The sequence below is a fragment of the Haliotis cracherodii genome, unplaced genomic scaffold, assembly GCF_022045235.1.
Source record: "Haliotis cracherodii isolate W230 unplaced genomic scaffold, xgHalCrac1.p SCAF_9, whole genome shotgun sequence".
Classification (NCBI taxonomy): domain Eukaryota; kingdom Metazoa; phylum Mollusca; class Gastropoda; order Lepetellida; family Haliotidae; genus Haliotis; species Haliotis cracherodii.
This window is the reverse complement of record NW_027266343.1, coordinates 41561102-41633190: the sequence shown is the minus strand read 5'-3', so window position 1 is coordinate 41633190 and position 72089 is coordinate 41561102. Positions and strand designations below refer to the sequence as shown.

At 39.6% G+C, this 72089-nt stretch overlaps 2 protein-coding genes and 1 long non-coding RNA gene across 3 annotated transcripts; 2 read left to right on the top strand and 1 right to left on the bottom strand.

Moving 5' to 3' along the window:
* Positions 1 to 14386: 14386 nt before the first annotated feature.
* Positions 14387 to 55313, bottom strand: LOC139452789 (protein RRP5 homolog). The gene is made up of 20 exons (XM_071234404.1): positions 55129 to 55313; positions 49402 to 49528; positions 48436 to 48579; positions 47142 to 47318; positions 45914 to 46075; positions 43790 to 43913; positions 42938 to 43041; positions 42064 to 42120; positions 40605 to 40709; positions 39516 to 39725; positions 29522 to 29598; positions 28449 to 28505; positions 26045 to 27005; positions 25456 to 25581; positions 24083 to 24151; positions 23077 to 23261; positions 19925 to 20093; positions 18096 to 18249; positions 17329 to 17494; positions 14387 to 15384 (listed from the first exon to the last, which is right to left on the bottom strand). The coding sequence occupies exons 2-20, from the start codon at positions 49513 to 49515 to the stop codon at positions 15213 to 15215; spliced, it is 3333 nt and encodes a 1110-aa protein (XP_071090505.1). The 5' UTR covers positions 49516 to 49528; positions 55129 to 55313; the 3' UTR covers positions 14387 to 15212.
* A 251-nt stretch (positions 55314 to 55564) lies between these two features.
* LOC139452834 (uncharacterized) lies at positions 55565 to 59324 on the top strand. The gene is made up of 3 exons (XR_011652384.1): positions 55565 to 55626; positions 58298 to 58396; positions 59017 to 59324. It is a non-coding gene; the product is annotated as an uncharacterized lncRNA (long non-coding RNA).
* Positions 59325 to 64398: 5074 nt separating this feature from the next.
* LOC139452134 (uncharacterized) lies at positions 64399 to 65077 on the top strand. The gene is made up of 2 exons (XM_071233469.1): positions 64399 to 64730; positions 64825 to 65077. Exons 1-2 carry the CDS (start codon positions 64399 to 64401, stop codon positions 65075 to 65077), a joined length of 585 nt encoding a protein of 194 aa, XP_071089570.1.
* The last annotated feature ends 7012 nt before the right edge of the window (positions 65078 to 72089 follow it).

Below are 72089 nucleotides of genomic sequence, written 5' to 3'. Positions count from 1 at the left end.
AATCTTAGTAAGTGACTTGACGTGAGCCAGATTGCCAGTGAACAGCTCATTGCTTGAGACCAATCTACATTTAAACACGATTGCACAAACTACTGGTGTGTATAATTATTTAGGGAGACGTAGAATACAAAGATAAATATGTACCCAACACATCAGATGGTGATTAAGTACCATGTTTATTTCATATCATGTTTACTGAAGCAAAGATGCCTGTCTGACCATCTCTAAATAAACGTCCGAGCAATTTGATTAGACTAGGAAAGAAAAATCTAAATGTTGATAACTAGATGAATCGAAAAATATTTAACACACCCACACTCGAACTACATTTTTCTTCCACAATAGAACATCTTAGTTATTACGTTACGTTCGCTTCGTCCTTTCGTATGGCAATCCGAATATTGCCCACTGAGCAATGCTTTTCCGTTGATCACCAAAATGAGAACTGACTCGTACCTTTCGAAAACGAAAAAAATAATATATTGTGAAATCACTGGCATAAACTGGTAAGAAACGTTGGCTTTTCCAGGAAAGCAGAGTATAAGAGTATGTGTTTTGTTTACTCAATCGGAAATGAAATGATCAGCATTTTAGTCAGTTTGAAAAAGTTTGTGTTCAGCACAGTCAGAAAGGCTTCTTTTCATTTATTCATAGTGTCGGGAATTAACATATTTAAAAAAAAAGCAACCATATTTAAAAGCAACCAATGACATGTATCCTTTAATTAACTACCAAGTTGATATTATTATTTAGAAGAAATGCTAAACATTTAATTTCTGTGTCGATGACCTTGGACTCGCTTCTTCGTAGAGATATAGGTCTACATTGGATTTATCATCGTCGATTATTTTTATGGTAGCCACGTGTCAAATGCATTTTCAGTGATAAAGTTATATAACACAGGAAGGTTGCATAACAGAAATACGTTACATCAGATTGTTTAAACGTTGTATGAAGACTCTGTGAAGTCTCTGCTCAAGTAACTTTGATTAGTAAAATGGACCTTTTCCCATCCCTGACAGGATGAGGGTTGAAGTCAGTGGTGATCTCAATAGTGAGTAAGTGAGTTGGGTTTAACGCCGCTTTTAACAGTATTCCAGTTATCAGCGTGTCAGCTTAATGTGGGAGGAAAGCCCGAAGTGATGCAGGTCTCAGACGTTTACCACTTCGGTGAAACCCACGAGTACGGGTATGGTGCTGACAAACCTAGAAACATAATCGGGGCGAACCGGGATTCGAACCCACAATCATAGGTTCCTGGCGTGCCCAAGAGACGCAACTCTGCACAGCGAATCGCGGCGCCTTAGACGACTGGGCCACCCGTGCGCCCTGATCTCAATATGTCCGCTAGACAAACTTTACCAAGGTTGTCCATTATGATCGCTATCACGATAATGCTAAGCGAGTGGATGTCCGTGCAATGTATATAACTTTCTTATCGTTTGTTTGTTGTTTAACGCCTCACTCAGCAATAGTCCAGCTACATGACGGCGGTCTGTAAATAATCGAGTCTTGACCGGACAATCCACCGATTGACATCACGAGCATCGATCCACGCAGTTGGGATACGATGACATGCAACAACCAAGTCAGCGAGCCTGACCACCCGATCCCGTAAGTCGCCTCTTACGACAAGCATCGTCAACTTTTACGGCAAGCTGGGTTGCTGGAGACCTATTCTATCCCGGATCTTCACGAATAACTTTCACATCAAATGATCAGATTAAGGTCGTGATATACTGCGTACAGTGAAACTCCCCCACTCCAGATTGATCACATTAGTATGGAGTAATGTCATCCGTATATATGTAAGAAGCAACAAAAGCGTCCTGGGATTTTGCGATTCACTATTTTGACCTATGATTTATCCGATCGATGGAATCGGTTGCCTTGTACCATATATATCCATAGTTCAGCAGATATTAACTGACTTGACCTTCTACTATCCCTATTGGATAGTGATTCTATCACTATGTACCAAATATTTCCATAGTTCAGCAGATTTTAACTGACTTGACCTTGTACTATCACTATTTGATAGTGATCCATAAACACGTGCTGATGATATAGTCGGAATCGTACAATGGAGTCTGTTTTTAGCACAGATTTCTTTGATTATAGAAATGGTAAGTTTAATAACTGGGCCATCACACAACACCCAATGTGGTGCTGTTAAATCAAGGATTATGAAATCGCGCCGATTATGGGATTCTATCCCGTGATACGTTTGGTCCTGGAATGGCTGCTTAATGGCTATTTATTATGTCAGAATTTGGTTCAATATCTGTGCATTCTATCACGACAACCACTGTCATCTGCCTATTGCATTCAGAGTTCCACATTTGAAATCAATCAAGAAGATTACAGAAAGAGACAACGGAAAAATGCAGACACTGTGGTTGAAAAGGATTGAGACATGCATTTCGAATCATTATACCCTTCGATATATATCCTTCTGGCTTAAAAGACATACATAAAGAAATGCCATGTGTCAGAATCAAACATGATGTCTGTCAATTGACCTCCACTTAATAAATACACTTGACTTCGACCAGCTTTCAAGACAATGTTTTTTTTCAGGAAACTCCAAAGTCCATTGATTTTCTTTCTGCTTTAACTTTTAAACTTTCATGATAAATCAATAAATAAGACTGAACTAAAGTTATTCTCACAGGGGAAGTGACAAAGCTGATAATACATCCCAGCTTAGAATCAGATTCATTCAACAGATTGAGAATGTTGTGAGTTTATTTTCTAATACTTCTCTCAATTCTACAAAGTTTTGAAACTTTGAGTGAAACATTGATCTATCGCTGACCTTACAAGATCTTTCGGCAGTGAGAGACAGTCCGGATACCGTCGTTGCATTAAGTTATCTACTGGAATGAGTAAATTGAATTGTGGCTAGAAATGTCAAGTTGGAAGCCGTCAAAGACGTCAGAAAGCTTAAAGCTGAACTGATCTGCGGTGAAACACAACAAACATATTAAAATCATTATCCAATACTCCAGGGGATATCACGCTGCATGCTCTCTCAACAACAACATGCAGTATCGTTTTTAAAATATCGAAATGTCGTCCGTTAGAGCACATGTTAGGAAACACTGGAGACATCAAGTCAATCAATGACAGCAGGTTACCGTTTTTAAGTTAAGAAAAATGTTAAATGTGACAGTCTTTACTGCGGGGATTTTAAAATATGCCAAATACCATAAGTCACAAATCAATTTAACATGACTGAAATAAGCGTTCGTACAAGGAACACAAACCAGGAAGAATAGATTGTGAGACATTATGTGAGATTGTCATCTTATCAATAGTTAAATCCAACATGTGACTCACAGTTCATTGGTCTCAAACTGGGTAAAACGCAAGGACCTGGGTCACTGTGGGCTTTGCCCTCCCACAGAAGCCCATGAACATGAAATACTGGATTCGAAGGGTTCTGCACATACAGTACAATGTTTTCTGGTGCTAGTGGTTCTCACATAGACGATACAATGCATCGGTTGTGAGTGTCAATAAGCGAGTGATTGAGCGAGTTGAGTTTAACGCTGCTTTAGACAGTATTACAGTGAAATCATGCCATGTCACCTTAATGTGGGAGGAAAGCCCTAAGTGATGCAGGTGTCAGACGTTTATCACTTTGGTGAATCCCTAGAGCACAGGTACGGTGCTGACAAACCTAGAAACAGTCGGGGCGAACCGGTATTCGAACTCACAGTCACAGGTTTCTTGCGTGGCCAAGGAACGCAACTCTGCACGGCGAATTGCGGCGTCTTAGAACACTGGGCCATCCGTGCCCCCGTCAATAACCGAGTCTGTACCAAGTTGACCAGGATTTGAAAGAATTACTAACGACTGGAATACGACAACACATAATCAGTCACAGAGCCTGACCACACGATCCTTGGATTTAGTCCTAAAGAAAAGCAGGAAGTCCTCTTGGCTATTATGAGTTATGTTTCTTCTATGTCCCTCCTATTTACCAGTCAGATTCCACTTCCCATATCACTTCATTTGCTTCAAACAAATGGCGGCGCCCAGTCAAGAAGATCTATTCGATAATCAAGATCTTTATTGTAATAACGCGGATCTTACAGCGCGAAGTGCATCAAATGTCTTCAGTACCTTGACTGAAGACATGAACAGATTTGGAAAACATCTATCAGCGCTCAGTTGACCGTACACATGCTGCGCAAATCCTGCAAACGATCGAAATGTGTACGGCAATCGCCCTGTTGTTTATTAACCGGATGTCGAAATCGTGACGCGATTTTATTTGAACTATGCATAAACGCGTTAGTCAAGCCAAAAATAACTCCGAAATGCCAGCCTAGTTTGGCAAGGGTGGAAACTGGACTTTAAAAGTCAGTTACCTCCCTTGCCTCCGGAAGAAGGAGAATATGTAGTTTGTACAGAATGGGATTTGACTGACTGGAACAAATAATAATTAAATGGTTTTACTGAATGTTCGTATGAGTACGTGTGCATATCTAACACTCGCAAATGAATTTTGCAGACTCGTCTTCTTTCAGTTGGTTGGTTGGTTGGTTTGTTGTTTAACGCCGCAATAAGCAATATTCCAGCTATATGACGGCGGTCTGTAAATAATCGAGTCTGGTCCAGACAATCCACTGAGTAATATCATAAGCATCGATCCACGCAATTGGGATCAATGACATGCGTCAACCAAGTCAGCGAGCCTGACCACCCGATCCCGTTAGTCGCCTTTTACGACAAGCATAGTCACCTTTTACGGCAAGCACGGGTATTTCAGTTCGTAGTCAGGCCTACAGGGCAATATGCATACCACAAGTTCAACATCAGAAAGACTGTGTAGATATACACTAAAGTATGCTGATCCAGTGTTCATCGGGTCACTAAAGGGTTGAAAACCTGCACGTTGTACCACATTTCCCACAAGGGAATGTCACGTCGTTAAGATCTCTTATGTAGCCACAAGTATGGATTAATATCATGATCCAGTGATTAATATCATGAGCATCGATCCACGCAATTGGGATCGATGACATGTATCAACCAAGTCAGCGAGCCTGACCACCCGATCCCGTTAGTCGCCTCTTACGACAAGCGTAGTCGCCTTTTACGGCAAGTATGGGTTGCTGAAGACCTATTCTACCCAGGAATCTTCACGGGTCAAAAGCAGCTTTTTTAGACAGACGACTGTTTCTTTTGACAAGGAACGTTGCCTGTAAACAAGTGCCACTCCACTACATTTCTTAGATTGTACTTCTGCATGAGTCTCATCGCAACAGATGTTCCCTCAGATCTCCATCAATGTCTTGACTCGGACGGCATGCTCTGACAGGAGGCTTGGCAAGCAGAGAGATATATCATGCAATCCTGGTTAAAAGATAAATCACCAACTATAATCACTTCCCGGTTGTCAGAACGTGTTCCTGCTGTTTGCCATATGAGACTGGCACTGTCCACGATAGACCAATGGCAATAAGATATTTCCCTTCAAAGATGACATGGCCAATCAGTCATAGTTATGGCACACGTGGCCTTATTCCAAATACGTAGAACAAACATCCTCATGTGTGTAGTGTGTACAGCATTTGCTACAATTTCTTCTTTTGAAGTGCACATCGTGAATTGCCTTTGGTGAGATCTGCTGATTTTCGTTTAAGATCTGTACTGAATTGCTGGGTATAAGACCTCAATTTAATCAACTACAGTAAGAACAAAGACGATGTATGATAGAAATTATGTCTAGTCACGCAATTTCAGTATTCAGCCTTGTGCTGCCATCTCAAACTCGAGCACCTGATGTGGTCAATTTACATATATGAATCATTATATTGTTCTGCCTCTGAAGTCAGTTATGCGTCATCACGAGTGAATGTTTGTTTGTTGGTTGTTTAACGCCGCACTCAGCAATATTCCAGCTATATCACGGCGGTCTGTAAATAATCGAGTCTGGACCAGACAATCCAATGATTAACATCATGAGCATCGATCTACGCGACTGAGATACGATAACATGCATCAACCACGTCAGCCAGCCTGACCTCCCGATCCCGTTGGTCGCCTCTTACGACAAGCATAGTCGGCCTCTTTCGGCAAGCATTGCTTGCTGAGGACCTATTAGTAGTAGTTTACTTTTTATAAAAAGTAATATAGGCCATAAAATACTGCTAGAGCTATTCTCTACCCGGATCTTCACGGGGAACTAGCACTATAAAACCTACATAAGTCCGGACTAATGATGTATACAATCATGGTCAGTCACATATTTCACATATAGAAATAACTAGTTGTTTGGCATCATGCATATATTCAGATACCCCAATCGCGTTTAATCTACCAGGCTTTTATTTTTGTATTTAAAATGACATACACATATCAACATACAGAAACCGAAATGGATTATCTAATGGCATGTTTTGTCATTGCTTCACGCCAATACTTATTTGACTACCTTTTAGAAGAGACCGCCTCCGTGGTCTCGTGGTAGAGCGTCCGCCCAGAGAGCGGAAGCTCCGGGGTTCGATCCCCAGCTGCGTCATACCAATAGACGTTAAAAGATGGTACTGGTTGTTACCCTGTCTGGCGCTCGGCATTACAGACCACCTGTAAACAAACATGGGAGTATGAGGTACAGGTGAAGATTGTTAAGCTGGTATCACTGTTTAATAGTGATGTGTAAACACTTACTTATCGGAATCGTACAAAGGATTCTACCTTTAGCAGACTACGCGGGCTGGTCAAAAAGTTCTACGCCTGACTAACTCTCAACTATGGGCCATAACAAATTTAATTAGTCAGTGTGGAACATTGTTTGAGTAGTTCATTGTAGTCAGTGTGGAACATTGTTTGAGTAGTTCATTGCAAGCGTATTTTGTCTGTTGTATATTAGTGACATGATAGGGGTCCAAAGGACACAGAAATGGAAAAGAACGTGTACCGAGCAGTAATCAAGTTTTTTACTTTTGAGAAAAGTACTCCCCATGAAATTCATGACCGCATGTCACAAGTGTATTGGGATAAGTGCCCTAGCTATTCCACTGTTTAACGTTGGGCTGCTACGTTTAAGGCTGGGAGAACAAGCTTTGAAGGTGACCCTAGGTCTGGACGTCCCCCAACTTCTTCAATAAAGATTCAATCAAGGAGATAGAAAAACTTATGCTGTCCGATAGACGTATTACCATTGCTGGACTTGAGGGAGACACAGGTCTAAGACATGGATACATTGAAACTATTATTTATGGACATTTACAGGATGAGTAAGATATCTGTTGGGTGCCAAAGTTTCTGAATTATGATCTTAAGGAAACAAGAACTGACATTGCCAGCGAAAATGTTTGAGTAAATTGAGGCGGATTTCGTCAAATTCAAAAAGAGATAACTAACAGGTGATGAAACATGTGTCTACCTCTATGATCCCGAGTCAAAATGGCACCATTCCACTTCTCCGGCACCAAAGAAATTCAAGTCTTTAAGATCACTGACGGACGTTATGGCCACTGTATTCTGGGATGCAAAGGGTGTGATCCATGTTGATTACTTAGAAAGTCAAAAGACGATTTCTGGTGCCTGCTATGCTGACTTGCTTCCTCACCCTCCATACTAGCCAGACCTGACAGCAGGTGATTTCCACGTGTTTCCTTAACTGAAAGAACAGCTTCGTGGTCTAGTGGTAGAGCGTCCGCCCGGAGAGCGGAAGGTCCGGGGTTCGATCCCCGGCCGCGTCATACCAATAGACGTTAAAAGATGGTACTTGTTGTTACCCTGTCTGGCGCTCGGCATTAAGGGGCTAAAACAAAAACTGGTCGGCTCGGAGTCAGTATACTGTGTCTGAGTGGGACATTCATGTTAAACTGTGGCATGGTATCTCAGTGAGCTATTGGTAAAAATCGGCATGAGTCCGGACTAGTACAAGCAGCCACACAAACACACACGTACATGCACGTCGCTATATCAGTGCAATAATCTTGGCCGCGACGTTAAACCCCATTTCACCTCACCTTCAGCTCCTTAACTGAAAGAACAGCTTCGTGGAAAGGGCTATGACGACAACGATGACCTCAAAGCTGCCGTGAATGGGTTTTCCAGGGTGGCTTCAGAGAACTTCTTCCCGACTGTAATTGAAACGCTTCACTGTCGATATGATTACTGTATTGAAAAGCAGGGAGATTATGTTGCAAAATGAAATTGAAAAACACTTTCACAATTGTTGGTTTTGTTTGTTAGGCTTAGAACTTTTTGACCAGCCCTCGTTTTCCTAATAGTTACAGAACGGGTTGTGGCCTACATTTGTTAAATTAAAGATACAATCTTTAAACCCAAGATTGTATTTAAACCAAAGCATTACGGTGAACACAGACAGAACAATGGTGCCCTCAGTCTGATTGGAATACAGATGCACTGAAATCGAAATGGAATAAATCCTTCAAACCGTCCAACTGCTCCAAAATACAATAAACATAACATATTGTGAGATCGACTCATACTTGCTGGATGATTTAAGATCGGATCGTGTCTCGAAAATGCATTTGTACTTTCGGTGGTTTTCGTTTGAAAAATAAGATTTCATCAACATAAAATAAGTTCAATCCGGCAGAAAACATACGTAATTGACGTTAAATAGTAAACCAATGTCATGTAAGGAGCCTTGACCTATCTAAAGGACGTGGCGAACCATCGAAAAGTTGAACAGAGCCAGCTACAAATCGTTTTGTGTCACTAGTTTCTATGCGCGGTGGCGTAGTCTGGTGGTCAAAGCGTTCACTCGCAACGCCGAAAATTTGATACCCAACATGGGTACAATGTGGTGTTCCCCGCGGTGATATTGCTGAACTATTGCCAAAAGCGGCGTTAAACAATACTCACTCACAGGTTTCTAATTAGGATTCACCAACCTGGTAAGTCTATTTCTATTGTTTCCGTGATCATGTGCTGGTAGCACGATTCATAGAACATCAGCTATTTAAAACATAACTGGATAATACCATTATGCCAAGCCTTAAGGTGAAAATCTTCCCTTCCTGATGTCCAAGTCGAAGTACGCAGAAATTATGCCCTGGGTCAACATGTGATATTAAGCGAGGTAATTGTTTATTCCATGTTCTTATTTCCAAAATGACATCGCGTCAGTCTATTGGATTAACCATCAGTTCTTTAGTTCAGCTAAGCTGGATTTCAGCTCCACGGGGCTTCACAGTCATTCATAGTGTGGCGACTTGATATCTTGGATAACACACAAGTCGTTTTTCTTTCCATGAATCCCATGAAGATGATCTTTTTCTGTTTTCTGTCAAGAAAGTGTAACGCAGTATCAATGCTATTCTCGTAAAGCGAAAATAGAAAAACAGTTACTTCCTTTTTGAGACAACTATAGTAGGTTTTTAACAAGCTTCATTACCGATCTGTTTTCGCATCACGCCAACTCTAGGTGCACGGCATTTTCTCATAATGAGATCAAAAAGACGATCTTTGCTAAGCATGTACATATTTCTGTGAAGAGGAAAAACACATTAAAAGAATTATAATCAATCTAATACTGATACATGTCAGAAGTTTGTTTCAAAATAGACTAAATGACCACGTTCTAATATATATAGAGTTTAATATGTATCACTGAGTATTTTTCAAAACACATCTCTGATTTGTATCTGAGATACGTGTGTGCCTGCGTGTGTGTGTGTGTGTCTATATATATTAACAACCTCAAACGTCTTTCTTTATATTCATATTCTTCGGGCTACTTCAAGAACAATGGTAGACAATGGGCGCAGCACGCGACATCTTTGTTTGATTTGATCAATCAAAAGATCCAGCTACAAACATCGTTCAGTATTAACGGTAATAATTTATCACATGTCCTGTATGTAGTCCCTGGTAACTAAAATCTCTTTGAAAAGAAAATAGCCTTCTCACAGAGACGAAATTGATGCAAACATACTGAACATCCCGCCTTTAAACAGTGTTAGTATTTATGGATCCCACTAAAGAAACCGACCAAAATAGGTTAATGAAAAATACATGATTTTATGATTTCGACAGACCACAGCTTATTGGGTTAATAAATATCCGTAAACCATTAAATCAAGAAAGTGTGGCCAAACGAAATTGGAATTTCCACGCAACGCACCCTAATTTCTGCTGTAAAAGCCAATATTACAATCTCCCAAGAATACGAAAAGGTTTACGTCTTCATGGACAAAAACAGCCGGTTCACGTGAATAGTATTGTTGTTTATTAGCGTAAAGGGGCCACCGGCTAATGATACCGTTTCAAAGCATGTAAAACAGTTTTCTTACAGAGCACATTGATAGGGTTGCAGTCTAATATAAGACAGCATGATGACAACCTCAATATTTTAACAATGATAAAAAGTATATTAAATACAGAACAGATCACACAGAATTTAAGATATTGAGCTTCAATGAAGACTGTCGTATTCGAACAACTTTATATGAGTTAAATGAAAACAGCCTGAGCAAGAAAGTTGTACTCCCAGATATGTATAACTGTTTACGGTCTCGAGTACAGAATCTCCAACCCTAAACCTTTCATATTTCCTCAAATGGCCACAATTTCTAAACACGATCATCTTGCAATAAGAATAAAACTTAGCAAGCCGCTTTTGTAAGCCTACAACAGTGACATCCATGAGAATAATATCGTCAGCAAAGAACAATATGAAAATCTCAAGGGCATTTAACGTGATACCGTGGTGGTCTTCGGCGGAAAGAAACTCTGCAACATCATTCACGAAAAATGAAAATAAAAATGGCGACATTTGACATCCCTGTAGAACGCCCGACTTGCATAAAAGCATCTCAATAGACCCACTTGCCAAAGACAGACATGATTTCACAAATTCATACATATTTCTGATTAACTTGTTCTAGCTTTAACAACCCCAGAACACGAGCCCATTCCGATACACAGAATCAAAGGCAGCCTTTAGGCCTATGAAGGCAAAGTTCCGTCTACCTCGCTTCTGCGACAGATACTTATTTATTGCTGCATTAATAACAAATATGTTGTCCACAGTTTAAAAGCCTTTTCTGAGACCAGCCTGTTCACCAATAATACACCGCTCTACCTGAGACCACTTACTAATCTGTTACACATTATTTCCGCAAATAATTTGCCTGCAACATCTAGGAGATTTAAAGGCCCATAATTGAATCTTTATTGGTGCCCTTCTTAAATGTTGGTCATATATCACCGCATGTCCACTGCTTTTGATAATGACCGGATACTAACACTGCATGAAATTACTGAAGTAACATATTAATAAAAATGTGTGGTGCATTTGTTTGAAAAAGTCCAGCCTTTATCAGCCTTCGTATCAGAAATAGCTCTAGTAAGTTCATCTTATCTAATAATGTGATCAAGATCACCAACTTCATCCATGGTAGTGTCTATCAGTTTATCATTTAAAGATTTACAAAGTTATCAAAACATATAAAAATCAAGAAATTCCTCACAACCTTGGTTTCCCATGAACAAAGTTTGAAAATGGGGAATCCAGTCAGAAATATTACTAAGTGACCCAAACATTTTATTATCATTAAACTTTCTATCTTTTCACACATGTCTTTGTTATATCTGGGGGCACAATTGGCTGAAAGATCGGAGAATTCAGTTATCTTAAACTGGTTACTTCATCTAGTTCTGTACAAATTCTAACTGAAGCTCTTCTTTCCAAACGAACAGGGTTTTTTGGGTTTAATCGTTGTCTGTATTTTTTAGATTTTTGGCCACATATGAACATGTTACTGGAAGGTGACTTGACTCCTACTTGATCGACAATGTCAACTGATGCGAAACATGGAAGATAATGTTGCGTTGTGAGGACTTAACCCATTACGCTTTGGCCTTCATTTGTCAAGCATGTGAATCTTCCAATCACAGCATCTTCACCAACCCTCCCATTAAGAATCCAAAGTCCTGTATTTTTCAAAAAAGTAAAGCAGTGTTAACCCTCTAGTGTTTGTAACATGATCCTGTGATGTTCTAGGTGAGGAATTAGCATGTTCCGTATAATTAGTCTCATCAATCAATCTATAAAGTCTTCTTCTGAACACACAATACCTGTTCATATTTCTCTATAATGCTCGTAATCTGTTTCCCAGACCATAGAATAAAATAAAATGGAATCCAAATCACGTCTAGAGTTATTGGGGGAATCTAGATTGCCAGACATTAAGCATTATTCAGTGCTCCATTTGGATTTTACTGCTTATTTTGTAGATATGTATCTTTAAAAAAGATAACTATATTTCTGGAGCTAAATGTAAGTCTATTGAAAGGGCATTTAATTACAAATACTCCCGGTCAAGTGTAATTCGCGTCCTTTATGCTTTAAGTTTAGATCTGCTGATATCAAATATCCCGGGGTCAATTTAAATGTGTAATCTCCCTCTTGACGGACCAAGCAAAACTTGAGCATATAAGAACGACATGCTGTTCAATACGCAATGTTTCATTCAAAGTCTTTAGAAATCAATTAGAGTAAACCACAGTTATAACGAACTCAAAGGAACTACTAATTTTAATTCGTTAAAAAAAAAAATAATAATAAAAAAATATTCAAAAAAAATTTATATATATATAAAAAAAAAAAATAAAAAAAATAAAAAAACATAAAACATATAAAAACATATTTAAAAATATTTTTAGTTCGTTATAACCGTAGTTCGTTATATGCATATATAGAAAATCTACAGCATAACTACAGCAAATGGTCGGGACCAAAAAAGTAAGTTCATTATATCCGTCAGTTCGTTATAAGCGTGTTCGTTTTTACCTTAGTTTACTATATTCCTGAAATCGTTGCCTCAATGATATACGTCATGCAACTTTTCAAAAACTATAACTGATGATTGTGTCTGATCGCTTAACTTCGATAAGCTAAATGAACCGTTTTGCGGCCCAGACAAAATGACGACAAAGATAATGAACCATCTCACCATTCAACAAGCCACACTGAATACAAGACGAAACGTCCAATATGGTTTCTATCACATTAGATATATTGCTTAGAGGCCAGTTTCTAGTTTCAAGTTATGCTTTTTAGAATTCATTTCATACCCCCGATAACATGCATCCAGCTCTATCATTTAATTCACCAGGCGTCAGTAGTGGACGACCTTTGATCCGGAATGTGGTTCTCAAAAGCTTTTGAGAAAATGAAAAACGTCCACGTCTGCTTACACCGATAACCTTCGATCCCATAAGTTTAATTCTCAAGGATACTGAGCAGATTAATCAATAAACGAATGGATCATATACATCATTGAAGTAACAAACTTCAAGATGAAATGCATCCAGCTCTGTCTTTTAATTCAAAGGACGTCAGTAGCATATATGCAGGGCTAATATAGGTTTCTGATAACGTTTATCGGAATTAAAACCGTCTCCTGCTTGCAGCGCTCACAATAATGTTCAGTTCCGGGACCCCTTGGTTCTGGTCTTGATCCACAGTCACTGGATTTGAAAATAAATAGACAATCCATTTCCATAATCACAAAAAATCATCATGAATCACTATCAAATACAGTGATTCTCTCAGTCTACCGGTGATTCAATCATAATATATCCAATGATAGCAGGTGTTTGCAAAAAGGTGAGCTATCCTGCCCCACCCATGGAACCCGTTACAAACACATGCACAGGCAAGTCAATTGTTCACCTGAAAAAAACACAGGAACATGTCATGGATACACACATTTTGCTTGAACTTGTTGATTTTGCCTTTGTTCAACGTTTCCCAATTACTCATACATTATGTTTCCAGTAAGCTCACCAAGCATCTCTTTTGGAACATATCCCTTCTGTATGGGAGATTGCAATTGAATTGTTGGTTGTTCCTTGTAAATGGGGTATGAAACATATGCCTTGTGATTTTCCACATCATTGTTGTAATTAGTGTGTACTTATGTAATAAGTATTATTGCACTGCTTCACATATCAATTTTACCCAAAGGATTCTTGGTTCGAAAAGGTCTCCACAGATACTTGTGTAGTAACTTCAATATCTCAAAATAATTAAGTCTCAAGAGTGAGTGAATAGGGTTTAACGCCGATTTTAACAGTATTACAGAGAAATCATGCCGTGTCATCTTAATGTGGGAGGAAAGCCCGAAGTGATGCAGGTCTCAGACGTTTACCACTTTGATGAAACCCACGAGCACGGTATGGTGCTGACAAACCTAGAAACATAATCGGGGCGAACCAGGATTCAAACCACCAATCACAGGTTTCTTGCATGCCCAAGGGACGTAGGCAACTCTACACAGCGAATCGAATCACGGCTCCTTAGATGACTGGGACACCCATGCCCCTTAAGTCTCAAGAAGCAACACACAAATTGACAAATTTGTCAGACAACAGGAGTATTTTTATTCATTTATTAAAAACAATCGCACAGAATGACGAGAAATCATCATGATTGTTTACATGTTTATTTCCATCGTAATTTATTTCATATATGAGTCAGTGAGAGAGTTGTGTTTAACACAACTTTGAACAGTATTTCAATTACATTCCTGTGTGTCAGCTCAATGTGGGAGAGAAGTGATTCAGGTCTCAGACGTTTTCCATGTGGCAAGCTTGGAAAAGGTGCTAACAAATCAAGTAACATAATCAAGATGAACCAGGATTCAAACCCATGATCATAGGTTTCTGCGAGTCCAAAGGGACACAGCCCTGCACAGTGGGCACCTAGACGACTGGGGCTACTGAGCCCCTTATTCATACCTCACCTTTGCAGCTGGCAGCTCCATTGCATGGATAACTTCAGTCATACCAAATGATCGTTGGTTTGTTGTTTAACACGGCACTCAGCAATATTCCAGCTATATGGCTGCGGTCTGTTAATAATCAAGTCTGGACAAGACAATCCAGTCATTGATATCATGAGCATCAATCCACGCATTTGGGATCGATGACATGCACCAACCAAGTCAGCAAGCCTGACCACTGATCCCGTTAGTCGCCTCTTACGACAAGCATAGTCGCCTTTTACGGCAAGTATGGGTTGCTGAAGACCTATTCTACCCCGCATCTCACGCAGTCATCATCAGTGTTGATTTCACTGTGATTCGCTGAACAAAACCAGCAACACCTCCACAATAGCGTATAATGCAGTGTAGATTTCATTTTTATTCCATATAAGATCATGTGGATACAGACGATTCATGTACATTTCACTTTGACATGTGTCACCATCAGCTGGCCTCAGCAAAGCCCTGAGACTCCACATACTCCAAAGCCTTGTGTTTCACTTTCTCCATAGACTTGGAATCGCCATATTTCTTCTCAAAGTCCATATATTTCTTAAAGAAAAACTGCATCTTCTTTGATGACATTTTCATGTGGATAACCCTCTCGAACAGATGCCTGCAAATATGATGTTTATACAATATGTATTTTATTGACTCATCTACTCAAGACAAATAAAAAAAAGTGCACAATGTTCTCTTCTCATATTCTAATTGAGAAATATTTCATCCACACACTCAAGCATCTTAAGAAAGTTTCACAACAAACAATGATTAAATTTAGTGCTAATCCTTCATTGCAAATATCAGCATTTACTTGTTTGTTTGTTTATAATCAGTATTACATGTATATGACAGCAGTCTGTCTGGACCAGACAATTCTATGATTGACATGAGTGAGTGAGTGAGTGAGTGAGTGAGTGAGTGAGGTTTAATGCAGCTTTGAACAGTATTCCAGTGGTATATCCAGTAGTGCTGACAAGCTGAGAAAATATAATCAGAGTGAACCGGGACTGGAATCAGGCGGGACAATCATTGGTTTCTCCCGTGTCCAAGGGACACAAATTGGGGGCCTTAGACGAGTGGGCCACCTGTGCCCCCAAACTCACATCATAAATATCGATCTATGCAATTGGGATACAATGACATGCATCAACCAAGTCAGCCAGTCTGACCACCCAATCCCGCCTCCTTTAACAGCATGGCTTGCTGGAGACATTTCTAACCCGGATCGCCCCAGGGAAATATCAGCATTCAGTAAGCCAACATCAAATAGTAAATCACCAAACTACAATATTTCAAAGTAGTTCAGTTGAGTGGCCAGAGATCATATGTCATTTCAGATGTCATGTTGCTGTATAAGAATAAGATTCGCTTCACAACTTGATTTTGTTTTAAATAAATTGATTTCAATTCCATGAACAAATGTGAGCCTCATCCCAGTACTAGTCATCCAAGTTTCATGCAAATCCTCAAACTACACTGTTACGAAATGGTTGCAGTTCTCATAACTTGCCGACCCGTGAAGATTCCAGGGTAGAATAGGTCTTCAGCAACCCATGCTTGCCATAAAGGGGGACTATGCTTGTCGTAAAGGGTGACTAAAGGGATCGGGTGGTCAGGCTCGCTGACTTGGTTGATACATGTCATCGATCCCAATTGCATGGATCGATGCTCATGATATTAATCACTGGATTGTCTGGTCCAGACTCGATTATTTACAGACCGCCGTCATATAGCTGGAATATTGCTGAGTGCGGCGTTAAACAACAAACCAACCAACCAATCATAACTTGCCAAGTTGGCAGTTTCATCACTTGGGTCCATGCACCTTATTCTCAACTACATGTACAGAGCAGCAATGGAGAAGTGATATTCCATGAACCGTATAACTCCAAATCCAGCTGCATATTGTACTTATAACATGAAATGCGGTGTCAGTGACTTTAAGACAAAAGCCAAAGGAAAATCATTTCTAGAGTCATATATACTATTCATGACTGTTGCCAATGTTGCGAGTGAGTGAGTATGGTTTTACGCCACTTTTAGCAATATTCCAGCAATATCACGGCAGGGGACACCAGAAATGGGCTTCACACATTGTATCCATGTCGGGAATCGAACCCAGGCCTTCGGCTAATGAGCAAACACTTCAACCACTAGGCTATCTGACCGCCCCCCCATGTAGTGTTGTGTCATGTGATAGTCGTGGGCCTGAAACTAGTTCCAATATGGCCAAAATCCAATTAGACTGTTGGTTGTTGGTTTGTTGTTTAACGCCGCACTCAGCAATATTCCAGCTATATGAGGGCAGTCTGTTAGAAATCGAGTCTGGACCAGACAATCCAGTGATTGACATCATGAGCATCGACCCACACAATTGGGATCGATGACATGCACCAACCAAGTCAGCGAGTCTGACCACCCGATCCTGTTAGTCACCTTTTGCGACAAGCATAGTCACCTTTTACGGCAAGCATGGGTTGCTGAAGACCTATTCTACCCCGGATCTTCACGGGTCCCAATTAGACTGAGCTGAGCCGAATGTAGTTTGATATCTCACCTGACATCATCTAGGTTGCCTGTCTTGATGACCATGTCCAGATACACTGACCACAGGTCAGTACGTTTGGGGTAGTTGGTGAGGATGTTTTCAAACATGGTGCAGCCACGCTGGGGCTCCCCCTGCTTGTACTCCATCTGGGCAAACTTGGAGATTAGCTCAACATCTGAGAAAAAAAAATTATGAATAGAAAAACTCAAGTCCAACGCAATGACATATATCGGCATGACTTTAGACCTTTACATGCGCACTGCTTTACAGCGCATCTTGTTATGGTCATGGCGACAATAGGAGTTTGTATGCTTCTTTATGTAGGTAGGCCATTTCCCAGGTTAGTGGTACACAACGGCTTATGTAAGTAAACACTTGTTTGAACAAGCCCCCCCCCAAAAAAAAACCAAAAAAAAAAACCTGCCCACTGGCACAATATTTTCAAGCCATTGCCTTAACACCAATTCTTTATTTTTTTAAGCCATACAAAGAATTTTTTTTCAGATTATTTTAGTCCTCTGTTTTATGCAATCTGATTCCAGTAACTGTCAGGGAAATAGTATCCATTCCAATACTGCCTCAAAGTTCATATGTATGGTTCAGAATAAGACATGTCATGTTAGCATGGATTGCAGAAATTATTTAAGATTAAGTGCTGACAAAGAGGACTTTGGGAGAGCATCTCTCATCACTGGCAACACTGAAGCAGCTGCATTTGATCAACTTCACTATGGTGAACAGATAGTACATTGTCTTGGCATATCTGAATGACTTACGATCTTTCTTGTCCAAACTTTTCAGACATCTTTGCAGAAGTTTTCTTGCAGCTTCAGGGCGACCATTTTTGAAGAAGAACAAGCCAAACCCTGTCCAAACTGTTTTGTCCTGAGTGAACTTCTTTGTCATAGTATTGTACATCTTCTCCGCTTCCTGCAAACAGTTGAGACAGGCCAAGCTTGAAGGACATGTGTTAATACTGAAGAGGTAATACTCTGAAGTGCAGTGGTCTCACAGTGTGACTGGGAGAAATAGTGAGGGTGGATGGATGGATGGATGGATGGATGGATTGGATGGGATGGATGGATGGATGGGATGGATGGATGGATGGATGGATGGATGGATGGGATGGATGGATGGATGGATGAATGGTGGGTGGATGGGTGGTGGACATCTTCCGAGATGCATAGTCCATACGAGTCTATGCATAGTCCAATCAAAATCCTCTAACGATAACGGTATCCGGTTCATAAACAACATGGCAACTGCCGTGCCGATTTAGTTCGAGTTGCAGGATTGCAGGACTGGGCGTCGCCAGACATTTTCCAAATCTTTTAATGTTCTTAATCAAGTTGCTCAAGTGATTTGATGCACTTCATGAGGTAAAACCCATTTTATTACAATAATTAATTAATTAATTATCGATGAGATCGTCTTGACTTGACGACGCCATTTCATTCTAGCAAATGCAAGTGATGTGAGAGGTGGAATCTGATTGGTCAGCAGGGGGACATAGAAGGGACATAATTCGTAATAGCCACTGTTGGCGCTATGATCGAGAAAAGAAATTCCAGCCTAGTTCGGGAAGGGTGGAAAGTGGCCTTTTAAAGTCAGTTAACTCCCTGGCCTCGGGAAGATGTTGGTGGAAAATTAAATGGTGAATGGGTGGGCTTTGAAAAAGCGGTGGATGGGGGCGAGTGATGATGATCAAATGATGTTTTGTTTGTTAAATGATGAGTTGGTGGTACATGCTTCATTACATGGTGAGTGAGTAGGTGATACATGAGGAATCATTGGATGATGAGTGATGGAAGGGTTATATGTCCGCCTGGCATTGTGATCACTTGTTGACAACTAACAACAACTCAGACTTCAACAAACACTTCGCGAAGTATCAATCCATACATCTTTACTACAACATCGCCATATTACAACTGCCGCCTCGAATGGCTATCTTCACTTACGTCATCAAATACCTTACCATAGTTACTAGTACCTAGAACTCACAAAGCTTAGAATACTTACACCATAATGAATGACTGCTCGAGAATCCATGGAAGTTGCAATGTTAGCCATGTGATACTAAACCAGCTCCTTACACGCAATACAAACTCCATGCATCGCATGCAACTTTCAACATATAAGGCTAAGAAAAAATAAATTGGTTCTCAGGCAATGGCTTTTGAAAATATAGTGCAGGAGGGCAGTGTTTTTTTGGGTTTTTTGTTGTTCAAACTAGAATGAGACCAAATAAACAGTTGTGTACAATCAACCTGGGAAAGGGTCTCCCTACATAAATGTATTCCTTGTATACCTTCCAGTATTGGATCACATTGTTTTTAAATATTGTAGCATTTCACTGCCGGGGTCCTGTGTTCAAGACGCAGAATTTTTAAGGACTTTTACTTTTGAAAATGAAAATAAAACCAAAAAGTGCTGTGGACTTTGTGATGATGTAGGTGGTGCCTGAGAACCAAGACTATTATTTTTTAGCCTAACAGAAGTTTGAGTTTGAGGCGGGTGAGTGAGTGAGTGAGTTTGGGGCAAACAAGTGGTGAGCAAGTGAATGTTGAGTGTTCTGATACTGGATGTGTGTTGCACCTCTCACCTCCATCTTGCCACTGTTGGAGTACACCTGCACCATCTGCCTGTAGACCTTGATGGGGTCGTTCTGCTGCAGGGCTCGGTCGAACACCGCGGTGAGCTGGGCCTCTGCCCCATACATGTTCTCCAGGTTCATGTAGGCCAGCCACACATTCAGCTTCTCCTGCTCCTCCCTGACAGAAACAAACACTCATCACTTCAAGCAACAGCAACAGCATCTCCTGACACAAACACTCACCACTTCCAGCAACAGCAACAGCTGCTCCTGACACAAACACTCATCACTTCCTGCAACAGCAACAGCATCTCCTGACACAAACACTCAAAACTTCCGGTAACAGCAACAGCATCTCCTGACACTCATCACTTCCAGCAACAGCAACATCTCCTGACACAAACACTCATCATTTCCAGAAACAGCTACAGCTCCTCCTGACACAAACACTCATCACTTCCAGCAACAGCAACAGCATCTCCTGACACAAACACTCATCATTTCCAGAAACAGCTACAGCTCCTCCTGACACAAACACTCATCACTTCCAGCAACAGCAACAACATCTCCTGACACAAACACTCATCATTTCCAGAAACAGCTACAGTTCCTCCTGACACAAACACTCATCACTTCCAGCAACAGCAACAGCATCTCCTGACACAAATACTCATCATTTCCAGAAACAGCTACAGCATCTCCTGACACAAACACTCATCACTTCCAGCAACAGCAACAGCATCTCCTGACACAAACACTCATCATTTCCAGAAACAGCTACAGCTCCTCCTGACACAAACACTCATCACTTCCAGAAACAGCTACAGCTCCTCCTGACACAAACACTCATCACTTCCAGCAACAGCAACAGCATCTCACACAAACACTCATCACTTCCAGCAACAGCATCTCCTGACACAAACAGCATCTCCTGACACAAACACTCATCACTTCCAGCAACAGCATCTCCTGACACAAACACTCATCACTTCCAGCAACAGCAACAGCATCTCCTGACACAAACACTCATCACTTCCAGCAACAGCAACAGCATCTCCTAACACAAACACTCATCACTTCCAGCAACAGCAACATCTCCTGACACAAACACTCATCACTTCCAGCAACAGCAACATCTCTTGACACAAACACCCATCACTGGACACTACCAGCAACAGCAACAGCATCTCCTGACACAAACACTCATCACTAACAGCAACAGCATCTCCTGACACAAACACTCATCACTTCCAGCAACAACTCCTCCTGACACAAACACTCATCACTGGATACTTCCAGTTACAGCAACAACATCCTCTGACACAAACATTCATCTCTTCCAGCAACAGCATCTCCTGACACAAACACTCATCGCTTCCAGCAACAGCAACAGCATCTCCTGACACAAACGCTCATCACTTCCCCTCACGGTTGTCCCAAGGAAGGGTCGCTGGGGACCTATATAAATCTGGAATCCCCTCACGATTGTCCCAAACAAGGGGTACTGGGGACCTATAGCAATCTGGAATCCCAACAGGGTCAACCCGAACAAGGTTTGCCTGGGTCCAATAGCAATCTGGAATCCCCTCACAGTCATCCCAAACATGAGGTACTGGGGATATACAGCAACCTTGAATCCCCCATGGGGTTGTCTCAAAAAATGCTTGCTGGGGACCTATACCAAACAGGAATCCCCAAACAAGGGGTACTGGGGGACCTATAGCAATCTGGAATCACAAACACTCATCACTGGATACTTCTAGCAGCAACAACAGCAACAACAGCAGCAGGAGCAACAGACGAAATGAGTTGATAAGTAGATTAAAATTAAATGTCCCATGCACTATCCTGATTGATTGATGGCATTTGATTTTGAATTCTATCTACTTATCAACTCATTTAATCTACCGGTATTGTATAAACACATAACCTTGTACTTGGTCTCCTTTAATAAATCACATGTCTATCAATTCCTTCTTAATTGTCACAACTGGTTGCACTTTTATAACTTTATTAAAACTGGTATCATTTTTAAGTACATTTATATATCATGTTCTCAATGAAGGGTCAAGAAGTAGCCCTGAAATGTTAATTTAATTATGTATGTATAATAAAGAAGTTGATATCCATAATACTTCTTGTGGTGTTTAAATCCAACTTCTAAATCCCAATAGAGACTCTCAAATAGTAGCATATACAGTAAAACCCTGTCAATCTGAATGTTTGCATTTCTAAAGGAATCATACAATTTTACAAATTTGTTGGCTTTTCCCCTTCTGTCGGTTGGCAACCATAACCTGCAGACACAAGCCATATACATGCACTCATGATGTGGTCAAATTAACACCCGGTTATTTGCAACAGCCCTTGACAACATCCAGCCTTTCAGTCATGAGTCAGTGAGTGAGTTTGGGTTTAATGCTGCTTTTAACAGTATTCTAGTTATATTGCAGGGTGTCAGCTTAATGTGGGAGGAAAGCCTAAAGTGATGAAGGTCTCAGGCGTATACCACTTCGGTGAAACCCATGGGCACTGATATGGTGCTGACAAACCTAGAAACATAATCGGGCCGAACCGGGATTCGAACCCACAATACAGTCATGATCAGCACTAACATGGAATCCCTGAAATCCTTTTCCACACTGATTTGTTTCTTGTTCTTACACACAGTAATATTCCACCTATACTACTCAAATGAAGGACCACCCGATTCTTTCATATTACTACAGTTAATCTGTTATGCCAGGACAGACTATCTACAGTAAATTTAAAGAATCGGAGGGTCCTTCACTTGTCTTGAGTAGTATATATCAAGGCAGCCTAAAAATGTCAAATCTAGACCAGACAAACCAGTGATTGATACTATAAACAAAGACCCATCCCAAGTTATCGAGACTAACCACTTGATCCATTAAGCAACGGTAGCATGGGGCCTATTCTGCCCAGAATGCCTGTGAGTTGGAGTGAGTATGGTTTTACGCAACTTTTAGCAATATTCCAGCAAGATCACGGTGGGGGGCACCAGATATGGGCTTCACACATTGTACCCATGTCAGGAATCGAACCTGGGTCTTCGGCGTGACGAACGAACGCTTTAACCACCAGGCTACACGACCGCCCCAGAATGCCTGTGAGGTCACAGCGATGGAAGACAAGACTACCTGAAAGATATTGTCTTGAGCGCCCTCTCTGCCACAGTTCTTGCCTTGTCGATCTCAGCTGTCTCCAGATGGAAGGCCATGTACCGGGTCCACAGCAGGGAGCTGTCAGGCGACTGCAGTACCAGGCGGTCGAAGTCGTTGCTGCACACTGGGATCTGATCCCCTTCCAACTGCTGGCGCTCATACTGTAACATGGAGCCATTTCTACTGTGAGGTAGTGAGTATGGTTTTATGCTGCTTTTAACAAAATATTCGAGCAATATCACAGGAGGGGACACCAGAAGTGGGCTTCACAAAATGCATCTGTACTGTAATATTAAGGAGCCATTTCTATACTAATTATATGGAACCACTTGTATTGTAAGAACATGGATCCATTTATACTGTAATATTAAGGAGCCATTTCTATATTAATTATATGGAACCACTTGTATTGTAAGAACATGGATCCATTTTTACTGTAATATTAAGGAGCCATTTGTACTGTAATGGTAAGGAGCCATCTGTACTGTAATATTAAGGCGCCATTTGTACTGGAATGTTACGGAGTCATTTGTATTGTAATAACATGGAGCCATTTGTACTGTAATATTAAGGAGCCATTTGAACTGTAATGTTAAGGAGCCATTTGTATTGATATAATATGGAGCCATTTGTATTGTAAGAACATGGAGCCATTTGTACTGTAATATTAAGGATCCATTTGTACTGTAATGTTAAGGAGCCATTTGTATTGTAAGAACATGGAGCCATTTGTTTTGTAATATTAAGGAGCCCAGTGCATTGTAATGATATGGAGCTAAGTGTATTGAAATAACATGGAGACACTTGTTCTGCAATAACATGGTACAATTTGTACTGTAATAACATTTACTCATTTGAACTGTAACATACAACCTATCGAGATGTAACATAAAGACAAACGTAAGCAAAGTTTCACCAATGACGACACTACTTGTCTGTCTGACTGAATATGGTCATGAAATGTAATAAAACATGATCTCACAGCATAAATTTTCTTTTCTTCTTCAATCCTCTCTTGCCTTAGTTCATGAGGGGTCTTCTTCACAGACTTCTGAGAAAACAAAGTGCTTTCATCAAAACAAACACACGTCTCAAGATTGTGATTCCATTTAAATCAAAGTTGGAACCGACAAAACACTGGTTGATAGCATGAGCAACAATCCACAGACGAGTTACATCCCCCATTGTCACAAACAGATACCAACTTTAGTCAGCTCTAATGATGCTTGTTGTTTATAGTGTTAAACAACAATATTCCAGCTCTATCACAGTACCCTGTCAATAATCAAATCTGATATTATGAGCAACATTCCACACCATCAGGCTACAATGACACACAATCAACCAAATCAGTTAATCTGGCCACCCAGTTCATTTAGTAGCTCTATCGACTAGAATAGGTTGCTGGGGACCTATACCAACCTGGAATCCCCACAGGGTCGTCACTATCAAGGCGTACTGGGGACCTATACCAACCTGGAATCCCCACAGGGTCGTCACTCACAAGGGGGACTGGGGACCTATACCTACCTGGAATCCCCACAGGGTCGTCACTATCAAGACGTACTGGGGACCTATACCTACCTGGAATCCCCACAGGGTCGTCACTCACAAGAGGTACGGGGGACCTCTACCAACCTGGAATCCCCACAGGGTCGTCACTCACAAGAGGTACTGGGGACCTCTACCAACCTGGAATCCCCACAGGGTCGTCACTATCAAGACGTACTGGGACCTATATCAATCTGGAATCCTCACAGGGTAGTCACTAACAAGGGGTACTGGGGACCTATACCTACCTGGAATCCCCACAGGGTCGTCACTATCAAGGCGGACTGGGGACCTATACCAACCTGGAATCCCCACAGGGTCGTCACTCACAAGGGGGACTGGGGACCTATACCATCCTGGAATCCCCACAGGGTCGTCACTATCAAGACGTACTGGGGACCAATACCAACCTGGAATCCCCACAGGGTCGTCACTATCAAGACGTACTGGGGACCTCTACCAACCTGGAATCCCCACAGGGTCGTCACTATCAAGGCGTACTGGGGACCTATACCAACCTGGAATCCCCACAGGGTCGTCACTCAAAAGGGTGACTGGGGACCTATACCAACCTGGAATCCCCACAAGATCGTCACTATCAAGACGTACTGGGGACCAATACCAACCTGGAATCCCCACAGGGTCGTCACTATCAAGACATACTGGGGACCTATACCAACCTGGAATCCCCACAGGGTCGTCACTAACAAGGGGTACTGGGACCCATACCAACCTGGAATCCCCACAGGGTCATCACTAACAAGGGGTACTGGGGACCTATACCCGTACTGTCAATCAACTTACTTTTTCTTCAACCTCATCATCGCTGCTGTCATCATTGACACCAGATGGTGCTATAGAGAAGTCTTCACTGAAGGAGAACCCTGCTGACAATGAGAGTCTTGGAGGATTGGCACCAACTGTTGGTACCTGCGAGACAAAAAATGTTACATGCTGTTAGAAAACATCTGTAAATAGTAAAACATGTCATGATGAAGTCAATACTATGAGAATACATCAACACCAAAATGTGACCCTGTTCACTTCATGCTTAAATAGACACATATTAGAAAACCTGACAATAGCTAATCCTCCTGAAATCAAAACCATTATAAGACCACAGTAATGTATATAAACTTCATATTAATAGTTTCAAAAATTCAGTGTTGGAGAGATTAATGTTAAAACTAAATCAAATGATTTTCGTTTCTCTGCTTCAAATTAAAGCATCAATTGCTGGTGACCTTGTCTCACCCAGAATCTGCACAGGTCAGACAGCCACTTAACAGAAAAAAAGTTCCTATGAACACTGATATTCACTGAGATTTTGACAAGACTATTACAGGATGTCTAGCCATGCTGCTATAAACTATTGGAATAACAACTAGACTACCTTCATGTCTTCATCATCATCAGAATCAGAAGCCTTGTTAACTTCAACCCCACTGTCACTTTCCTCTGCTGACTTTGTCTTTCCTTTCTTTGATGGCGTTTCTTTCACCGATTTGTCTTTCTTTCCTGGCGTTTCTCTTGACGATTTTTCTTTTGCAGCCTTTTCTTTCCTTGACGGTGTTTCTTTCATTAATTTATCAGCTTTTGTTTTCTTAGCTGGTGTCTCTTTCACTGATTCCTCTTGACCAGCTGTTCCTTTCTTAGCCGGTGTTTTTTTAACAGATTCCTCTTTATCAGCCTTTGCTTTCTTCAATGGTGTCTCTTTCACTGACGTCTTCTTAGTGGTCTTGTCTTTCTTACCCGGGGTCTCTTTCATCAATTCCTCTTTAACAGCTTTCGCTTTCTTCGAAGGTGTTTCTTTGACCGATGGCTCCATATTGGTCTTATCTTTCTTTTTTAACTTTGTCTTCGTTTCCTGTATCTTCAAGTTGTCAGTTTCAAGTTTTGTTTTCTTTGTACCTGTTACCTCATCATCACTATCATCACTTTCATCACTATCACTCTCATCACTTTCACTTTCATCACTTTCACTCTCAGCAAAGTCCACTGCACTTTTCCTTATTTCTTTTAATTTCTTTTTCTTTTCACTTTTCACATTGTCTGTGTTCTCAGAATCGCCAGTTTCACATGTAATGTCACTTACTGATTTTGATTTCTTCTTTTTCTTTTTTTCACTCAAAATTTCATTTTTAGAAGTGTCGGTTACACTTTTCAAATTTCGTTCATCTTTAGAAAATTTGTCCCCCTTTTCTGATTTCTTCTTCTTTGACTTTGGTTCTGATTCTGCATCAGATTTCAATTTAGAAATGGATGATTCAGACTTCATATTTTCCAACTTTCGCTTCTGCTTGAGCGATTCCTCATTTTCTTCTCCAGAAGAGGGTTTGTTTGTTACAGTCTTCCTGTAAGACATATCAAAGATATTCATTAACTGTGAAATTAAGTAGATAATAACCATCAAAATGTTTTACTGGTTGGTCATGGTCATGGGTCATGATGATGGGAAGGGGCGGGGCATTTGTGACAAACTCGTGTTATTCCGGGACAAGCCGAATAGCGACTCGTACCCCTCTCGTGGCCATTTTTGCGACCGGTTTTCGTCTTAACGCAAACGGGCATACCAAAAACAATTGTCAACTCGTTGCGTAATGGTTCACACATTTTCCCCATATAATATATATATTTCAGATGCAATTTAAAGCACATCGGGACGTGCAGTATTATACAGTATGATTGAACACATTTAACTGTGTCTTTGGTATATTTTTTAGATGCAAGACATATGTAAAATCAAAAATTATTTCCGAGCAATTCTTTGACGAAGAACTTGAAATCATATGCGCATTCTGATTGGTTTGTCATATTTTCGCACATAACATTCATCAATAGGGGACGAGTCTTCTTGCAAGTTACGGAAAGGGGCGAGTGGTGACGAATGGGGGAGGGGGTCAGAGGGAATCACATATGGTTGACAAACAAATATGACAGGGGAGGGTCATAAAAAAACAGTACACATATTCAGGCAGGGTCATGAAAACATGGACAGTGTTATAAAATATAAAGTGCTCTAGCGATTTCTCTTTTCAGGGAGGTTCATGAAACAATGTACAAGGATATGGGGAGGGTCATTCAAAGTATGTAAAGCATTTAGGTTTGGGTCTTTATTCTCTGTACATAAGTAAAATAAAATCTCTTTCCTCAGAATGGTTTCTACGTAATTGTAAACTTAATGATACTAAAAGTGCAATCATTGTTTGCATTATGAAATATATAGACATTTGTTTGTTTTGTTGTCTGAGGCCACAGATAGACAATATTTCATCCACAACACAGGGATCTGTCAATAATCAAGTCTGGCCCCTAGGCCTGACTACACAGTGGTTGATTTTACCAGCAACGTCCCACCCTGTGGTATGAGTGCAGGGCTTTCGCTTGACCTACAAAACTAGGGGCCCAGAGGACCCTCATATGAGGGTCCTGTAAAGTAAAGAAATGGTCAGTGTGCTGTACTGTAAAATTAAATAATTACTTTAATTACAGGAACTTTATATTTTTTGTCAAAAACTTGGTACAATGGATATTATTGTACGTCCCTAAGGACACAGTCTATATTATTTTCTGCATCCATTTAATACTTTTGTGCATACTGGACGCGCATCTCTGCATCACGTAAAACCCTGGAGTGAGTGTGTGAGTGAGTATGGTTTTATGCTGCTTTTAGCAATCAATGGATTGTCTGGTCCAGACCGTTGTCATAGAGCCGGACTGTTGCTGAATGATACATTTAACAACAAACAAATCTAGCCTGGTACCGGTACTCAACATGGGAGTGACAAACAACTTACCCTGACAAGTGAACATGCACCACATTCTCCATCAGGTTGTAGCCAACAACTGTGCAGCTGGCAAAACAACAACAGTTTCATCACAAGTTTGTCAATGGTTATAAGTCATGATTATGTTTATGTGCTCTGCGTGAGTGAGGAAGAGAGTGAGTATGATTTAACGCCACTTTTAGCAATATTCCAGCAATATCACGGCATGAGTGAGGAATCGAGTGAGGAAGTGAGTGAGTTGGGTTAACGCCGCTTTGAACAGTATTCCAGTTATATCACAGTGTGTCAGCTTGATGTATAGGGAGTAAAGCCCTGAGTGATGCAGGTCTCAGACGTTTCCCATTTCGGTGTCACGAATGAGCATAGGAACGGTGCTGACAAACCTAGAAACATATTCAGGGCGAACTGGCATTCGAACCCATGATAATAGGTTTCTGGCATACCTAAGGGACACAACTCTGCACAGATTTCCCACCATGCTAATACAAGGGGAGAAAGTCCTTATACTACAAGGAGATCTGGCTGTATTTGTGATGGCAAACAAAAGCCTATTCATGTACTGGTAATATCACTCATGAATTAACAGTGTAATTTGATTAGATGTCTTTCATTCTTGTCATGGCATTCAAAATACAATCAAAACAAAGTTTTACTGGTGAATGTGTCCACGGTATTTAGTAGGGCTGGGATGCTACCCCAACTGTGCCATCTGATACGTATCATTATACCTTGCTCACGATCTGATATGTAGCACGATACTTGCATGTGCTCTTATCTGTGCTGCGTAATCCATCTTTTCCATAGACAGGATGGCCAAATACCTGGCACACTAACAATTAACAGTTGGCAGTATCAAGCATGGTGCAATGGATGAAATTATTTATGTTTTCACTACTTATTTTCACCAGTAATTAGTGTTTGGTGTAACATTTATTAAAGAATACAATTAAGGTGAGAATCGATACTTTTTACTAAGTGTGCGATTGTGATCAATACCTGTATCGAGAAGGAAAATATCACTACTAGTATTTATCATAAAGGATCCTGCGAACTTGATATTTCGTCACAATGAGATTGCCTACCTGTGTTTCTCTCCAACCCGGAATGTTTTCTGCAATGGTGTCTTCATGTCGGTAGCTACTGCCCTCAGGTGTGGTCGCTAGTGAACACAATACAGTACATCGATCAGATATGTGGATAGAAGTATAGATACATTACATGGATCAGACATGTGGATAGATGTATAGATACAGTACATGGATCAGACATGTGGATAGATGTATAGATACAGTACATGGATCAGACATGTGGATAGATGTATAGATACAGTACATGGATCAGATATGTGGATAGATGTATAGATACAGTACATGGATCAGATATGTGGATAGATGTATAGATACAGTACATGGATCAGATATGTGGATAGATGTATAGATACAGTACATGGATCAAGCATGTGGATAGATGTATAGATACAGTACATGGATCAGATATGTGGATAGATGTATAGATACAGTACATGGATCAGATATGTGGATAGATGTATAGATACAGTACATGGATCAGATATGTGGATAGATGTATAGATACAGTACATGGATCAAGCATGTGGATAGATGTATAGATACAGTACATGGATCAGACATGTGGATAGATGTATAGATACAGTACATGGATCAGACATGTGGATAGATGTATAGATACAATACATGGATCAAGCATGTGGATAGATGTATAGATACAGTACATGGATCAGACATGTGGATACATGTATAGATACAGTACATGGATCAGATATGTGGATAGATGTATAGATACAGTACATGGATCAGACATGTGGATGGATGTATAGATAGATACAGTACATGGATCAGATATGTGGATAGATGTATAGATACAATACATGGATCAGATATGTGGATAGATGTATAGATACAGTACATGGATCAAGCATGTGGATAGATGTATAGATACATTACATGGATCAAGCATGTGGATAGATGTATAGATACAGTACATGGATCAGACATGTGGATAGATGTATAGATACAGTACATGGATCAAGTATGTGGATAGATGTATAGATACAGTACATGGATCAGACATGTGGATAGATGTATAGATAGATACAGTACATGGATCAGATATGTGGATAGATGTATAGATACAATACATGGATCAGATATGTGGATAGATGTATAGATACATTACATGGATCAGACATGTGGATAGATGTATAGATACAGTACATGGATCAGATATGTGGATAGATGTATAGATACAGTACATGGATCAGATATGTGGATAGATGTATAGATACAGTACATGGATCAAGCATGTGGATAGATGTATAGATACAGTACATGGATCAGATATGTGGATAGATGTATAGATACAGTACATGGATCAGATATGTGGATAGATGTATAGATACAGTACATGGATCAGATATGTGGATAGATGTATAGATACAGTACATGGATCAAGCATGTGGATAGATGTATAGATACAGTACATGGATCAGACATGTGGATAGATGTATAGATACAGTACATGGATCAAGCATGTGGATAGATGTATAGATACAGTACATGGATCAGACATGTGGATAGATGTATAGATACAGTACATGGATCAGACATGTGGATAGATGTATAGATACAGTACATGGATCAAGCATGTGGAAAGATGTATAAATACATTATATGGATCAATCATGTGGAAAGATGTATAAATACATTACATGGATCAGACATGTGGATAGATGTATAGATACATTACATGGATCAGATATGAGGATAGATGTATAGATACAGTACATGGATCAGACATGTGGATAGATGTATAGATACAGTACATGGATCAGATATGTGGAAAGATGTATAAATACAGTACATGGATCAAGCATGTGGACAGATGTATAGATACAGTACATGGATCAAGCATGTGGATAGATGTATAGATACAGTACATGGATCAAGCATGTGGAAAGATGTATAAATACATTACATGGATCAAGCATGTGGAAAGATGTATAAATACATTACATGGATCAAGCATGTGGATAGATGTATAGATACAGTACATGGATCAAGCATGTGGATAGATGTATAGATACAATACATGGATCAGACATGTGGATAGATGTATAGATACATTATATGGATCAAGCATGTGGATAGATGTATAGATACAGTACATGGATCAGACATGTAGATAGATGTATAGATACAGTACATGGATCAGATATGTGGATAGATGTATAGATACAATACATGGATCAGACATGTGGATAGATGTATAGATACATTACATGGATCAGACATGTGGATAGATGTATAGATACATTACATGGATCAGATATGTGGATAGATGTATAGATACAGTACATGGATCAGATATGTGGATAGATGTATAGATACAGTACATGGATCAGATATGTGGATAGATGTGTAGATACAGTACATAGATCAGATATGTGGATAGATGTATAGATACAGTACATGGATCAGACATGTGGATAGATGTATAGATACAGTACATGGATCAGATATGTGGATAGATGTATAGATACAGTACATGGATCAGATATGTGGATAGATGTATAGATACATTACATGGATCAAGCATGTGGATAGATGTATAGATACAATACATGGATCAAGCATGTGGATAGATGTATAGATACAGTACATGGATCAGATATGTGGATAGATGTATAGATACATTACATGGATCAGATATGTGGATAGATGTATAGATACAGTACATGGATCAGATATGTGGATAGATGTATAGATACAGTACATGGATCAGACATGTGGATAGATGTATAGATACAGTACATGGATCAGATATGTGGATAGATGTATAGATACAATACATGGATCAGATATGTGGATAGATGTATATATACAGTACATGGATCAGACATGTGGATAGATGTATAGATACATTACATGGATCAAGCATGTGGATAGATGTATAGATACAGTACATGGATCAGATATGTGGATAGATGTATAGATACAGTACATGGATCAGATATGTGGACAGATGTATAGATACATTACATGGATCAGATATGTGGATGGATGTATAGATACAGTACATGGATCAGATATGTGGATAGATGTATAGATACAGTACATGGATCAGATATGTGGATAGATGTATAGATACAGTACATGGATCAGACATGTGGATAGATGTATAGATACAGTACATGGATCAGATATGTGGATAGATGTATAGATACAGTACATGGATCAGATATGTGGATAGATGTATAGATACAGTACATGGATCAGATACGTGGATAGATGTATAGATACAGTACATGGATCAGACATGTGGATAGATGTATAGATACAGTACATGGATCAGATATGTGGATAGATGTATAGATACAGTACATGGATCAGATATGTGGATAGATGTAGAGATACAGTACATGGATCAGACATGTGGATAGATGTATAAATACATTACATGGATCAGACATGTGGATAGATGTATAGATACATTACATGGATCAGATATGTGGATAGATGTATAGATACAGTACATGGATCAGATATGTGGATAGATGTATAGATACAGTACATGGATCAGATATGTGGATAGATGTGTAGATACAGTACATAGATCAGATATGTGGATAGATGTATAGATACAGTACATGGATCAGACATGTGGATAGATGTATAGATACAGTACATGGATCAGATATGTGGATAGATGTATAGATACAGTACATGGATCAGATATGTGGATAGATGTATAGATACATTACATGGATCAAGCATGTGGATAGATGTATAGATACAATACATGGATCAGATATGTGGATAGATGTATAGATACAGTACATGGATCAGATATGTGGATAGATGTATAGATACATTACATGGATCAGATATGTGGATAGATGTATAGATACAGTACATGGATCAGATATGTGGATAGATGTATAGATACAGTACATGGATCAGACATGTGGATAGATGTATAGATACAGTACATGGATCAGATATGTGGATAGATGTATAGATACAGTACATGGATCAGATATGTGGATAGATGTATAGATACAGTACATGGATCAGATATGTGGATAGATGTATAGATACAGTACATGGATCAAGCATGTGGATAGATGTATAGATACAGTACATGGATCAGACATGTGGATAGATGTATAGATACAGTACATGGATCAAGCATGTGGATAGATGTATAGATACAGTACATGGATCAGACATGTGGATAGATGTATAGATACAGTACATGGATCAGACATGTGGATAGATGTATAGATACAGTACATGGATCAAGCATGTGGAAAGATGTATAAATACATTACATGGATCAAGCATGTGGAAAGATGTATAAATACATTACATGGATCAGACATGTGGATAGATGTATAGATACATTACATGGATCAGATATGTGGATAGATGTATAGATACAGTACATGGATCAGACATGTGGATAGATGTATAGATACAGTACATGGATCAGATATGTGGAAAGATGTATAAATACAGTACATGGATCAAGCATGTGGATAGATGTATAGATACAGTACATGGATCAAGCATGTGGATAGATGTATAGATACAGTACATGGATCAAGCATGTGGAAAGATGTATAAATACATTACATGGATCAAGCATGTGGAAAGATGTATAAATACATTACATGGATCAAGCATGTGGATAGATGTATAGATACAGTACATGGATCAAGCATGTGGATAGATGTATAGATACAATACATGGATCAGACATGTGGATAGATGTATAGATACATTATATGGATCAAGCATGTGGATAGATGTATAGATACAGTACATGGATCAGACATGTAGATAGATGTATAGATACAGTACATGGATCAGATATGTGGATAGATGTATAGATACAACACATGGATCAGACATGTGGATAGATGTATAGATACATTACATGGATCAGATATGTGGATAGATGTATAGATACAGTACATGGATCAGATATGTGGATAGATGTATAGATACATTACATGGATCAGATATGTGGATAGATGTGTAGATACAGTACATAGATCAGATATGTGGATAGATGTATAGATACAGTACATGGATCAGATATGTGGATAGATGTATAGATACATTACATGGATCAGATATGTGGATAGATGTATAGATACATTACATGGATCAGATATGTGGATAGATGTATAGATACAGTACATGGATCAGATATGTGGATAGATGTATAGATACATTACATGGATCAGATATGTGGATAGATGTGTAGATACAGTACATGGATCAGACATGTGGATAGATGTATAGATACATTACATGGATCAGATATGTGGATAGATGTATAGATACAGTACATGGATCAGATATGTGGATAGATGTATAGATACATTACATGGATCAGATATGTGGATAGATGTGTAGATACAGTACATAGATCAGATATGTGGATAGATGTATAGATACAGTACATGGATCAGATATGTGGATAGATGTATAGATACAGTACATGGATCAGATATGTGGATAGATGTATAGATACATTACATGGATCAGATATGTGGATAGATGTGTAGATACAGTACATAGATCAGATATGTGGATAGATGTATAGATACATTACATGGATCAGATATGTGGATAGATGTATAGATACATTACATGGATCAGATATGTGGATAGATGTATAGATACAGTACATGGATCAGATATGTGGATAGATGTATAGATACATTACATGGATCAGATATGTGGATAGATGTGTAGATACAGTACATAGATCAGATATGTGGATAGATGTATAGATACAGTACATGGATCAGATATGTGGATAGATGTATAGATACAGTACATGGATCAGATATGTGGATAGATGTATAGATACATTACATGGATCAGATATGTGGATAGATGTGTAGATACAGTACATAGATCAGATATGTGGATAGATGTATAGATACATTACATGGATCAGATATGTGGATAGATGTATAGATACAGTACATGGATCAGATATGTGGATAGATGTATAGATACAGTACATGGATCAGATATGTGGATAGATGTATAGATACATTACATGGATCAGATATGTGGATAGATGTGTAGATACAGTACATAGATCAGATATGTGGATAGATGTATAGATACAGTACATGGATCAGACATGTGGATAGATGTATAGATACAGTACATGGATCAGATATGTGGATAGATGTATAGATACAGTACATGGATCAGATATGTGGATAGATGTATAGATACATTACATGGATCAAGCATGTGGATAGATGTATAGATACAATACATGGATCAGATATGTGGATAGATGTATAGATACAGTACATGGATCAGATATTTGGATAGATGTATAGATACATTACATGGATCAGATATGTGGATAGATGTATAGATACAGTACATGGATCAGATATGTGGATAGATGTATAGATACAGTACATGGATCAGACATGTGGATAGATGTATAGATACAGTACATGGATCAGATATGTGGATAGATGTATAGATACAATACATGGATCAGAAATGTGGATAGATGTATATATACAGTACATGGATCAGACATGTGGATAGATGTATAGATACATTACATGGATCAAGCATGTGGATAGATGTATAGATACAGTACATGGATCAGATATGTGGATAGATGTATAGATACAGTACATGGATCAGATATGTGGACAGATGTATAGATACATTACATGGATCAGATATGTGGATGGATGTATAGATACAGTACATGGATCAGATATGTGGATAGATGTATAGATACAGTACATGGATCAGATATGTGGATAGATGTATAGATACAGTACATGGATCAGACATGTGGATAGATGTATAGATACAGTACATGGATCAGATATGTGGATAGATGTATAGATACAGTACATGGATCAGATATGTGGATAGATGTATAGATACAGTACATGGATCAGACATGTGGATAGATGTATAGATACAGTACATGGATCAGACATGTGGATAGATGTATAGATACAGTACATGGATCAGATATGTGGATAGATGTATAGATACAGTACATGGATCAGACATGTGGATAGATGTATAGATACAGTACATGGATCAGATATGTGGATAGATGTATAGATACAGTACATGGATCAGATATGTGGATAGATGTATAGATACAGTACATGGATCAGACATGTGGATAGATGTATAGATACAGTACATGGATCAGATATGTGGATAGATGTATAGATACAATACATGGATCAAGCATGTGGATAGATGTATAGATACAGTACATGGATCAGATATGTGGATAGATGTATAGATACAATACATGGATCAGACATGTGGATAGATGTATAGATACAGTACATGGATCAGATATGTGGATAGATGTATAGATACATTACATGGATCAGATATGTGGACAGATGTATAGATACATTACATGGATCAGATATGTGGACAGATGTATAGATACATTACATGGATCAGATATGTGGACAGATGTATAGATACATTACATGGATCAGATATGTGGACAGATGTATAGATACATTACATGGATCAGACATGTGGATAGATGTATAGATACATTATATGGATCAAGCATGTGGATAGATGTATAGATACAATACATGGATCAGATATGTGGATAGATGTATAGATACAGTACATGGATCAAGCATGTGGATAGATGTATAGATACAGTACATGGATCAGACATGTGGATAGATGTATAGATACAGTACATGGATCAGATATGTAGAAAGATGTATAGATACATTACATGGATCAGACATGTGGATAGATGTATAGATACAGTACATGGATCAGATATGTGGATAGATGTATAGATACATTACATGGATCAGATATGTGGATAGATGTATAGATACAGTACATGGATCAGATATGTGGATAGATGTATAGATACAGTACATGGATCAGATATGTGGATAGATGTATAGATACAGTACATGGATCAAGCATGTGGATAGATGTATAGATACAGTACATGGATCAGACATGTGGATAGATGTATAGATACAGTACATGGATCAAGCATGTGAATAGATGTATAGATACAGTACATGGATCAGACATGTGGATAGATGTATAGATACAGTACATGGATTAGACATGAGGATAGATGTATAGATACAGTACATGGATCAGACATGAGGATAGATGTATAGATACATTACATGGATCAGATATGTGGATAGATGTATAGATACAGTACATGGATCAGACATGAGGATAGATGTATAGATACAGTACATGGATCAGATATGTGGATAGATGTATAGATACATTACATGGATCAGACATGTGGATAGATGTATAGATACAGTACATGGATCAGATATGTGGATAGATGTATAGATACAGTACATGGATCAGATATGTGGATAGATGTATAGATACATTACATGGATCAGATATGTGGATAGATGTATAGATACAGTACATGGATCAGACATGTGGATAGATGTATAGATACAGTACATGGATCAGATATGTGGATAGATGTATAGATACATTACATGGATCAGATATGTGGATAGATGTATAGATACAGTACATGGATCAGACATGTGGATAGATGTATAGATACAGTACATGGATCACATATGTAGATAGATGTATAGATACAGTACATGGATCAGACATGTGGATAGATGTATAAATACAGTACATGGATCAGATATGTGGATAGATGTATAGATACAGTACATGGATCAGATATGTGGATAGATGTATAGATACATTACATGGATCAGACATGTGGATAGATGTATAGATACATTACATGGATCAGATATGTGGATAGATGTATAGATACAGTACATGGATCAGATATGTGGATAGATGTATAGATACAGTACATGGATCAGATATGTGGATAGATGTATAAATACATTACATGGATCAGAGATGTGGATAGATGTATAAATACATTACATGGATCAGACATGTGGATAGATGTATAGATACAGTACATGGATCAGACATGTGGATAGATGTATAGATACAGTACATGGATCAGACATGTGGATAGATGTATAGATACATTACATGGATCAGACATGTGGATAGATGTATAGATACATTACATGGATCAGACATGTGGATAGATGTATAGATACATTACATGGATCAGACATGTGGATAGATGTATAGATACATTACATGGATCAGACATGTGGATAGATGTATAGATACATTACATGGATCAGACATGTGGATAGATGTATAGATACAGTACATGGATCAGACATGTGGATAGATGTATAGATACATTACATGGATCAGACATGTGGATAGATGTATAGATACATTACATGGATCAGACATGTGGATAGATGTATAGATACAGTACATGGATCAGACATGTGGATAGATGTATAGATACATTACATGGATCAGACATGTGGATAGATGTATAGATACATTACATGGATCAGATATGTGGATAGATGTATAGATACAGTACATGGATCAGACATGAGGATAGATGTATAGATACAGTACATGGATCAGATATGTGGATAGATGTATAGATACATTACATGGATCAGATATGTGGATAGATGTATAGATACATTACATGGATCAGATATGTGGATAGATGTATAGATACAGTACATGGATCAGACATGAGGATAGATGTATAGATACATTACATGGATCAAGCATGTGGATAGATGTATAGATACAGTACATGGATCAGACATGAGGATAGATGTATAGATACATTACATGGATCAAGCATGTGGATAGATGTATAGATATATTACATGGATCAGAAAGACGCACATGTGGCTGAACTGTATTCCATTATATTTGAATTACTTTTGATTTTGGCACATTTCTGAGTAATTTTGATTCAAGTCTCCAAATGCACTTCGTTTGTCTACTAACACCTACAATAACACAATGTCTCAGTTTATGACCCTGTTTATTAATTTGTTCAAGTTATCTACTTCACATCTTTTGGGGTATCGTTGGTATTCGACATTTAATTTCTACAAACCGTTGCTAATGCTCTGACTCCATTGTCCAAGGTGAACCAAACTATCCTGTCCATGACGTCAAGGACCCTGGCTTTGTGTGGCGTGGTCCTGTCTGTTAGGGTGGTGAACTTGTCACTGAGACCTCCACATGTGGCGCCGGTCAGGTGCGGGAGGAGGGACAGATGGGTTGTCCGATTCTTCAACAGTCTGTACAACACTGTTCCTTTCACCTGGTAAAACAGTCTTTACTCAAAACTCTGGAACTGAGGGTGTGTGAGTGAATGTTGTGTAACTCTGCCGTCAAATATATTCCAGCCATATCATTTGGCATTTGAATAACCAAGTCTGGACAGGTGAACCAGCCACTGAATGGATGACAGACAACCTGTGCCATTGGGGAGTTTTGCCGAGTTAAAACGCAGACATATATTCGGGGCCTATATGAGGACAGAAAGATAAATTCATTGTCAACCGATACCTCGGGGCACATGGTGTGATGTACCCAGTGTGTGAGCCTACTTACCCCTTGCCTGACGGCTCAGGGTACATTGATTCACACAGGGTACATCACACAATATACACCCTCCCCCATGAGATTGACAACTTACATGTTGGCTAACATTGTAACAAAGCATCTGTCCAGGTTTCAATATCACCCCCCTGTTTCCCCAACCCATCCACCACACCCCTTTGCCTCACCCACCCCCTCACCCCATCCCACACCTCACCAAACTCCTCACCCTCACCTCATCACACCCCTCACCCTCATCCCACCCAACCCCACCACCTCACCTCACCCCACTACCTCACCTCACCCCACCGCCTCCCTCATCCCACCCTCTCTCCTCACCCCACAACATCACCCCACCACCTCACCCCACCCCCTCACCTCACCCAACCACCTCACCTCACCCCTCATCCCACCCCCTCACCTCACCCAACCACCTCACCCCACCTCACCCCACCCTCTCTCCTCTCCCCACCACATCACCCCACCACCTCACCTCACCCCTCATGCCACCCCCTCACCTCACCCAACCACCTCACCTCACCCCTCATCCCAACCCACCCCACCCCACCCCCTCACCCCACCCTACCCCCTCACTCACCTTGCTCCCCTGGGTGTACTTCTCCAGGGTGTATGCCGGGGTGTGTGTCTGATGCACAAGGCAGGTCTGTCCATCAAACTCGACAACCAGACCTTCTTTAAGTACCTGGCAATAAAACACAAAGCTGTTTACTGTCTGCTGTTAAAGCTGCTGTAACAACCGGAATACTGAAGACTGTTGGAGCCAGCTGCTGACTATTTACAATGTCACTCAAAGTCATACATATTTATCTACCCTTGCACACGAATGACGGATTCTGATTGGCCGAGGTCCATTCTATTATTTTCAATATACCCTCCTAACATGTGAGGTACATTTCTAATGGTCCACACTTGAATTGCCGAATGATTGGCATTACATTTGCAACAAGATGTTTGACTCCATTCTCCAGATATTTTCTGAATGAAATAGAGCAAAGGGAAATAACTCTAAGTTTGCTTTCTGTTGTCTATTGCTTCATTGAATGTGAAACAGATACAAGGTGGATAAATGCGTAATGTGGTATTCATGAAACATACCTGCAACATAGTTGTGTGTGCGGTAAGATAAATTTGTTGTCAACAGCTCCCTCGGATGACATGGGCTAATGAACCCTCTGTGTTGATGCTCATCAAGCTTGATGGGCTGACATATTTTTTTTATTTCCAGATAATCCAATGATTGACATCATGAGCATCAATAACATGCATCAACCAAGTAAGCGAGCCTGACCACCCGATCCGGTTAGTCACCTTTTACGACAAGCATAGAGGGTACATGAACCCGTGTTGAGACTGGTTTACAACTAATAATGATGCTTACTACTAAAGACAAGTCTCACTATTAGCATTGACTAAACAGTGTGTGTTTGAAAGTATGTTTTTATAGGTCTTCAGGTATTGCATACAAACCTAGAGGCCCTCTAAAATTTAGACTCTTACCATTAGGGCTTAACTTTATTATAGCATTTGAATGAGGCTGGTCGTAATACTGAAGTTATGTTCTACCAGTCTAGAGAAATAGAATGCTTCCTTTTCAGGCCCAAAGTCATCACTAAGTGAGTGTAATTTCACACTGCGTTCAGCAATATTACAGACATAGAACAACCAATCATGTCAGTCAAATACAACAGCTTGATAAAGGCTGCTAGCAACTACTTCTTAAAAATTACGCTGTATGGAAAATGTCGGATAAACAAAATTAGGAATTATCAACGTTTGAGACCGAAAATCGTACATCTTCACAACAGATAAGAACCATATGTGTACCTTGTAATAAAATGTTTAAAAACGAAATACTATTCAAATGGCAACATATCCGAGCAATCAGTAACATTCAGACCTCACCTGGATATGCCCTATCCCTATCAAAGGTGAGTAGTATATTTTGCATGAAGTTGCATCACATCCTTAATACAGTGAGAAAGTTACTTGTGACATCCCCACCTCTTCACTGACTCAATCATCAATTAACAACAAACCTGCTGAATAGTGCCAGACACCTTCATCCCAGGGACAACCATCACACTCTTTGTCACCTGCAAGACAAGAGCGTAATAAGCCAGGAAGAGTTACTTCCCTTGTGCAAATACAAGCATTTTAACTCCTGCCAATTAACAATCCTATTAGGTTCGTTTCATGTCATTTGCACCTCTTTACAATTCCAGAGACTCAAAATTTACAATCTTAATCAAACAAACAAGAAATAATCGCCCTTATAAAAACTAGACAATGTCTGAATTCTAAACAAGTCAACTTAACACAAAATGTCGAGCGCCAGTCATGGCAGCGTTGTCCAGCGTCAAATCTGCAAATGGCCAGACAGGACAGAAAAGATTACTGGCCAAGCCAAAAATATTACTATTCAAAGAATAATGGTCACACAGCTACTGGTACTTGGAAAGCATACCATGGTCTCTTTCACTCTGCCAAATACTACTTTCCTTATTTATCTAATACATCTAATGAGAAGATATCCGTGTGTAATATTAGGCTTAAAAAATGAAAGAATAGGTTTTCAGGCAATCGTTTTTGAAAATATAGTGCGGTCTCTTTTTCTTTCTTTTTTGGGGATGTTCAAAAACTGGTATGTAACCAAAAAAAACAGTTGTGTACAATCAACTGGGGCAAAGACCTCCCTATATAAATGTATTCCTTGATGAGTAAAATATGCAATACAGTATTTGATTACCATTAGACTTGGAATATTCAAGGATATTTTTTGTCTTTTTAAAAATGGCGGTGCCTGAGAACCAAGACTATTATTTTTTTTCCCTTACCTGAAAATGTGTACTCTATACTTAACTTTTTGCTTCATTAATCATGTTTGCTTATAAACTTTAAGATTTTTCTTACCTGAGCGTTGTCCACCTGTTTCGGGTTGATTGACACTTTGATGTTTTTGTTCTTGCTGGACAAGATGGTGCACATGACAACCTGACCTAGTTTCAGGGATTCACCTGCAATAAACACGAGAGTGAGTCAGTGAGTTTGGTTTAATGCCACTTTGAACAGTGCATCATTCATGTAACAGCATATCAGCTTCATGGGGGAGAAATGACCCAAACTATGCAGGTCCCAGTATATGTTTACAATTAGCAGACAAACCCAGACCAAACCTATCATCATAGGTGTATGGACTGGTCAAGGTGTGCAAAGGTTCACAGTTTTGTTTGTTTGTTTGTTGTTTAACGCTCTCAAAAACATTCCAGCTATATGACAACCATCAGTAAATAATCAAGTCTGGGCCAGACCAAAGATTGATCTGATCCTGTAAGTCTCCTCTTATGACAAGCATGGGTTGCTGAAGATCAATTCTTGCCTGTATTTTCATAGGGCTCAAATGTGCACAGTGAATTGAAGCACGGTTGGTTGGTTTGTTGTTTAACATCGCATTCAGCAATATTCCAGCTATATGACAGCGGTCTGTTAGTAATCAAGTCTGGACCAGACAATCCAGTGATTGATATCATGAGCATCGATCCACTTAGTTGGGATACAATGACATGCATCAACCAAGTCAGTGAGTCCGACCACCCAAACCCGTTAGTCGCCTCTTACGGAATTGTAGCACAGTGTATCACTGGGCAACATATGAAACCTTGGTAAACCTTGGTAAATCTTGGGAAACCTTGGGAAACCAAGACATTAACAAGACCCAGGATCCAGACAAAATGGAGGCATGATTCACGTGCAGAGGCTTTCTACCTTCATTCACACTGGTGATGTATTTGTCCGCCCGACTGTCGGCCAGAAATGCTGTCACTCCTTCCACACCAACATCCAAAACATAGCCATGGTCTTCCCGGGACCTCACGCTGCCAAACACTATCTGCAATAAAAGAATCAGAATCACATGAGATGAACACATTAACAAAACACTGTAATATAGATACGAGTATAAGATGTTGAACTCTTTCAAACTTCTTTCAGAATTTTTCAATTTTATTCGACCCCGAAAGACAGTTTGTTTGACATTTCACACTGCAATCAGTGATATTCCAGCTTTATTACTCAAAACTCAAAACTCAAAACAGATGGTACTCAAAACAAGTTAAAGAACATCCACAATTGGAAGACTTAGAAGGCTTGTGTCTTGAAATGCCCACCAGCCATGACACATTAACTATAGTCACAGGAGAAAACCAAGTGTTCTTTGACTTCTTTTGAGTAGTGTATATGATGGTGACCTCCTGTAAATATATGAGTCAGAGTGAACCAAACCAGTGATTGACATAACGAGCAACATTCCATGCAGTCGCAAATGCAACCAACAAAGTGAACATTGGCACAATCCTACTGCTTTGGTCATCAGAGTTCTGGGGCCCTTACAGCGATTTTCTACATAAATATCCATTCATGCGTTTCTTTAATATTTGTTTGTTTGTTTGTTGTTTAACGTCGCACTTAGCAATATTCCAGCTATTAATCCATAATCAGTAGGTATGTGATGTGTGGTTCAATTCCATTTAATTATTCCAGTCAAATAGCTAGGGTCAGTTTGTACATAGATGGAAATTTAGAATTGACACATGGCATAGAAGTAGACTATTTTGGTGAAAAGCAAGGTCAACTGGCATATAGCAAAGTAAAAAATGTTCAGAATAAGGACAAATCTGAACCAACCACTATCAGGCCCAGACAGCCAAGGGACATAACTCTGCACAGGCAGGCATGAGACCAACAGTACAAGAGCAATGAAGAGCAATTACCTACCATCACATTTTAACAAACACTTGGTATCACTTGTGTACTTTATAATTACTACTTTTTTAATAACATTGGAAGACAGTACTTTGGCAAAGGTCTGACATATGCAATGGGGTCAACATTATTTCATGCGGGACGGATAATACATTACTCCGAGCTGCAAGTACACTGTGCAGAGATAGACACCACTGTTCATATCCAACAAGTCCACAGTTCATTTTGGACTAGTGAGTTACATAAAACAACTAGAGTTACGGTAAAACAACTGGTCCCCCTATATTTTCGCTAGTCTCGGAGGCAGACTTTTGGCCGTTTTTATCCCTGAAGTAGGCTGCTATATATCTTACCAATTCTTTTTCTAAGATGTTTGTTTGTTTGTTTGTTTAAAGCAATATTCCAGCTATATGACGGCAGTCTGTAAATAATCGAGTCTGGACCAGACAATCCAGTGGCTGACATCAGGAACATTGATCCACGCAAATGGGATCGATGACATGCATCAACCAAGTCAGCGAGCCTGACCAACCGATCTCGTTAGTCGCCTCTTACGACAAGCATAGTCGCCTTTATGGCAAGCATGGGTTGCTGAAGACTATTTCTACCCTGGATCTTCAAGGGCCTCTTTCTCAGAGAAAATGTAAAGGCTATTGGAATGATGTCTCTTGAATGTCTTTGGGTACTTAACATAATGTATTGATACCCTGCTTCACTACAATAGGCTGATCAGCAAACAGTGGAAACAAAGAAACAATTGTCATGAACAATTCACTCATCATCTTGTTTGTTTCTTTGTTTGTTGTTTAACGCCGCACTCAGCAATATTCCAGCTATATGACAGCGGATTGTAAATAATCGAGTCCGGACCAAAGAGTCTAGTAATTGACATTATGAACATCGATCAACACAACTGGGATACGATGACATACATCAACCGAGTCAGCGAGCCTGACAACCTGATCCCGTTAGTCGATTCTTACGACAAGCATAGTCGTCTTTTACGGAAAGAATGGGTTGCTGAACAGCTATTGCACCCCGTATCTTCACAGGTCTACTCATCATGTGAAGACTGTTTCACCTTTATCTGAGGGTATGGGTGTATCTTGATAGTACAAAACATCTTACCATGCCTTCCATGAGGTGCTCCACCTGCAGGTGTCGGTTGACCAGCTTGGGGTTCATGCTGAGGAAGATCTTCTTCTTGGACCCCGAGCGTATCTTGATAGCCGTCACTTCACATGGTAGGAGCAGTCCTGGACTGAACATGTCCTTGAGGTGGGCGATTTCCTGTAGATACAGTTTTATATATTCACAAGATACAGGACACCAATGTTGACACAATACAATCACATTCAACAAGGAGCTGATCATGAATTGATAAACTTGTTGCATAAGTCACACATGCATATTTTCTTTGGCACTTATATCTAAGAGTGAGTGAGTGATTACGGTTTTACGCCACTTTTAGCAATATTCCAGCAATATCACGGCGGGGGACACCAGAAATGGGCTTCACACATTGTACCCATGTCGGGAATCGAACCCGGGTCTTCGTCATGACGAGCGAACGCTTTAACCACTAGGCTACCCAACCGCCCTGTATCTAAGACATGATGAGGTACATAATATACTCAACAACAAAATAAGGGAACTCCTGAATTTACAATGTCATAATCAGTGAAACTGTTTTATTGGTGTTATTAGTTTAGAGGTAGTTATTGCTATTACAGAATAATTACTTTCTTTGTTGTTTAATGCAGCACACAGCATTATTCCTGCTATATGATGGTGGTTTGTAGATAATCAAGTCTGGACCAGACAATCCAGTGATTGACATCATAAGCATGAATTTACACAACTTGGATACAATGACATGTATCAACAAATCAGCGAGCCTGACCACCCAATCCTGTTCATCGCCCCTCATGATAAACATGGGATTGCTGAAGACAAATTCTGTTGTTTTTGTTGTGTGTTTGTTGTTTAATGCCACACTTAGCAATATTCCAGCTTTTTTACGTCAGTATGTAAATAATCGAGACTGGACCAGACTAATACAGTGATTGACATCATGAGCATCGAGCCATTCAATTTGGATACAATGACATACATAAATCAAGTCAGCGAGCCAGACCACCCAATCCCGTCAGTCGCCTCTTACGCTAAAGCATAGTCACCTTTTACAGCAAGCGTTGATTGCTGAAGACCTATTCTACCCCGGATCTTAACGGGTAGAAGAAGACAATGTCTGACCCAGATCTTCACAGGTTATTTCAGATTCTTATTAGGATCTCGTCAGTGTCATAACATGTTATAAATGTGACATCAACTGTTGCCATGGTTACTACAGTACCTCTTCCTGGTCCTCTTCATAGTCATCGCTGGTCAGTCTGCTGAGCTGGTCAGTGTAGGTGTCCGAGATGGCTGTGATGGCCACCTCCCCCTGCAGGCCCCCAGGCAGATCCATGGTCAAGCTGTAGTTTCCCACTTTGGCCACACAACACAAGATGTGCATCCCAACCTCAATGTGCTGGTGTTGAGAAAACAGTCATACACATTAACAGCAAGGCTAATCTGTTTAACGACTGTTTAAAACCGCACTCAGCAATTTTTCAGCTACATGACGGCGGTCTTTCAAAAATCAAATCCAGTGATTGACATCATGAGTATCTATACAACTGGGATACGATGATATTATCAAGCAAGTCAATGAGCCTGACCACCCAATCCCGTTAGTTGCCCCTTACAGCAAGCATGGTTGCCTCTTATGGTAAGCAAGGGGTGTGAAATAATTACACCCTAAAATGCATATAAAGGGCAAGAAAAGTCAACATGGCAACTTTTCAGATTTTAATACCTCAGGGTACACTCAATAACCAATGCTTGACCAAAATTATATTTGACAACCGGAATAGCGTAAAACAGGCAATAAAAAAACGGCAGATGAAAACGTCCCCAGAAAAGACTACGGGGATTCCCCTTGCTGGGGTAAAAAGGGTTCGCAGTGTTTGACGTGCTGAAAATATCACCCAATGAAAAAACATATCACCAAGGAAAACAGTTGTCACCGCTTTGCCTGTAGCTTCAAGCCATGCCCCCAATCATGTTTGTTTTGGAGCCTATTACAGAGCGTGTGATTTCAACACTTTCACTTGGACATTTGAATACTTTCTACAAATATTATCAGTTTTTCTCTTTCGATAATTGACTAATGTATTACAGAGCTCCAGCTAAGCTGCGTATCTACATAAAATACGCATCAGAAATGCAGAAATACGCAGTAAAATAAAATCCAAGCGTATCAACTACACAACGAACAACGACAGTTACATCTGCCATCATTTGCCATCACACTGTCTTGTGGAAGTATCGTGGTATTTTTGAGTCCTATAAAGCTCTCGAACCCACACGACACCAGTTTGCAGGGACTAGATGAATAGTGTTTTTAAATATTCAACTTAAATACCCACATGTGTAAAAACTAGTAGGTAACAGAAATTTGAATACGCAGATAGAATTACTGATACCCAATGATTTTAAAATGCATGGGTAAAATACCCACAACACCAAAAGCTTATCTGGAGCTCTGATATTATCATGATAATAGAACGTAATAAACTAATTCTTGTCATTATTGTCTTGCTTACATTAAACCGGAGACTCTCCAACTTGGACGAACTCTTCTGTGGTGGAGGGTAGTGACTGAGCTGTTGTTTCTGATTTCCAGGCTTGAACTTCTTCTTCTTAGGCCCACTTTGATGATGATCTGGCTTCTTCTCACCATCATTTGTCTGAAGAAATATACCACAAAAAAATCAAGTGTTAATGTTGAGAGAGGAAATAGATGTGAATGCTGAGATGTTCACTTGTGACTACATGGGAAAATATTTCATGTGGAAGTCACTTCATAATAATGTGCTGATGTAAAATGCAAACATATGAAACTGGTTCAAATCTGAAAAGTGTGTAGATATACTCCTCAAAAAGAGTAAAGGACCACCCAATCCATTTATATTACTACAGTTAATCTGTCAAGCCACAACAGATTAACGATAGTAATTTGAAACAATTGGGTGGTCCTTCACCTTTTTTGAGAAGTATTTGTAAAAGATATTGTGTTTGGTAAACAATGGCAAATCAATGTTCGCTCTCTTTATGTTTGCTTGTGTATCTAAAAACATATGGCACTGTTTTCACAAAACAACAATGTGTTGTTTTCACCAATTCAGCACCGTGTTCACCATGCAATTTCGGTGCTAATTAAGCCTGATCCCAGAATAAGACTGGCAAGACCATAAACATGATGAACTCCAGTTACTAGGACGAGACCCGTGAATATCCGGGGTAGAATAGGTCTTAAGCAACCCATGCTTGCCATAATAGGCGACAATGCTTGTCGTAAGAGGCGACTAACAGGATCGGGTGGTCAGGCTCACTGACTTGCTTGATGCATGTCATAGAATCTCAATTGAGTGAATCGATGCTTATGATATCAATCACTGGATTGTCTGGATCAGACTCGATTATTTACAGACCGCTGTCATACAGCTGGAATATTGATGAGTGCGGCGTTAAACAACAAACAAGCAAACAAACACAAGGATGCAAATTACCTTGAACAGATCTTGAACTGGTTCCTTTGTCTTTCTTTTCTTGGGCATCTTCTTGACACCTCCTCTTGGGAAGTCCTCCATGAGGGTCAGCTTTTTCTTGGAAGGTTTCGACATTTTCTACTTTAACCTGTAAAGGTCAATGAAAATACCCCATACATTTCTGGTATTGGTGTGAAAATCCATTCTCTTATACATTTCTGTGTGAATATTTCTTGGAAAATATATTACTGCAAACAATATTAAGGAATTTCTTAATCTTCAGAAATGATTTGTTTGTTTATTGTTTAACGCCACACTCAGCACTAATCCTGCTATATGATGGCAGTCTGTAAATACAGACAGACAGACAAATTCATTCGGTACTTCAGGCCACCGGAATACAATGGAAATATACTGTATATATATTTGCATGCTGAGTAGTTTTCATAATGATTTACCGTTCAACACTATGTTTCCGTTCAAATGTTCATGACTTGGAAGAGAAATTTACCTAAGCTTTTTATAATTTGTTCGTTTTCAGCTGACATAAGTCATAAAATTCTCAATAGAGGGATTGATGTAAATAATGGAGCCTGGACCAGACAATCCAGGGATTGACATCATGAGCATCGATCTATGCAATTGAGATACAATGACATGCATCAACCAAGTCAGTGAGCCTGACAACATGTTCCTTGCTAGTCGCCTGATATATTTGCCTCAACAGGAACCAATAAACCCAGAACTAACATGTAACGGGGCATCCTCCCGAGGCAAGGGAGTTAACTGAGTGTAACTGTCCACTTTCCACTCTTGCCAAAACTAGGCTGGAATTTCTGGACTCAATCGTAGTGTCCCCAGTCGCTATTCCAATTAATGTCCCTTCTATGTCATCCTATTCACCAATCAGATTCCACCTCTCACATCACTTGCATTTGCTTCAAATAAAATGGCATTGCTCAGTGAAGAAGATCTGATCGATAATCAAGATCTATACTGTAATAAAACAGGTCTTATTCGCAAAGTGCATCAAATCACATGAGCACCTTGATTAGACACATAAAAAGATTTGGAAAAGATTTGGAAAAGATTTGGAAAATATCTGTCAACGCCTAGTTGACAGTACACATACTTTGCAAATCCTGCAATCGACCGCAATCTGCACAGCAGTTTACAAACCAGAAGTCGATTTTGTCATGTGATTTTGATTGGACTATGCACATGATGCATAGACTCATTAGTCCAGCCAAAATATAACTCCAAAATTCCAGCCTAGTTCAGTAAAGGTGGAAACTGGACTTTTATAGTCAGTTAACTCCCGTGCCTCAGGAGTGAGTGAGTGAGTGAGTTGGGTTTAACGCCACTTTTAACATTATTCCAGTCATATCGCGGCATGTCAGCTTAATGTGGGAGGAAAGCCCGAAGTGATGCAGGTCACAGACGTTTACCACTTCGGTGATACCCACGAGCACGGGTATGGTGCTGACAAACCTTGAAACATAATTGGGGCGAACCGGGAGTCGAACCCACAATCATAGGTTTCTGGCATGACCAAGGGACGCAACTCTGCACAGCGAATCGCGGCGCCTTAGACGACTGGGCCACCCGTGCCCCCCCGTGCCTCAGGAAGATGTTATGTAACAGAAATTCACCTTTGTTGGATTATTTCATCCATGATATCCTTACATTTAGTGATACATTTTTTAAAGTTTGGCATTCACATTTAACGGAATCCTGGGAACCTTGATGTCTTCTCCAATAGTACTTGAATCTAGTGTCCCCCTATATCTTCAACTTTTTTCGTTAGGGCAAGGACAATGACACATTAACTTTTATGCTTAAATTCGAACATTGTTGTGTTTTTTTGCATGAGAAGCCATAAGATGTGACTTTAAAAAAAGGACTGATCAAGTTGTTACTTTAATGTTACTAAAGTCAAATCGTTTCTACTCATGTTGCTATCGGCTTCCTTGTGCTTCAATATAATACTTATTCACAATTCAAATAAAAATGTTAAAAAAAAATGTATTTTCATGCAAAACATAAGAGATTGTAGCATTTCTATGAAAATGATGAAGGCCATAAGAAAACTTTAAAAGAGTAACATTTTGATTATGGCAGTTGCAACCTTCAAACATTCAAGAACATCATAATTTGAGCAGTCAGGGTGACCTCTTGTTAATGCGTCTTTTGAATTTCAAAAACTCTGTGAGGAAATTCAATTCAGGACGTAAATCTTTGCTCATTTTCCAAACAAAAGTACAATGAGCATGTCTAAACAGGATATGCAGTTGATTTCACACACCATGTTTTGCCATGGTAGTACTGAGGTCCCAAACAATATGTATAAGGTTCCCATAAGATAAGTAGAAACTAGAACATGTTTTTGTCTCCATCTTCCTTTTTTTGATACATGAGTTCATGTTCATGAGTTTACACTATAAATGTGTTTGCAAATCCGAAAAAACAATAATAGCAAATTATAGCCTGAAAAGATAATGGTATCATTTAAAAATATTCATTAGCTGTAGGGTTTTGGCAGGGAAACAAATGCTTCTCATTTGAGACTAAGTCAAAATTGTTTCAATGGAAACACAAGAAATAATAATAATAAAAAAATGAAATAATTGAAAAGGCAATAGATGAGCATGTGGTCATTGCAAATGAATTGTTTCATGCAAAAATGTTCCTTAGATTGAGTGTTATGGCTTGGAAACAAAGCCTAGAGTCGTTTGAGACAAAGTCCAATTTGTTTCCACGAAAACGCAACAAAATAAAATTTAGAAAAAATTAAAAGTAGCAAAAGGCATCAGTGAAGCTGATGAACAACGCATATGGCAAGTTCCGTTGCATGGAAACATAAAAAAATAGAAAAAAGACACCAGTAAAAATGATGAGCAATGCATATGCAAAGTTACATTAAAAACATTGAAAGTTATGGCTCGTAACTCCCAACACCAACGCCAACGCCAATACCCACCAAGCCCGAAAAAAATGTCTTCCGTCCCTTTGAGGGGAGAGACATACATGTAGGATCTCTCTCTGACATGTCAAATTGATTTATACAATAATGACCAGTGACTGGAATGAGTGGGTTTTTTTACAGTCAGATCCCACAGCTGCTCATTCTTGTAATATCTACCAAGATCATAATGATTAACCACCAGACCCCAATTTCATTGATTAAAATCAAGCTACTTGTCTGTTGACAGCGTCGAGTGTAATTTAGGTGACAGTGTGGAGTGTGATTCAGGTGAGAGTGTGGAGTGTTTTATTCAGGTGACAGTGTAGGTGTTGTCAGGACTAACACCTGCAAATATCACCTGGTGCAAATTTCCAGTTAAGTTACTTTGCTCTTAATGCCGCAGTCAGCAATATTCCAGCTGCCTCTGAGCAGCATGTAAGTAACTGAGACAGGTTGACATTACAGCATTCCCGTTTACCGGTAATTACCAGTTTTTTACCAGTAAAATTAGGCTTGGACTGGTAATTCATGCTCCGGAAACGAACTCTACCCTATAGAACCAACTTGTTGCCATAGAAACATAAAAAATAAAAATTTATAAAATTCCTCAATAGAAAAAGGCACCAGGTCAGCATGAGTCTGATAGACATGCAAAGTTTTGTAAAGAAATATTTAACGGTTTCTGAGTTATGCTCAGGAAACGATTTCGGGATGCACGCACACACGCACGAACGGACAGAACCTATCTCAATATTCCCCTATACTATTGACTATCATGTAAGCATGGTAAACAGACATTTTTTTTATTTCTTGGTTTACGAATGCACCCCTCTTTCAAATTCCAAATGTCTAAAAATAAATAAATAACTCCTTTTTTTATTACCTCCAATCCTTGCTTTAAAAAATGCATAAAAAGTTCAAACAAAGAAATTTCGTTTCCTCTTCGAGTATAAAGGGAAGTCATTCTGATATTTCTCACTGGGAACCTTCTCTAATACCACCATCAAAGCTTGTCAACGCAAAGCGCAGTGGTGACCAGTTTAATAGTCGCCCATGCTGCCAAAATGGCGGCGTCTTTCATGCATTTCACCATGACATGAATATTGTTATATTGCCATTTGTGCACAAGCTGTGTGCCAGGGATATAATAAAAATTTTCTTTAAAAAATTGAGTTGTTTTACTTTTGTTACTCCAGAATATTTTTTTCTATACCTAACAAATCAAGTAAAAAAATGAGGTGTTTCGGGGGGGGGGGGGGTATTTTCAATTTTCCTACCTTTCTTTTGAAATGAGTGAGATGGATTTAGCACCGCTTTTAACAGTATTCCAGTTATATCACGGCGTGCCAGCTAAATGTGGGAGGAAAGGCCGAAGTGATGCAGGTCTCAGACATTCACCACTTCGGTGAAACCCACAAGCAAGGGTATGGTGCTGACAAACCTAGAAACATAATCGGAGCGAACCGGGATTCGAACCCACAATCACAGGTTTCTTCTGGCGTGTCCTAGGGACACAACTCTGCACAGCGAATCGTGGCACCTTAGACGGCTGGGCCACTCGTGCCCACTCTTTTGAAATGAGTTTGAAATCTGTAAACCAAAAAATAAAAAAAATGTCCCCTAACTGAACAAGAAGATAACAACATCCCAAGCCTTTTCACACATATGCATAAATCAAACAAAGAACATGTCACATACCTTATGGTTTCAAGATGAATCCTAACTTTGTGAGTACAACTGACACTATGACAGATGGCTTAACTACAAACTGAAACCCTCAATTGAACCTCAGTCTGACTTATTTACACATCCATGCCTCTGAGGATATGTCTTGGATATATAGCAATCCAAGATCGAGTTACAAATTCAGGTCCACTGGTGAATGTATTACATGTTATGTAATATGCACGAAGGAGTGCAGCAAAGGAGGAATGTGAGTTAAGTTGCAAAAACACAGTGATCACAGGATTAACCAATAATACGTTGAAACTTGATTCATTAATCACTGCTATCTTGTACTGTTTATTTGTCAAGAGGAAGTATTCATATATGTAGGTTTTCTAAAGCAGGGGGAATACAACAATACCTGGGCACAAAGTGCCTAAGGATTAGCCGGCAATATGTTGATTGATTGCTCATTGTTATCAAACTCTTGGATTTTTTAAAGGACTGGGGACATCATGCAAAATAGTTGTCATGTCTGCTTTCTCAGCTGACCAATGAAACTTGACAATTATGTGAAACACCTGAAAACACGGACCTATATAACAGTTTTACAAGTCCGTGCTGAAACTAAATTACTTGATCATTTGAGAAACAAACACGAGTCATATCCTGGAATGCTATATATATATATATAATCAGATTCTTACCATTGTTACACAGGCATGTGACATCAAAAAGTTTTTTAGCACAGCTGCAGATGTATGGGATATTGACTGATGCATTCCTCAAAGAAGGAATATGCCTAATATTTATACGCATAACAAAGGTAACATCTTGTCCCGAGAGAATTACCTCGTGATTTGCAGATTAATTCAAATCATGTCATTCCAAAGAATGAGTTAAATGATAATCAAGTTGACATTGGATTTAGTTCTTACAACATTGAGATTGTGTCAGAAAACATGGTAAAGAAACTTAGTCGCTATCATGGTTATATTCAAATTGTCACTGTTAAATATAACTAAATACCCAACAGTTAACTCAAGTGAGACAGTTGACGACAGTCATAAAACATATGCCTGGTTGTACCCCTAAAAACACACTGATGTGATACTAACCTTGCCTTACCTGCAGATTTCCTTGAATGTTATTAGTCCTGTCCCTGGCACGATTCTTCAAATCCACGTTTTCATGGGGGTCGCCATATTTGATGTTCCGCAGTAAATAATATTTTTGTCGACATCGTCCATGTTTTCATCAGCATGAAAATCTAACAAACAGGCATGCTTAGTGAATATTGTACTTACATTTATATTACAAAACCTAAAATATATTCACCCCAAAACTATTACAAGTTCCAACTGTATTTTCAACCTTTGCACGTTATGTGATTACTTGTAGACAGTACCCAGTCATAAATTAATAAATCATAAATGTTCCCATTAAGACTTTATGATAGATCCTCATAACACCATACTTTAGGCTTAATGTCATATAGGTATTTTGTTAATTCAGATATTTATTTGAAATATTCTTATATACATTCTCCCCGAACCTACTTTCCTTGGCCACCATAGTTTCCGGAGACACTGTGACATTGAAATCCTGCACATCAGGTATTTTTGAATTTACTGATGCTTTCAGCAGTTATGTTGCAAAAAAAGAGACAGTGCGTTTATTGTATATGCCAAGAGTTCGACAAGATATTTGAAACAACACCTTTGTAGTTGTACAAATCCAAAATACAACAAATAATTCGCAAGGCTGTTGGAGGTCTCCAAAGTTTCCAGCCCTATCATGTGCACTGTCTGAGAGAACGAGTCAGTATACTTTTAATGTGACGGCTAAAAGGGCTGAATAGTGTGACGATATGTCAAGAATCGAATAAGGATGAGGTGTTTCAAATGTGTGTTTTGATTTGTGTTACTAATGTTCAAATCTGCCGCAGAGACGACTGAGCTCGGAGACTTAGATGACGAGAACCCTAATATAACCTTGAATGGTCTATGTTCCTCATATATTCATGTTTATATGCGTGTCCGAAAAAAGTGTTAAATTAGGTTGCAAATCTGCCCAAAGTGTATTTTGGGGAGAGAATGACAGGCAGACTGTAAGCCAAGACTGAAATAAATATGCAATAGGCCCTATCTCTGCGTTGGCATGTTAAGTGAACAAGTCATGTCTTGAGAGGCATTTAGAAGTTGGAGTACTAAGTTAGGATAAGATATATGGATGAACAACTTCTTTATTACAATAAGGAGCAACATTTCGGTGTAGGTTCTAATTTTAGAAAAATGTTTTTTTTTAATATGTTCTCACTAGATGTTTCTAGTGACCAATTGATGTCTGATTGTAAAAATAGATTAGTGTTTTGTATAGGTGTAACGATACAGTGAGTGCGATAGGATTTGTTTCCTGATGCACTACTTTGTCAATAATGTAGTTTACCGGGCGCAGCTTTGCCCTCGACCAACAGCTCAAATATCTCGCTATAGTGCTACCACTGTCTCGCTATACCGTTACTGTGGCTCCCGAAGGCATTCACACTCATCTCAGGGCGCTGACACGCCTTGGCGATCCAAAACCCCTTTTTGATCAAAGGGAACTGACACGCTTTGGCAATTAATCCATCACACCTTTTCCATCTCAGGGAGCAGTCATGCCTTTCCGATCCAACACCCCTTTTTTATTCCTAGGGTTGGTCTGGTAAGGGCTAGGGTTGGTCTGGTAAGGGCTAGGGTTTGCCATAATTTCTTGCCTTTTTACAGTTTTCTCCAATAATACAATGAGGGTAAACCTATGAGAGTATAGTCAGTTTTAACACGTTTCGTTGCTCGATTATATACTCATTTTGATGGACAATGGCAGGCTTGGCTTCCTCAAGAAGATGAATGGAGATGTCAGCATGGTCAGTAACATGCATGCGCAATCATGTTTACTTAACTGCGCATACGTGTTAATGATGTTCAAATGACCCATGTAACTGGCACTATTTGCATGTGATGGTGCTCTTGTTCCACTGGTAGAGCATCGGCTAATGCACTAATTAGCCAAGCCGGCAAGCTGGCGAAGTGTGTTCGAGCCCCCACAGCGCTAATTGGGTCTGACAAAGTGCACCCGGTAAAGTGTACTGCCCCCAGCACTTTCGTTTCACAACCCTGGATCAATTGTTTCAGAGATCAAAGATGGCTTATTGTGGGCAGTAACATATAGGCAAGATGGCACTGTGAATGTTATGTTATTTATAACAAATACTAGAGAATCTGCGTATAGCTGGTTGTTGAACATTATCAGTTATTATTTAGATGTTTCTATAACAATACATTGAGGATATTACATGAGTGTTCACGTCAATGTAACGTGATATGTCGCTATTCAGGGGTTGTAAATCCGTGTATTGTATGGTGGGCCTCGTATCGGGATACAATATTGTGCAACCAGATTGATACACTACTTGTATATTATTACCACATGTACGATGTCACAGCTGTTCCTGATGGATTGCTTAGCAGATTTTGATTTTGCATTACCAACTACCAGTTAAAACCTTTGATATCTGACTGCATGTTTAAACATCTCATGTCCCTTCACCATGGACAAGATGTATAGTGACACACATTTTGATTACACAATTTAGTTGTTTGAGTTTCTTCCTCATCAAACATGTCCAACTCATATAATAATTTATTCTCCCCCAAATTCCAATAAACAGAAAATCTCTACGTATGTTCCCTTTCTTTCTTTAGTCATCAAATACACCACTTACATTGTGTCACCAAACATTCATGCTTCATATGAATCACATGCATCCACAGTTACTTGCTGCATAGCCTTCATAAGTTCAGTGGAGGCACAGGTGGCCCAGTTGTCTTAGTTGTCTAAGAGTTGTGTCCCTTGGGCACGCCAGAAACCTATGATTGTGGGTTCAAATCCCGGTTCACCCCGATATTGTTTCAAGGTTTGTCAGTGCCGTGCGCGTGGGTTTCACCAAAGTGGTAAACATCTAGGACCTGCATCACTTCGGCCTTGCCTCCCCCATTAAGCTGACACGCTGTGATATAATTGAGATACTGTTCAAAGCAGCAATAAATCTCCCTCCCTCCATCCCTCTCACTCACTTACTCAGTGGTTTTCTGTCATTTACATGTTCTGTCACTACCTGGGACCATGTGTAGCCGTGAGATGGAAGCTAAGTTTGTCTTTGTTCATATTGGGTTTTACAGAGTGCTTCTGAAACTCAGCTAGTGATTATGAGATGTTTCCTGTATTCCTGCTGTGTTGTTTCAGCCTACAGTCATGTCGGGGGACTTTGTTGATGAGAGAGTAGCGAACTACAAGGGACTGCAGTTCTACTTCAACTCCTACACAAAGAGAGGCAGGCTAAACGTGAGACAAATGATACTTCACTTTCTGACAACTGAATCCTACAAACCTAAGCACTGAACAAAAGAGGCATTAGTTACATTTGCTTGTCATAGTCAATATGATTAGACTTGACAATTGTTAAGATAAAATGGACTTGAATAAGCTAAAAAGACTAAAAAACAAAACATTCTAACTGAACACTCCAGTCTGTGGAAAAGACCTTTCAGTCTGCTATCACGAATTAGGCTTAACATCTTCTTCAGTAGAATTTAGTGTTTTCACATGGACTACTATTGCTGAGCCAACTCAGGCTTTGGACAAGTTTTGTTGTTTTTTTGTTTAACGCCGCACTCAGCAATATTCCAGCTCAAGTGGCCAGAGTGAGAGATTGCACATGATGAAAAGAAAGGACCATTCAAAGTAACTTAGATTATTAATTGTTTCAAAAGTGGGTATTGTATTTACTTAAATGGCAATAGTCAGTTTTGAAATTTGTAAAACTTTTACAGATTTATAAATATACCCTTGAGCATGTTTAGATTAATGAGAACTATTGACAGAATGAATCATGTCAGTCTCTGATTGTAAAGATAACCATAATCGTGATAATTGAAAAATATTTGCTTTCTTCATATTTTCAGTGGGTCATGGCTACATACGGAACCCTCTTCGGCTATTATTTGTTCAGCAAGTTACGGAAACCCAAGGCACCAGTTGCAGCCAAGAAATAACTAGGCAGCCATTTAGGATGAATATTTGTGTACATGAATTGTGCAGTGATATGTTGACACGCTGATGAAGAGACTCCCATTTGAGATCAAGTCTTTGTGAACATGGCTGTAGTTTTTGGTGTCTCACGTTTATTAATCGGAGGTCAAACCATCTTGTTCATCAGCGTTGTTGCATTATTTACAGTTGTATGAATAAATTAAAATCAATTTGATTGGTTCGTGCTGCGTTATTATTGATTTTTGTATAGAGGAGCTTTAAGACCTGCATCACTTCAGGTTTTCCTCCCACATCAAGCCGACACACCGTGATATAACTGAAATTAGCATGATTAGTTGTGAAAAGATACAGAAAGGTCATGATAAGATATTTATTGTGATAGGCATATTTACGTCACATCGTGTGGAAACTTCTTAAGCGAGTATTAAGTGATTTATTTTACTAAGTGTATCATCTTGTATCGATACAGAAAAATATGTATCATGTATCATGTTGTGGCATGAAAATTCAGGATGCACCTGTACACCAATGTATCGTTTCAACCCTAACTGCAGTAGTTTGAAGCTTCATTAGATGTCTCTCACTCACACTGTAACTGGGGCAGTTGGGTCGCCAAGTTGCAGAAGACCCGGGTTCAATTCCCGACATGGGTACAATGTGTGAAACCCATTTCTGGTCTCCCCGGCTGTGACATTGCTGGAATATTGCTAAAAGCAGCGTAAAACCATACTCATTCACTCACTCACTCACTGAAGGTGCATTTGATGTCTCTCACACTGTTATGAGGTGGTATGGTAGCCTAGTGGCCGAAGACCCGGTCTCGATTCTCGACTAGGTACAATGTAAGAAGCCCATTTTTGGTGTACCCCGCCATGATATTGTGGAATATGGCTAGAAGCGGCGTAAAAACTGCACTCACTCACTCACTCACTCACTCACTCACTCACTCACTCAGTTATGTGTCGATTCCCAAATTGAAATAATAACAACCCAGAAACCTGTACGTAAAAGAAGTTAGTGGTACATACAATCAACATATGTATTACAATAATCCACCATGTTTACAAATCAATACAAATTACTGCACAGCAATTACAATGGCAGTACAAGTGGTAGTACAATAATCAATGGCAATATATAATATGATGGCAGTGGTCAGATACAAAATTACAGTGGTGATAGTAAAAGTCTGTGATAATTATATACTAGTATATTCACCCAATGGCAACTGGTCAAGCTTCTGATATGGGCTGGGCAGGGAATCAGGGATGCTGAGTGATCCTCACATGAAAGTTGGTCCGGAAGCAATGAAATGCATGAGATATGCCGAAACACACTCTTGCCCCACTGTGTATACAGTTAACTAGCTACTGGAAATTTCTACATAGTTCCCTCCCTCACCAGTCTCGCAGCACTAGAACATTACAGGATATTCTGCAAGAGTACCGGTATACCGGAAGTTTACATATCACACTGGCATCTAAATATAGTAACTTCCTGATGACTGCTTACATTCAGTAGTACAACATTCTTGACGACTAATCACCCACCAAATACAATGTAATGAGCCTCTACCAATTCTCAACAGAAACAATGTTACAATAATTGTTCGAAAATAAAATAATCTGCCATATTACAGCGCTCTCTCTCTTTAGAAGAACTTTCAAGAATGGGTTTGTAAAAATTCAAAGATACATTTTTTCCATTTCCCTTGTATGTTTTGAAAGCTTTAAAAGCTATTTTTTTAACTTTTATGGATTACTATTTCAAATTGATTTTGTTTCATTTCATTTCTTTTACATTGTTAAAGCCTGTGTGAGACAAATCATAATAAATGGAGACTGCTCTGTATGAGTTTTGGAGGGAGTGTTTTATGCCACAGTGTATTTACTAGCTTATTATAGTGTTCATCATCTTAAGTGACTGAATGTTGTTTAGTCCAGATGTATGTCAACCTGTTCATATAAAACCAGTTAGTAATTGGCAATTATCCATACCATTTGGGTAGATTCCAAATTGCACAATCTAATTAAACTAAGATCGTATAGGATACTGCTGCTGAAATTGGGACATTCCAAAGAGTGAATGTGAAGTTTCCGCAGGGCGTCCACATCCCTGTGACATCAGAAACATAACAATACTCTTTGATACTGGGGGGCACGGGTGGCCCAGTCATCTAAGATGCCGCAATTCGCTGGGCACGTCCCTTGGGCACGCCAGAAACCTATGATTGTGGGTTCGAATCCCGGTTCGCCCCGATTATGTTTCTAGGTTTGTGAGCACCATACCCGTGCTCGTGGGTTTCATCGAAGTGGTAAGCGTCTGAGACCTGCATCACTTCGGGCTTTCCTCCCACATTAAGCTGACACGCCGCGATATAACTGGAATACTGTTAAAAGTGGCGTTAAACCCAACTCACTCACTTTGATACTGTCAGGAATTACTGGTTTAATAGTAGCTTAAATTGTTGACGACAAAATGTAATGACCAAATTTCTCTCTTTTTGCACTCTTTCCCAGTGACCCAAGGAACTGCAATTTGCTATGCAGAGTTGCATCCCTTAGCTGTTTCAGGATACACTGGTCCTATAGGTCCCAAACGTCTGATTATTAGAGGACACGGGTGGCCCAGTTGTAAAAGCCACCACAATCAGGGAGCTATGGTCATGGGTTCGATTACTAGTTCGCCCCGATTATGTTTCTAGTTTTGTCAGCACCATACCAATGTTCCTTGTTGTCACCAAAGTGGTAAACGTCCGAGACTGCATCATTCAGGCTTTCCTCCTACATTAAGCTGACACGCAGAGATATTACTGGAGTACTGTTAAAATCTTTGTTAAAACCCAACTCCCTCACTCACTCAGAGTCTCTAAGCACCATTCCCCTGCATCTGGTTTTACTAAACCTCATTAGAGGTTTATTGATATGAAATATATATGTATAGCAAGATTTGACATATATTTATATTTATTTTTGCCAGTGTTACAGCTTGGACAACACATAGCATACACAGTCATTAATGTATAGAAAGAGAATAATATTGGTGCCATAGAGAAAGCTACTTGTAGGAGTCTTAAAGTAATAAACTGGAATTGATGATGAATATTTATTTTAGGTTATTTTGTACGTCTTATTTATTTTTATATCAATACATAAAGGTAAAAAACATTTTGTAACTGACATGTTCTTTGTAATCTATTCTTTTGAAACTAATAATAACATATAATCACATCAAAGATACAAAAACTTGTGTTCATAATCTGAGATCTCTTGAGAGCGCCTCCCCAGCACCTCTCCCTCATTCTTCCTGAAGCGGTCGGGTAGCCTAGTGGTTAAAGCGTTCGCTCGTCATGCCGAAGACCCGGGTTCGATTCCCGTCATGGGTACAATATATGAAGCCCATTTCTGGTGTCCCCCACCGTGATTTTGCTGGAATATTGTTAAAAGCGGCGTAAAACCAAGCTCACTCACTCCTCATTCTTCCTCTACTTCTGATTCCTTTTTCGCAGCCTTATCCTTCTTCCAAGCAGCCTTCACATTCTTCTTGGGCACTTTCTCTTAATTTCTTTAAAGGTCTAGCTTCTCCTCTGCACATTGCTGAAGCCGTTCTTCATAGCTTATGATTTGCCATCTTATTCATGAGGGTTTGCATCTCAAGAAGAACCACCTTTCTCTTGATGTATGGATCAACGGCTCGTCTCTGAACTTGCCCCACCAAACTGTGGACTGTGGAATACTTGATAATGGTAAATAAATTTTCAAATGGTAACAGAAGATTCGCTCTACTAAAATTTTATGAATGTAGATTTCTGCGTACCTATCAAAATGAGTGACATCGGCAATAAACTGGAGCTTTTCTGAGATGTAAAGCCTTTGACGAGCAGGCGGCAGGGTGGTTACCGGCTTGGCAACTCGAGCGGTGGCGGTCGAACAAGGTCCCATCCTCTCTCAGCTGATTCAATGTCTCCTCACCGGATATATCAAGGTGTGGGCTGACTCTTGGCATCGTCTCACCAGAACAGTTGACCTTGCTCTCTAGAGCTTCTTTTGCCGACGTTTAGCGACCGCGCTTGCATCCCATTTTGGGACTACATATAGTAGTTTTTTCTATAAGCACGACTGACTCGGTCGAATATCAGCAGGAAATGACGTGGCGACACAGACACTTGACGTCACCTTATGACGTCACATAATTCATTGTCTTTAGCGAGTGCGAAATAGGGTATTTTAATATTATCAATCAGTGTGTGTGTGTGCGCGTGTGTGTGTTCGATCCTTACCGATAACATAATGACCTCATTGTGTGACCTCATAAATTTAAAGTTTGCCGTAAAAGGCGACTACTAGTATATATGCATGTCGTAAGAGATCGGATGGTCAGGTTCGCTGACTTTATTAGTGGGTGCATGTCATATCGTTTCCCAGTTGGATTTTTGGTTTGTTTTGTTTTGTTGTTTAATGCCGCACTCAGCAATATTACAGCTATATGACGGCGATCTGAAATTAATTGAGTCTGGACCAGGCAATTAATCCAGAGGTTGACATCATGAGCACCGATCCACGATACGATGACATGCTTCAACCAAGTCAGCAAGCCTGACCACCCGATCCCGTAAGTCGCCTTTTACGACAAGCATGGGTTGCTGAAGACCTCTTCTACCCCGTATCTTCACGGGCCTGTGTCCCAATTGCGTAGGTCGATTGGTGAGTGCGGCGTGAAACAAAAAAACAACATATAGTGTGTCAGATTCACATGAATAACTATAGCCGTAGTCGCCGTAGCCTTGAGTCTGTCTCATCGGACACCGAATCGTGGGGTTCGTGGCCGAACTATTTGACAGGTTTTACATTAGAATAAAGGTGTATGTTTTTGTTTTGTTTAGTTTTGATTAATAATTGTGCCTCCAAAGACCCCCGTTGGAATTCAGGGTTATATTTTGTTTGTTTTAATCTTAATTACTTTAATTCATTTTATGTGTGTTGAAGATATCACTATCTTCTCCATAAAAACGGGTAGTTATATCTGTAGTATTATATACAATATTTATTATTATTAAACTAGACTAATAATGAAAGGGAAGACACCCTCAACAATAGCATCCAGCTCTCGCACCTCACCTCACTAACATCGCCGTGTACGTGCGCCACCGACACTGTGGTTGATTGGCACAGTCTGTGGCATTCTGTGACGTCATAGTAAAGTGACGTTGTCGTTCTGTGTCGTCACAGCTTTGTCTCGCTGATATCTGTCGGAGTCGCTCGTGCTTTAGAAGCTCTGTCATATTTAGTACCACAATGGGATGCAAGCAGACAAAGACGCGGTCTCTAAACCAGACGTCGGCCAAAGAAGCTCTTGAAGGCAAGATCAACTGTCCCCGTGAGCTGTTCTTCGCCAAGAGTCAGCCTACACCCCGGCTATCCGGTGAGGAGATACTGAATCAACTGAGAGAAGATGGGATCGTCCCCGACCGCCACCGCTCAGGTGGAGTTGCTTTCTCGGTTGCTGTCAAGGATGGCGTCACCGGCCCACGTGGTAAACCACCCAGACGCCTGGAGCGTATGTCTATCAAAGGCCATTACACCTCGGAAGAACGCCAGATAATTGCTGATGTCACTCGCTTCGACAGGTACGTACCTATTCTTATTTCAAAACAAACACTCTTCTCTTAACACTTGAAACATTTATTTACCAGTCTAAGTACGTGTGACTGTCCGCTGCAGGTTTGTGGAACAGGTTCAGAGGCGAGCCCTGGATCGAGACATTAAAAGAAAGACGGTGGTTCTGGAGAAGGAGAGGCAAAACCTCATGAAGAAGATGATGGCGCATCAGAAGCTATGTGAGAGGGAAAAACGTCTCCAGCACTTTGCGGAGGAGAAGGCATCGAAGGAGGAGGAGAAGGCGGCCAAGAAGAAGGCAAAGTCTGCAAGGAAGACTGATAAGGCAGCAATAAAGAATTCGCCTGTCAAGAAGTAAAGGATGAATGAGGGAGAAGTGGGAGCGGGCAGGCGCCTCGGTAGTGAGGACAGCCCGCTTTATAAAAACTTTGCATCTCTAATATGGCTATGTTGTCATATGAGTTGTTATATGAATGCAAAGGAAACCCTAGGTACAATAGGTTTATAACGATAATGTATAAATAACAAAACAAAAGAAAAAGAAGAAAAACTATACAATATCAAAAATATTTATTCTACATTCTTATCATCAATACCAGTGTAATAATTATGGTGGCGGGAAGGAACCCTAATGGAGAGAAGCGCCCGTGTTGTGAACACCATACTCTGATGGTACATTGTATACCCTTATGTCATAATTATCATTTCAATGTTAGAATATCTCAGATAAAATATATATAAAAAAAATAATACATTCTAAACACAAAATAAGTCATCAAGAGTGCGGCAACGTCTTTCATATGGAAGTCCTTGCTTCAAAATGTGATTATCAAAAAACAGGTGCCACGTTTAATTGGTGTACTTGATTTTGTGATTACTTCATTACCGTCTTCTGAGTGTATTGAAATTGTCAAATCAATAAAGGTTTGAAATGAGATTAAGAATATTTGTCTTTAAAGTTAGCGTAGCCTTAAAATTTAATTCTCTGCTCTGATTTCCTGTATAGTATGTCAAATACTCAGAACGGCGCTGGAAGTGAATGAGTGAGTGAGTTGGTTTAAAGACGTTCATTACTATGTCAGCGAATGGCACGTACGTTTCCCACTGTGATGACACCCACACGAGCGCTTGGTGCCGACAGACGAAGATTTATTGGAACCTACGAACAGCGGATCTTGGCACGTCAAAGAGTCGCAACTCTAAACAGATTATTGTGACTCTTTACAAAGAAACCGGGTCAGCGCGTGGAATTTTTTTTTTAATGATATCAAATAAAAAGAGAAAAGCAATATTTGTTACATGGCAGAATTTTTCAATTTCCCAGTTTACTGTCACTTTGTAACTGTCTTCTCTTTGTGATGTCATACTGTTAAAAGCAGCTATCTTTATTACTTAAAATACGGTAACATTACATCCGTTACCAAGGACTCGGCACACATTATGGTAATATAAAGCTGTTATAAAAAATCAACTCTTATTCTTTCAGTTTTAAGGCGCAATCTGATATTGCAGCGAGTGAATTTCCTTCACATTTGAAGTCAGCAAATAGTACGGCTATTCCACGGAGGCCTGTTATACTCGAATAGATCTATCAGCCAGGCAAAGCAGTAGTGGTCAAACGTTATCGATGTTAAAACCGTGTATTTTCTTATGGTCCATTCAGAAATATTCAAACTGTCTTACGGTCGAAGGGTGAACTATAAATACTTGAGTCTGTTCTCGAAGCTGCCTTAGCGCTAAATGATCTCAATTTAACGACAAAAATGAAGACAGGGAGGAAGAAAGCGAATCGACAGCATGGGACTACCTGTTTGATTGGCATTCTAGAAGATGGTGAGTCTAGGTAAGATAAATCTACATCGAAACGTCGCCACATTTAATAAACTAGAAGTTGTTATCCATAAAGTTGTACGTTTTCTTCGTATGGGACTACAGTGCCATTTCTGACCACAAAACCGAGTGTTCTCCACTTACACCTTCACAACACGAACAACAGATCCTAGAAAACACCGTTGAACATAATATTTACCGATTATGACTGATGCCTAAAAGCGAGTTGATAACATATGATATATCTTGACAATCATTCCATACAAAATGTTACGTGAAACAACATACCTTTTTCGAATATTTCGGTTGATAAACTGGCAGTGCTTTTACTTGCTATTAATAGGTCTTCAGCAACCCCTGCTTGTCGTAAAAGGCGACTAACGGGATCGGGTGGTCAGACTCGCTGACTTGGTTGATGTATCCCATTGTAACCCAATTGCGTTTATCGATGCTGATGTTGTCAACCAATATATAGAGGTTATCACGCGAGTGTGTTTGGGGATGGTAAATATCCTGCATTAGGAATAAACATTGTATTTAGCGAGCCTTGGCGAGCTAAATACTTAGTGTTTATTCCTAATGCAGGATATTTACCATCCCCAAACACACAAGCGTGATAACCTCTTTATCATATAATGTCATTCTTTAATTCTGTGTTTCAAAATCGCTTTCCCTCTCTCACAAACATTACCGAAACATTGCGAGTTTTCCTGGAATGCGCGCATTAATATTTATTACGTCACAGGGTAAGTGATGTGTCAGTCGGACAGTGACAGTAGCCAGTATAGTTCCAACTAAAATCTGTTTCTTATACAGTGGCGAAGCAACATATACGCAAAACAACAGTTGTTTTAAATTGCCTTTCGCGGCAATCCATCGGGCTATTCGCTAGAGTAACTGCCCTTTGTCAAAGGGAAACTACTCTAAACCTAGTCTATGAGACGTGACGGCCACAGTCAGATGTTGTTGACAGTCGCTCTGTTCTGTCATAACGTAAAGAAGTGTAGTCAGATGTACACACGGCGACAAAACGAAACAAGGTAACAATTCAAACATATTTCGGCCAAATACAACTATTTTAATTTGGGGAGAAGGTTTCAAGCCGCAGAGGTCTACAAGCACAGATATGGCTACTGATCCCGCTTGGCTCGGCCTCGTGCCCTCGCAAAATTGTTTCGAAATTTATATCTCCAAAGTTGCCAAAACTTATAAAATGCCTTAGCTACGTCACAGTTAGACACTGATTTTCAGTATGTTAGACTGTTTTTTTGATAATGATAGCAATTATCCCTGTAGTTTATCCAGATTCCCGATGGTTAATTCTGACTCGATCGCCGAATGACGAGGGCGACGCCATGTTTGTTTATAAACAGTGAAAGTAGTCCTACTTGACCTTTGATATTTGCATCTCTATCCGCATATGACCCCAACGGATATCGTTTTTATCCGTTGGCTTTATCCTGTCGAGAAACCTACCCATTATATGATAAATAAATATTCTTCAATGCTTGCGATATCTATCCATAAAGGACAACAGCTTTACGATAATACCCTTCATTGATCAATATAGATCTAGTACATAACAATAACAGGACGCAACAACATTACATAGCATTAACATTTATCTTCAATAGTTGTTCATCTTTAAAACTTATATAACATTTAATAAAAAACTTATTCATATTTTCAATCTAGGGAACTCCGTGAATAATCGATGACGTCACTTGGAAATACCCAGTTTATTTTACCTCCGTCACAAAAGAGCTTCCTGTCGTAGCTGAGATTTGTGTCAAAAGTGATATATCGTTGGGGTAGGCTGAAGGCAGCTTCAAGAATCACTCTTATGGCAGTCGTTATTCTGGGCGTAAGATTAGTCTTAGTTAAGACAGCTTTGTGTATAGACAGCAGAGGCGACCAAATGAAGTGGGTGGTCAGGCTCGGGGACTTAATTGATGGTGTGTCAGCTACCCCGACGGCGTGCATCGTTGCTCACTAATTCAATCACTGGATTGTGTACACATGGCCCTGACTTGAATAATTACATGCCTTCGTCATATAGCTGGAATATTGCCGAGTCCGACATTAAAGAACTAACAAACAAACAAAAATCTTTCCATATGATTAAACGCCCCAACCCCTCTCTCGCCAGTCAATTTTGAAAAGAAACCACGAGACACAATACTATTTTAACTAACGAAATAAGATCTTTTCACTGGAACCTCCACAACAAATGGACATTAATGTCAAAGTATGTCTAACATTAATTGCTTAAATTCATAGTATGTGTGTTCATTCTATCGCTATCTTCTCTTTGTTTGTTTGTTGTTTAACGCGGCACTCAACAATATTCAAGCTATACGAGGCGGTCTGTATACAATCGAGTCCGGACCAGGCAATCCAGTGATTGATACCATGAGCATCGAACAACGCAATGTGGGATACGATGACATGCATCCACCAAGTCAACGAGCCCGACCACCCGATCCCATTATAGTCGCGTCTTACGACAAGCATAGTCGTCTTTTACGGCAATCTCCTCCATGAAAATGGGTGTATTATGTCTTCTCAATGTAAATGAGTAGTTGTATCTGTAGTATACTATATGAAAATGTCAGCTTATTAAGAGTTTATTATTAAACTAGACTTATAATTAGGGGGAAGACAGGCTCTCAACTGATGGAAATGAATAAGGAAACACTTAGTTTTAGACACAGTTAAATTATATGCTGTCATGGGTTCCCAACCTTGACTACCAAATACGCGTTGAAAACAATGCACAAAAAGACATCTCAACATTTGATTCTGATATGTGTTGAATTTGTATGCGCACTATTTCAAATGTACTGACAGTAAAGCATATTTTCCTATTTTCATATGTTTCATTGTCCCCTTAATCGTTTCCATCAATATAAATGCAGGTGTCGGTCGCACCTCACTAATAACTAACAACGCCGTGTACGAGCGCCACTGGACGGCACTGGGGTGGAATTTGGCACAGTATGTGACGTCATAATAAAGTGAGCTTGTCGTTCTGTGTTGTCACAGCATTGTCTCGCTGATATCTGTCGGAGTCGCCGACGTGTTTATGGAAGCTCTGTCACATTTAGTACCACAATGGGATGCACACCCGGTTATAATTATCTATAAATACGTAAATTAAATGCAAGTATATTGATGTACATGAATTATATATTACTATGAAATTGTTAACTTCACTATGAGATGAAATGACTCACGTTGTATACCTATATGTACGAGGAGCGCAGGTGGCGGCCAATTATATTTAATTAATTGGTTTTCCATAAAGAATGACAGGGTACACAGTACAGGGATCTCAGAGTCATGTAGAAGAGTCAAGGCTGTCACGAACCAGCCAAGATGATTTAAGATATATTAGTAGATAGCATTTAACTATACGAATTGTACAAGGGGAAGAACCGGTTCCACTCATGTAATTGGAAGTTAGATTATATATCAAGGACTTGATAGATGAGATTAACCTGAAGGTACAAGGTTAGAATCTCTAATAAATTACTAAGAAGCTGGTTAGCTACTCAGTCTTCATAACAGACTCACGTGTTGATCAAACCTCGTGACGTCATAGTAATTTATCATTAGAAAAGTTTAAGGATAAAATGAGGTGGAAAATCATGAGTCGGGGAGAACGGTTTGCGGGACGCAAGTAGATAGGTCAGAGGTCACTGCGCTCCTAAGTAACTCAGATTTCCGCCAGCACGTTTGTGTGGTATCTGTTTTACTGTACTCAAACCAGTTTGAATAAAACTTATCGTAACTTGAATTAAGTCGTTGTGTTCCTGCTGTGGTGACTCCTGATTGCGAAGATCAAGAAAAAAGGACCCAGGTTACAAGCTAGACGAATCACGAGCCGAAATTTTATGGTGCCGAGACCAGGATCTTGGAAAACAAATCTCCAACCAGGAGCACCCAGGAACCGAAAAACATTTAGGGAACTTCTCAAGGTAAGTTTTACCCTGAATGACTCAATTTGTTCTGCTAGCACATAGTGTATAGATATTAGTTGCGAAGAATTAAGTTAGGAAAAGATACAGACGTAAGAAAAACTAAAGGAAGGTAGTTGATGGAAGTGGAATGAACTCTGAACTCAGGAATCCTACGTCAGAAGCTAATAAACTACATAGATTTGCGGCGCAGGTCGGAACAGAGTGCAGATTTAGTGCGGAATTGATAGAAAACGATATTAGGGAGTGGGTACACTTGTCCCCGGTACTGAGGAACTGGATAGGAAGACAAAAAAATCAAGGGTACGGAGAAAGAAGACAATTCTCCGGACCATATAATAGCTGTGTATATAACCTTTTTAAGGAAAAAGAAAGCAAAAGAAAACGCAGAAAAAGAGCAACGGAGATTAGCAAATATTCAAAGACGGAGGGAGAGGTATTTAGCGGGTTTAAGGAGAAAGTAAGAGGAGATTGAGGTCAAGATAGAAACTTTAGATTAGGAAATCTGGGACAGGAAACATAAGTAAGAGCATGTGAGTAGGATAGTATAATGAACGCCCATTCCCTATCATGGGACGCAGCAGTAGAAATAGCTAGAGTTAGCCCGGTTAGCGCTGCAACAATAGAAAGAGATTTAGGGGATTTAGTAGGAAGGTCCCGACTACTACAGTCTTGGATAGTGTGCCAGAAAATTTGTGGCACGGAGAACCAAGATAATTCTCCCGCCCTGATTATCTCTGTATATTATTTTCTAATACAAAGGAGAAGGGTAGAAGGAGTACTGATTAGGGAAAGATACAGACGAGAGGTAATGAGAAGAGGAAGAAGTAAAAGATTACCTCGAGGACAGGATAAAGGGTACATGTAAATAAAATGGTAAATTAAGCAAGTGAGGATTTAAAATAAGTAAACAAAATTAGGATGGCAGAGGGAGATGAAAGGATACCTGATCTCCCAGCAGATTTAGTAGCTACCCATCTAACCAGGGTAGAGAAGGCTATCCAGGCACAGGGATTGCCACAACAAGTGCGAAACTTTTCGGGGGAGGGGTACAAACGATTTACTGACTGGATAAAGGAAGTAGAAAAGGCCTGCATTTCAGTTAGCGCTCCCGACCAGGCTAAATGCACCTTAGCCATACAGACCGCAGTAGGGCCAGCCGCAGATTTCCTAGTAAGGAAAGTTAGGGAAAACCCTGATATCCCCTGGGAAGAATTAAAGACGGCATTAAAAGAAAGGTTTAGTGACTTGAGTGATGTGCAATACGCATGCTATGCCGACAGACTCATGTCTCTGGCTGATGAATGCTATAGTGCGGCAGAACAGAATTCCCCCATAATCCAAGGAATATTGGTGGATATATTTGTAGATGGTCTCCGAGAAGACCATGTGGCAAGGAGATTAATTAGGGAGCGACCGACAGATCTAAGGGATGCTATGAGGAAGGCTTCTTATGAACAGCAGGCTTCCAGGACATACAATTTAAGGCGACATAGGGAGGAAACCCCTATGGAAGTGGATTCCGCAGATAAGGACCACAAATATGAAGCCCTACGAAGG

Excerpts from the sequence above, each read along its gene's own strand:
- LOC139452134 (XM_071233469.1), top strand. The coding sequence starts at position 64,399 with ATGGGATGCAAGCAGACAAAGACGCGGTCTCTAAACCAGACGTCGGCC. Across the intron at positions 64,731-64,824 it reads GATGTCACTCGCTTCGACAG|GTTTGTGGAACAGGTTCAGA; the intron begins GTACGTACCTAT and ends TGTCCGCTGCAG.
- LOC139452789 (XM_071234404.1), bottom strand. The coding sequence starts at position 49,515 with ATGTCGAAACCTTCCAAGAAAAAGCTGACCCTCATGGAGGACTTCCCA. Across the intron at positions 27,006-28,448 it reads GTGCATGTTCACTTGTCAGG|GAAGACTGTAACAAACAAAC; the intron begins GTAAGTTGTTTG and ends TATGTCTTACAG. Across the intron at positions 20,094-23,076 it reads CTCAAGACAATATCTTTCAG|GGAGGAGCAGGAGAAGCTGA; the intron begins GTAGTCTTGTCT and ends TGTTTCTGTCAG.